This window comes from Ceratotherium simum, chromosome 14, assembly GCF_057802395.1.
Source record: "Ceratotherium simum simum isolate JZ-2026a chromosome 14, ASM5780239v1, whole genome shotgun sequence".
NCBI classification, from domain to species: Eukaryota; Metazoa; Chordata; class Mammalia; order Perissodactyla; family Rhinocerotidae; genus Ceratotherium; species Ceratotherium simum.
In genome coordinates, this window is record NC_141913.1 from 50,343,367 (window position 1) to 50,415,455 (window position 72,089).

General features: G+C 38.8%; 1 protein-coding gene and 1 pseudogene across 1 annotated transcript; both read right to left on the reverse strand.

Annotated features, from left to right (window-relative positions):
• Positions 1-1,879: 1,879 nt before the first annotated feature.
• On the reverse strand, positions 1,880-30,238 carry VPS4B (vacuolar protein sorting 4 homolog B). Its single transcript, XM_004422604.3, has 11 exons — positions 29,985-30,238; positions 22,286-22,397; positions 20,962-21,118; positions 18,038-18,105; positions 14,266-14,385; positions 11,378-11,534; positions 10,601-10,749; positions 9,992-10,073; positions 8,473-8,692; positions 5,786-5,926; positions 1,880-3,465 (listed from the first exon to the last, which is right to left on the reverse strand). The coding sequence occupies exons 1-11, from the start codon at positions 30,009-30,011 to the stop codon at positions 3,364-3,366; spliced, it is 1,335 nt and encodes a 444-aa protein (XP_004422661.1). The 5' UTR covers positions 30,012-30,238; the 3' UTR covers positions 1,880-3,363.
• Positions 30,239-36,997: 6,759 nt separating this feature from the next.
• On the reverse strand, positions 36,998-37,362 carry LOC101388308 (protein kish-A pseudogene; annotated as a pseudogene).
• Between the last annotated feature and the right edge of the window lie 34,727 nt (positions 37,363-72,089).

Here is a 72,089-nt window from a genome sequence, read left to right on the forward strand (position 1 = left end):
TTACTTATCTTTCTTGCACTGGCTGGGATCTCCTGCACAAAGTTGAAAAGCAGTGGTGATAGCAGGCATCTTTGTCTTTTTCCTGATCTCTGGGGAGTCAAGTTTTCAATAATTCACTTCAATAATTAAGTATGGTGTTTGCTTTACTTCTTTTGTTTTTGGTAGATGCTCTTCATTAAGTCAAGAAGCTCCATTCTATTCCTAGTTGGTGAAGTTTTTTTTTAAAAAAAAAAATCATAAATGGGTGCTGGATTTTATCAAATGCTTTTTATGACTCTATAAAGATATTATACCTTTTTTCCTTTATTTCTGTCAATGCAGCAATATTATTAACTTTTCAATTTTAAACTACAGACAGTCCTTGCTTTGCACGGCACCATGTTCACTGAAACTTGCTGATTTCTGTAGTGTAACTGCTCCCACCGTGGCAGATTTCAAGCTACCAATATAAGGTCACTTAACTCTCAGGTGAGAAGAGGTGCACAATTGGTTCTTGTGAGCCAGTGTGAGCCGGCTCTGGCACACCTCTGATTTTAGTCCCCAATAACCAAGACTGAAATTTATCACAACTTCCCTAGACCAGCAAGAACAAAGCCACAGATCCAGGAAGTAGATAAAAATAAGGATGTAACTCCCTTATTTTTTCAAGCCTTCATTACTGCCTAATAAATAGTGTCTAGCACTATGCTAACTGCAAGGGAAAATGTAACTCTTTGAAGAGCTCACAATCTAAACGATCTAAACAAGATTAACAGAATGAGCTTGAAACTTGGAGAAAAATCTTAAGACAGTAGTAGCAACTTAGTGCTAAACAAATCCAAAGGTAGGATGGGGAAAGTTTAGGAATTCTCCCTGGAAGAGATTATATGGCTCATGAGCTAGGTATTAATGGAAATAATGGGATTTCCAGTAGCAGAGAGAAGAAAGGACACTGTATTAGAGTAACAGAATGACATAAATGAAGGTGCGGAGGGAGGAAAGCACACAGCATCTGAGAGCTCACAAAGTTGAGATAACATCAGTGTCCACGCTGGGCACTCCATGTTGCTTCATTTGCAACAGTGTCAAGCAACATTTATGACAGCAATGTGAGGGAGGTATGCCCCAATTTCTTAACTATGCAAGTGGCAAGTGGCTAAGTGGTATTCCACATTAACAATCAAATATAATCATTCTGTTTTTCTGTACATAGATGATAGTGAACTCAAAAGTCAATTTTGTATTGAAATACTTTATAATTAAGGTCCCTATAGAGTTTTCAGGCTGAGACAAAAAATGTTCTTAAACAGCTACAGTATAGCTCACTGAACTAGATGCTCAAGTAGGGTTTACTTGTTGGCTCAGAAAACATCTCCCCAAAATTTCATAATGGTCAAGGTCCAGAGAAACAGAGCCTGAATGTTGTTTCCTCTGAGTATTTACCTGTCCATAAAAAACACATGGAAATGGCCTACACAATACCATTCTAGAATAAGTCTAAAATTATTAGACACAAAAAATGTAGAAAATGAAGCTATGACTAGAAGTGATGTGGATACTGAGACACAGTTCTCAAAGCACATATATGAATTAAGCGTGATAAAGTATCCACTTATCATCAACACTACACTCATATACTATGTGGTCACTGATCAATTTAAGTAAAACCCTTCCTCAAAACAAATTCTGGATTCACAAAAAATTCTGGATTTCAACTATTATATAATTACAATAATATAATCATGTTAATTCTAGTGATTTAATTAACAGCAACACTATATAATTCTGAGGCTGATAAATTATGTAAATTATAAGACATCCACAAAGAATTCAGTATTGGTCTGCCAAGTTAACTTCCAACCCTCACATAAAAGTTGTTGAAAAATAGAATTTTCATGTAAACGTTCTTAATAACTTTTAATGATTTCTTTGTATCTATTCAATTTAGATAATATTTTCTGCTATACAGAAGATCCCAAAACAAAAAAACTAACACAGAATACAGTCAGTAGTAGGTTATATCAATTTACTTCACACAAGAACAGCATATTTCAAGCCTACGATTTCCACTTAATATCAACAAAAACAATCTGTACAGAAAACCCAAAGGCAACCATATAGTGTAATATGTAAAATGTGCAAATATACTTTAAAATGCAAATTATTCTATAGCATTTGCAAGGCAGAACTTTACAGTAATTAAGGAATCTACCTCGTTCTAGCTAACTTAATAATCCTTTGCATGTATAGCCTATGCAAATGTACAAGGCACAACTTAGTGTTGATGCTCAAGTGTATAACATACACCCTCAGATTATTTATTTGAAGATATTAAAATAACATATCATGTTTGTATTTTATTATTTAATGAGACATCACCTCCTTTCTAAAGCTTCATGAAGCATTACACTGAGAACATATATGTGGCCAGGACAAACTGTTCCCTGAACTTAAAAGGTAAGAGACAAGACCCTTGCTATTCTATATTAAAAAAAATTTATATATATATGTACACACACCACCCCCACCACATCACACACAAGAAACTTCCCATAATCCAAAGGGAGGCCATTCCTTTTAACAAAGGTTCCCATTACAGTATTTCATGACAGAGTTATTTAAAAAGTAGATGTTTATTTACCACCTGTTTTGGTCAATCTTGCTACAAAAAGACACTGAAATAGACAATTTTCTTCTTCAAGATAAAGACAATGCATAATTTAGGAAGTCTTTCTCTTGAGATTGCACAGTGAAAGGGTATTATTTAGTTAAATATAAAAACTTGTGGCTTTTAAAGAAATTACTTAAATCTACACAGAGAAAATGTCAACCTATCAAAAATCGATAAAAGCCTTGGCTAGAACACAATTGAAAACCTTTCAAGCCCAATCACAGTGCTCTTTGCTGTTTTATTGCCCATCCCTGAGAGTAAAGATGCTATCATTTTAAATTTTTTAATAAAGCAAATAAATTTTACATTGATGAGAATGATGCTTAAGAATTTTTTTCAGAATATGAAATAAGCCTATTTCATTTTAGTAAAAGAAAAAAAGATATATGCTCTTTGCAAAGACTACTATTTGTAACAATTGTAAATATTTGTCTCTCAATTTTAATCCCTTTTTACTGAGTAATTTCTATTTTTTGCCGTTCATTTATCACTCATTTCTTTATAATCCATTATTTTATAATTTTTGTTAACAGGAACATTTAATTGGTAATAGAGCAAAAGTACATAAAAAACTCGAAGGAATGCTGAGTGACATCTATGATTCCCTGTGGTAAGAGTTTGACTGGAAATAATCTGAATGCCAGCCAAGAAAGGCAAAAATACCTATGAAAGAAAGAATACACACGGTAAATGTCTTCCTCGTTGTCTTTGGTTTAGCCTTCTTGGCCAAAATCTTCTGTAAACTTCTTTAATTTCAACAAGTCCTGTTCATTGACTGTGGGCTTTGTGCTAGACAGTGACCGTAACATATCCGACTGTCAGGGAAAAGAAGAGGGGAGCATTAGTAATAGATTTAATCAAGTAAGAATCACTGCATTATCATCATTATTACTACTAACTGTCACCTAAGGTTAAACCTGAATATTTGCAGAGCGCCATAAGCTACTAACAATAAACTCTCTTATTCCTGTAAAGGTCATCTTTGACCACGTTACTCCTTTGCACAGAAAGTTCCAATTGCTTGCCCTTTCCTGATCACAACCTTCAGTGGCTCCTCATTACCCATCAGAAGTATAGTCTTAGTCCGAGGATCAAGGCTCTCCAAAATATGTCCCTGGCATCTTTTCTGGCCTTACCAAGAGAGCAGTTTTCCAACTGCTCTTCAAAAGGAATACAGTCATTCACTTACACTTATGTGAAACAGAATACCATTCAATCAAAACAACTAATCAGAATTTTTAACTATCAGTTAAAATTAAGATCAAAATGGTAATAATATCAGGGATTCATTAAAAAATTAACTTCTAGGCTATGTCTCTTGTAAAACAGTAAGAAAAATGATCAAAAACCAAAATTTTAAAAAATAAATCAAGGACTGAAACAAAAAAAAGTATCTGAATAATTTCTCATATGAATATTATGGTTAATTAACACATAAATATATCTATGTATATCTTTATGCACACACACATATGCTTACATACATATACATGTACATTTATGTTTATATATCTATGTCTACGTATCATGTAAAAGTTTCTCCTCTGGAAGTTATTGTTAATTCTAACATAAAGCTCTTTCAAAGTCTGTAACTGAAGCAAAAGATTTTAATTTTTTTTTTTTTTTTTTGAGGAAGATAGGCCCTGAGCTACATCTGCCAATCCTCCTCTTTTTGCTGAGGAAGACTGGCCATAGGCTAACATCTGTGCCCATCTTCCTCCACTTTATATGGGACGCCACCACAGCATGGCTTGCCAAGCGGTGCGTCGGTGCGCGGCCGGGATCCGAACACCGGCCGCCAGCAGCAGAGCACGCGCACTTAACCGCTTGTGCCACCAGACCGGCCCCTGAAGCAAAAGATTTTAAAGACTGACTGTTCATCAATAAGAAAACATAAATGGGGCCAGCCCCGTGGCTTAGCAGTTAAGTGCGAGCGCTCCGCTACCAGCGGCCCAGGTTTGGATCCCGGGCACGCACCAACACACTGCCTGTCCAGCCATGCTGAGGCCGCGTCCCACATACAGCAACTAGAGGGATGTGCAACTATGACATACAACTATCTACTGGGGCTTTGGGGAGAAAAGGGGAAAAAAAGGAGGAGGATTGGCGATAGATGTTAGCTCAGAGCCGATCTCCCTCAGCAAAAATAGGAGGATTGGCATGGATGTTAGCTCAGGGCTGATCTCCCTCACAAAAAAAAAAAAAAAAAAAAGAAAACATAAATATAATAAATGTACCTTTTCAATCACAGTAAGTTCCCTAAAAATAATATGCCTTACAAAATAATAAAGTCCTATGCATTATTTTAATTTCTCCAAAATAATAAATGTAATGTTTTATAATAAAAATTTTGTTTCACAATTTTTTTTTTAAGGACTACATTATTTAAACTTTCTATGAAGCCTTGAGAAGTAAAACAGAAAAACACCATTATGAATACTATGATACACGGATTAGGGTTTCTGGATATTTTACAAATCCTGAGATTCAGGGAAAAAATTTTTCACCAATCCTAGTTTTTAGTTAAGTCTTTTTTTTTTTTTTTTTTTTGGTGAGGAGATCAGCCCTGTGCTAACATCCACCAATCCTCCTTTTTTTTTTTTTTTTTGCTGAGGAAGACTGGCCCTGGGCTAACATCCGTGCCCATCTTCCTCCACTTTTATATGGGACGCCACCACAACATGGCCTGCCAAGCCGTGTGTTGGTGCATGCCCGGGATCCGAACCGGCGAACCCCAGGCTGCTGCAGCGGAGCTCGCACACTTAACCACTTGCGCCACCGGGCTGGCCCCTTTAGTTAAGTCTTGACAATAATTTATGCAATATATATCAGTATTTTGGTGATAATATCCCAGCTGTAAGACTTATAAGGTCATAAGCCTATGTTTTTGAGAAACAGCTTATTCACTTAAATTGTCCTCAAAGCCCAAGAAAACATTTTAAAGATAATTATTTTTTATATTTTAAGTTCAATTAATCTTTACAACTTTTTAAGTAGTTAGTATTAAACAAACTTGCCTGATCATACTAACATCTTCCAGCCAATCTTAAATAACTGAAAATTTTTATCTTTGTCTGACAAATCACAAAGTATAACATTTCAAAATTTTTCTTAAAAGCGAACAAAATGTCAAACCATGGAAACAACTGGCTCCAAAAGTTTATCCCCAGGCACATCCATCCATGTCATTTCAATGGCACCAATGTCACCTGGAGAACAGGGCGTTAGCAGATCATCTACTATCTTGTTAGGATCAGCTCGTGAAGGTCCGCTAACCTGGAATAAATAGTCAAGTGAAATATTTATTTGAACAAATTAAATAAACATTAATATTTAGGCCATTATTAGGAAATTTGAAAATGTGCTATTTTATGTTTTGTTAAAAATGTTTACTTCTGAAAATAAATAGAAGAAATATACAACAAAAAGTGGTTATCTCTGGGTGATGGAACAGATTTTGCTTGATTTTAATTTTTTTCTTGATGCTTTTCTACACTTTGAAATTTCCTACAATAAATTACTTATATGATCACAGGGAGGAAATGAGTTAAAATAAAAAAAGAAATAGTTACCTGTGGCTAAGATTTCTCTTTTTTTCTCTAATGCTTATTAAGTGGTAGTAATAACCCCAGAGACCAAAAATAGACACACTCAAAAATTCTCTTATGTCTCTAATTTCCATAGCTGAGAAACTTCTGTGACATTTGGAAGGCTTATTACTGTGAAATTACTGAATCTGTCTCTCTCAACAAAAACTCCTTCTTCAAATTTAAGTACAAAATTAAATGCTAAATGTAACTTCAGTGCCATTTTAAGATTCATAACTTATTTGAAATAAAGTTTTAATAACATCCAGAAAAAGAACCTTTGTGACACAGAGTCACATGTAAATATTTAGATAGTAAATAACACACATGTATCAAATTGGATTTGTTTGAATATTTGTTTTACGATGATTAATCTTAAATACTGTCTCAGGATTGGGGCAGGTGTGGAGAAATAAACATTCTCACTTTACTTATGTGTATTTTATTGTCTGTCTTTCCTCACAAATATTTCAGCTGCAGGGATTTTTGTGTGTTTTGACTGTTGTATTTTCTGACTTCCTCTGGGCCCAGATTAGTACTTTAGACATTTGATAAATAAAATAAACAGGCAAACTTGTTCTTGTAAATTGAAAAATGGAGTAAAGGATAGAGCCCTAGAGAGATCTCATATAGTTGGTGATACAAGAGGCCTGATGTTAAAACCAATTTGGTTGCTTCACTTTTATTCCTAACAAGGACTTGGCTGCAGGGTCATTGAAGCTGTCTCCGGTAGTAATATAGAGAATGAATGAAAAGTTCTGGGCAGGAAAGGACTGAGTTCCTAAGAATCTCTAGTTTCTATATGGCAAAGAGAATTTAAGAGAAAATACAATGGCTGGGCATAAACTTGATCCTGAGCCCATATTTCTCTCAGTAATGAAATGACTGAAAAAGGGGAGCTGAGTAATATTCACTGGGCTATTCAGGTACCATGACAAGTGTTTTATGAATATTACTTCATTCTCAGAAGATCACTTCAAAGTATTATTATTATCCTTAGAGATGATAAAAATGAGTATTAAACAGATAATATAATTTGCTCAAGGAGATATAATAAGTAAATTGTGGAGCTGGGCTTCAAAATCAGGTTTTAATTCAAGCTCATCATTTTTTTTTTTTTATAATTTTATTTATTTATTTATTTTTACCCCAAAGCCCCAGTGGATAGTTGTATGTCATAGCTGCACATCCTTCTAGTTGCTGTATGTGGGACGCGGCCTCAGCAGCATGGCCGGAGAAGTGGTGCGTCGGTGCGCGCCCACGATCCGAATCTGGGCCGCCAGCAGCGGAGCACGCACACTTAACCACTAAGCCACGGGGCCGGCCCACAAGCTCATCATTTTTTAAAAAAAATTTATTTTGTGGTATATAATAGACATACATACATAACTTAATCATGATACATTAGTCTTGTCATATATTGCTGGATTAAGTTTGCTAATAGTTTTTCAGGATTTTCACATCTATGTTCATGAGTAATATTGGAGACTGCTGTCCTCAGCAAGTGGATTGGTCCCAATTACCTACTCCACTGTGACTTAAATTGGACACCTCAAGACCACAGTCTTTTTACAAAACATGATCTCAACCATATATGCTCAACTCATTCATGTAGACAAAAAATGCAAGGGAGGGACAAAAGAGCAAATGGTCGAGACTTCAGATTCTGAAGTACACCTCACCTGGAGAAACATCACACCTCTGCCCTTCTCTAGCTGTACCTTGGTAAACTGTGTTACCATCCAAGTCCCAGTTTAATCATGATAATATCTAAGTTTCAGATTAACCATCAACAAATGGCTATATGCACACCTTGTAGTTTTTGTGAGGACCAAATGCAATAGTAAGATAAAGGATATGACACAGTGCCAGGCATGTGAATATTTAAACAATACTAGCTATTATTAATTTTACTTTGTTAATTACATTATAGTAGTTACATTATAGGCAACTATATATTTAAGTTTCTATACTTACATCAAAATAGTAAGTACTTCAAAAAGGTCATTGCATAGAAAATTTTAAAATACTTTAGGACTTTTAATAATGGCTATTCGTGTAAACAAACTCTGTGGGAGAACTTATTTTCAATGAAATGGAAATATGTCTAATCTGTAAATCGACTTATTTATTATACAGAATTGAAATCTTCCTAAGATTCTTTGAAGACAAATCAATGATGGCCTTGAAACTTGATTTTAAAAATATATGAAAGGATAGAAAAAAATTCCTTACCTTTTTAAAATGAGTAGCTGACTGCACTTTTCTAACAGGCTGCATAAGTGCATCACGCACAATGATACTTATGTCTGCCCCTGAATAACCATCGGTTTTCCTCCCTAGGTCTCGGAAGTCTGCTTCTGTTAGACTGTTCTGAGTGGTCCCCAAGTGCAGTTTAAACATTGCTGCTCGGGCATGGGCCTCAGGCAAAGGAATATAAATTCGTTTCTCAAATCTTAAAATGAAAGAAAAATTAAATCAAGAATATTACTATATATATATTTCAACTGAAAATTAGGATATTTTCAAGAAGAAACAAGATACTTAAATATTCTCATTTATACAAAGTTAATTTGAACAAGTTAAACGGGCCCTTATGTGTCAGGTTAAACATATATATTTAGGTTAAATAAAGGGAAAATATCTAGAACATGTTAACAATAAACAGATAAAACCAAAATAGCCAGGGAACCAGCTTGGAGTGGTTTAGGCTTTCTCACATGAATTTTGGTTATTTGGGCCATAGTGTTAAATGTCTGGAATTCACAACATGACACGTCTTACAGGATTACAGTTTCCCACAGAATTATACTCTGAACTCCTAATCAAGGGATTAATATGATTAACAATACGAAATAGGAGATAACAAAGTAAGTCTCAAATTCAAAATAGTAAAGTTACTCAAAATCTTATAGAATGACCCTACATTTATTACAAAAAATGTCCACTAATAGAGTACATTCAGAACAAATAATTCTACTATATAATAAATAAACACTATGTTTTATTACAATAATTTTGCTTGCCTTCTTAGAATTTCAGTATTTGGAGAAAGGAAGGAAGCAATGAGGCACAATTTAAATGGTCTGCCAAGATGTTTTTTTCCTCCAGGTAATTTTAAAAATTTTTAAGAATTTTAAAAGTTTCTATTATCTCTAGAGGTGAGTTCAGAATTAGGCCATTTTTCAAAAATAACTAGCACATTTCCTTTCTTGGTACTGCATGGTAACCTAGCATCCTGGCAAATCATCAAGTGAATGGGACACAAGTGACAAAAAGTGAAGTGCTAACGAGTGCTAATAAGTGATGAGTCTCTACATCTTTCCTGTAGCTCAAGTTCATATTCAATTTAAAAATTACAGACGTAAAATTTTTAACTGAAAATATATCTTGGTTATCATACTTTAACTTATATAATTGTCACTGTGTTCAAATTTTATATGAAATATCAAACTATGTTTGTAAATTTCTGAAGCATCAGTGCCCACTAAGCTTACTCGGAACTAAAGATAAGATTTAAGTAATGTAATTTCCAATGTGAAAGACTCCAGTATGTGGAAACCTCATATCTTCAGTATAGCAGGCAAACAAAGAAACAAATGCCCCCCAAGGCAGGGTGGGTACCAGGGTCAGGGCATATTAAAAAAAAAAGTCTGGGAAGTTATCAGAATGCCTCCTCACTAGACAAAAAGAGAATTATTACTCACTTGCTACATCTGTAGTTAGAAATAAGATATACACTGTATCATCATACCTTCTTCTAATGGCAGAATCCAGAACCCAAGGTATATTTGTAGCTCCCAGAACCAAAATTCCATCATTGTCCACACCAACGCCTGCATCAAAATAGGTAATATTTAAAATAATTTGTCATTTTAGTGTTCTTTAAAGTCCATTTGTATGTTCTATTAAGAATGTGGTACTTTAACACTGAAGTGGCTCATCTTGAGTTTCTCTCTGAAAAAAACTGTATTTAATCAAATATCATATTACTGAAATATAGTGCAAATATTCCCAAGAATCAAATCTCCTAGACTGTGGACATATATACTATTAATATTCTTTTCAAAATATCTCTGGAAAGATTTCATTTGAGGTCTACACAGTCCTTTTAGTGATATTGTTCCTGGTATGTTGTAAGTGAATATATGAATCTCTTTACTATTTATACCAGTGAGTCCTACAAGATGGTTACAGCTGGTTAAAAGTTACGTATGTATACAGAAGACAATCAGAATGAAACATGGCATAATGAAATACATGGTCTGCTGGAATGGAGAAATTCTGCTTGAATTTTTTTCCATTATTGTTATAATAATGGTTATATAATAAATAGAAATTATTTTAAAATCAGTAATACTACCTTGCATTTGAACTAGGAACTCTGTCTTAATTCTACGTGCAGCTTCACTTTCATTTTCACTTCTTGAACCACACAGAGAATCAATTTCATCAATGAAGATAATGGAAGGTTTATTCTCTCTGGCAAGTTGGAATAAGTTCTTAACTAGCCTAAAAATAAATAAAAGCTTTCAGTTTCTAAAAAAATAGTAAATGACACATGACGACGGAAAGACTAAAAGAATATACCAATATTCTAGGAACTCTACAGATTAAAAAGCCTAATCATGTTCGTTTTTTTTTTTTTTGAGGAAGATTGGCCCTGAGCTAACATCCGTTGCCAATCTTCCTCTTTTTCTTTTTTCTCCCCAAAGCCCCAGTACATAGTTGTATATCCAGTTGTAGGTCCTTCTAGTTGTTTTACGTGGGATGCCACCTCAGCATGGCTTGATGAGCGGTGTAAGTCTGTGCCCAGGATCTGAACCAGCGAACCCCAGGCTGCTGAAGCAGAGCGTGCGAACTTAACCGCTACGCCACTGGGCCAGTCCCCCAATCATGTTTTGGTCCTGAAAATAAGAATGCTACAATTGGATTGTTCACTTCATGATTTATTAAACTGTACATATATGTTATATTTTCCCTACAAAATAAATCCCAAATTAGGGACTGATTTTACAGAGAAACAAATACCTACACTATGTCACTTCTCTGAATGTCTATTAACGATGTAAGTAACCCATTACTTTATAGACTGATACAGTGATTACCAGGCAAAGAAAAACTAACAAAATCAACTTACTTTTCACTTTCACCTAGCCACTTAGAGACAAGGTCCGAGGAAGATATTGAAAAAAAAGTTGAGTTGTTTGCTTCTGTTGCTACAGCTTTGGCTAAATAGGACTTTCCTGTTCCAGGCGGCCCAAATAACAGGATTCCCCTCCAAGGTGTTCTCTTGCCTAAAAATTGCATTAGAAAAATAACATGAGAATTTCAAAACTCTTAACTTCAGTTACCAGAGACATCACTGGTACTGAAGAATTCTGTGAAGAGGTTTTCACTCTAAAGCAATCAATAGAATAAAAAAAATTTCAAAATAAATCTATCTATAGTAAATATATCTTAAAAGTATTTTATTTGCTTTTTCTAGAGACGACTTTGTCAAAATTGTGTTTATACAGACACAGTCCCTCTAAGAGAAAGTTCATTTGCTTGCTCACTCATCCATTCAACCAATGCATACCAAAACCACTATGGGAAGACAGAGAACTATGAATACAAAGGGATCTCTGCCCTCCCTTCTTAGTGGAGGGAAAAGAGTTCAGTTAAAAGGCACTTCCTGATCACCCACTGTGGGCACTGCTCGATATCACAATCTTGTAGGAGAAACTATATCCACAGGGGAAGGGCAGCTGGAAATATTTCCTTTTAAATATTTATGACTTTTGGAGGAGTGAAACTAACGCAGTTTGGATGACCCCTTGCGAAGTTCTATTCAATTCTCAATTCCACAAGGAAGCACAAGTTCACAGGTTATTATTACGTGTAGCATATTCTCATTCAAATGGCTGGGTAATGATAAGGGACTCTACCTTAAATCCTAGTTTTGCCAAAATATAACAAGTGAACAAATCAACTCTTTGTATCTCAATTTAGCTACTGAGAAATTATAATGCTGGCTACAATAAACTAGGCTGGGCTACACTTGGCAATTAAATATCAAATATAGACTTAAAAACTTGCTAGGTACAAACTGTGGATTGGTACATGGTATCTGCAGAAGAATGATATGCAGACAACTAATGACAAAACTAAATACTGTTATATTTATTGTTATGAAAGCCTCAACTTTTACTTGAATTCTATTTTCTTATTTTAAATGTCTGTAATTGTAAGTCAGCGTTCCTTTAAGTGTGGTACATATGCCATTGGTGGCTGAAGTGCTTTTAGGTGGTACACAAATACTTTTTATTTAAATAAGTTGTTTAATATGTATTAGAGAAATACTAATTTTTCTATTTATAGTAGACACAAAGCAGTCTTTCAAAATAAAGTTACTAAGTAAAAATAAGTGAGAATTTAAAAGTTGAAAAAGAGCAAAACCATCTATGGTGTTAAAAGTCAGGAGAATGATTACTTCTGGGGAGGAAAGAGGCAGAAAGGGATTTCTGTGTTACTGGTAATATTTTTGATCTGGTTGATGATTATATAGGCGTATTTACTTTGTGACAATTTATGAAGCTGAACACTTACAGCTTCCTGCATGTTTCTGTATACTTACGCTATACTTTAATACAAAGTTTGCTCTAAAAGTTAGTGATTTAAAGACAAATATTTTAAAAATAATGGTACATGTACATGGAAAAATCCATGAAGATGATACACACATGAATCATGTTTGGGAAACACTGGTATAAGTAACATAACATAAAAGGGGTTCAACCGTATTTGTACCTTTACAGGATTATGATGTCAACTTTAATATTACCAGTTTCATATTTCTGAAGTTAGGCTCGAAGTCATACCTTGAAGATAGGGGGACAATGTGTGGTCCATGGGTTCTTTGCTTTTCATCACTGCTCTATACATCACTGTCTGGACCTGTTCAGTTTGAGGCCAACATCACAGATTTGCTCTCTACACAAACTAGCTTGTTTTTAAAAGGACAAACCTTTGTTTCACTGTTAGACTGCGAGTATAGTCACATCACAAACACAAGCTATGAGTCACACAAAGGACAATGTGAAGGAATGGTTCCGCACAGACAAATCACTTACTGTTGGAGCTATGACTTCAACTACATCCAGATAGTGGGTTAGCAATATTCTCTTCACAGTGATAATGAGCTGTCCTTCCACTACTGGAGGATATACACTTCATCTGAGACTCATCTGTTAACTAATTCTACTCTTTTTAAAAAATAGAAATACTCTTATAAAACTAGCATATGTCCTTCGCAAAAAATTCAGATGAAAGTCAAAAGTAAAAATCACTCATAATCTGATATCCTAGGCATACACTAACATTTTAATGTCAATGTGTCTACACTTACCTCTCAGCACACACATTTATTTAACAAACACGGAATCATACTATACTTTTTTTTTTTTTGTGAGGAAGATCAGCCCTGAGCTAACATCCATGCCAATCCTCCTCTTTTTACTGAGGAATACTGGCCCTGAGCTAACATCCGTGCCGATCTGCCTCCATTTTATGTGGCACGCTGCCACAGCATGGCCTGACAAGCGGTGCGTCGGTGCACGCCTGGGATCTGAAACCGGGCCGCCAGCAGTGGAGCGCGCGCACTTAACCTCTACGCCATGGCACCAGCCTCTATAACTTGCTTTTTGATCTTCCTTATATATATGGACATTTTTCCATGTCAATTATAATGTAGACGTAAATTTCTTAACATAGATGTACACTATATTTTAATGAGTGCACAGCAGTTCAGTGCATGTCGATGATTTACTCTATGCCCTACTGGTTGACATTCAGGTTACTCTGCAATATATACACTACAAATATGTATATGTAATAAATACCTTTGTGCAAAGGCATATCACTGCCTCATAAGAGAATTTAAGGTGATAACTCATGATATGGTGACAAGAATTCACAATGCTTTACCTCAGTCATCAATGTGTTTTTTAAAAATCATCAAAAAACATTATTTAAAAGTTGTCTCACCTGTAAAAAGATGAGGAAACTTAATAGGCAATATCACAGCCTCTTTAAGGGCTTCTTTGGCTCCTTCAAGACCAGCAACATCACTCCATTTCACATTTGGTCGCTCTATAACGATGGCACCTACAAAAAATTATGTCATCTCTAAATTAAGGAGGACTATTCCATCAAATTGAGAAGACAACATGAAATAATGATATTAAAGAAATATATTGTAAAACTGTCTGGAAAAGTTTTATATATTAAAAACCTTTTTGAAACAGTGTGAAGAGGAAGGAGTTGTTAGGGAGTAGTCAGGAACCTGGGGTGGGTTCCTACATAACCTAGGGTAAGTCACTTAACTCTTCTATTTCTGCTTCCTCATTGTGAAATGAAAATAATACCATCTGCCCAAACTACTTCGGACAGGTTAGTATGACGATCTAATGACATAATGAACATCAGAATACTTGGAAAAGCACCCAACATTACATAAAGGAGATGTAATGTTTGAATACACTGACTCTGGAGTATCAAAAGTACTCGTTCAATGGAATTGATCTACTATTTCTCCTTTTAACCAAAAGAAACAGTGATCTAATGCTCTCCTCAACCACAGACAGAAAATACACTTAACTTTAACTGAAGATAGACAGATGGATGGATGGATAGATAAACAGAAGGGGTAAGGGAAGGGAGGGGAGAGGAGGAAAGAGAAGAGGACGACGGAGAAGAGAGAGAAAATGTCCTCTTGTCGATTTGCAATACTTTTCTGAGATTTGCCAAATTTTCTATTTGGCTTCTAAATAGACCTATTTATAATTTTTGTACTTTAACAAAGCTATTTAAATGATTTAGTTTTTGAATACAATACATTCAAAAGCCACTGCAATTATTGCAATTAAGAGTCCACAAAAGATTTCTTTTACTATAGCTTACTGGCAAAACTTTCTGGTTGTCTTTTATCAAAAGCTTTTCCAATTTTCCAGTATATAGAAAAGTGCTCAACTACAAACTGCTAAGCAGCCTGTTCTCAGGTGACATGTAACTGCTGTTAAGTATAACAAAACATCGCCACTTACACAATCTATTGATTACCTATGAAAATAGTTTTATGAGTATTTCTCGTTAGGAAAGATCATCTATCTATTATTTATTCTAAGAGTAATTATACTCTGCAACTTACTTCCCTAAATTATGAATATCTTTAGCTATAGATTAAAATTAAATGAAACCATAAACACCTTTTTAAATCTAAAAGTTCAGACTAAATATAAATTAAGAAAAAAGCGAATTCACTTTCTTGTCTATGTTCCATTCAGATTAGCAACCCTACATGAGAAAATATTTACATCATCCTATAGGATTTTGTTTCAGTTAAACAAAAGTAAATTTACTTTATATACAAGCATCATCTGATCAACTAAAGTTTTTTGCTACAAATTTTCCAAATATGTCATAATTTATCTTCACATTTAACTAATACTTTTCTCCTTAAAGTTTAAAGTTGACTTTGGAATGTTTTGTGATGAAAGATTATTTAGAGAAAAGTAATATTAATTACTAGATATTGTAATCGTTTATAAAATTAAAAAGAGGGGGAGAGATTATTGGACAATAAAAGCCAATCAATTCGATTGTTTCTAATTATATAAATTTATCCAGTCTTTGATTACACTATTCATTATATGAATATGTTATTTAACCTCAAAAAAAGTCACTGAATATCAAATTTAGCTAACAGAAAAATCAAATCATAAACTCTTTTTAATTTTAACAATCAAACATTACATTTAATGTCATAACCTAAAACAGAAATAAAAGATTTAAAAAATTGTTTCAGAAAAATAGTAAAGATTCAAAAAGGATAATATACAATGAGATCCATCAGTAAACCATTAAGTTAAAAGATGGAAAAATAGCACTTTCAGGTACAAAAGGCTAGGGCTCCTTTCACAGTCTACTTCATCCTGAAATCCCAAATAAACTTCCTCATTTAAACATTTTAGGGTTGGCCTGATGGCGTAACAGTTAAGTGTACGCGCTCCACTTCAGTGACCCAGGGTTCCCAGGTTCGGATCCCAGGCACGCCCTGACGCACTGCTTGTCAAGCCATGCTGTGGCGGTGTCCCATATAAAGTAGAGGAAGATGGGCACGGATGCAGCCCAGGGCCAATCTTCCTCAGCAAAAAAAGAGGAGGATTGGCATTGGATGTTAGCTCAGGGCTGGTCTTCCTCAAACACACAAAAAATAAATAAAATAAACGTTTTAAGCATTTGTATTTTTATACATCTCTGGTCCTTAGCATTACTGATTTTTAAAGAAAAATACTGTATTAAAAATCTTTCCAAAATAATAAATACAATCCAATTTTTATAATGGGGGGCCAGGGCCAGAGAGAGGGGGAACAAAACCAAAAGAACAGATAGAAAACAGCTCTTGGCCTTACAAGTGAAATAAGGCCAGCTGGCACAGACCACTGGGTCACCCAAGAAGACTTACTGAGCACGAAGCGTATGCCCACACTGCTCCAGGCAGCAGTGGCGCAGCCGTGGAAACTCAGTTTCTGCCACTGGACTACATCCACCATTTAAGGCATGTAAAAATATCCTCATTAACTACAGTGTTTTCAAGATACCAACCTTACAGTATTCTTCTATACACCCCAGTGGGGTTGGTATGACAGAAATATTACCAAAATGGAGACCAGTATGGCAAGGTTAAACATCTGGCCCAGCTAGTTATAGTCACCATTCACTAACCGAGGCTGAGCCTACATAATAGAAATCCTTCCCAGCTATGCATTCTATTCGGCAAGAGTCAGATTAACAAAATACGTACTGTCAATGACTGAGCATAAAATTCACTTGAAAAATTATTAGCTAACATACCAAACAACAATCAAATCTCAGTAACTAAAGAAACCAGCAATTAAATAGATGTCTTTTTAGATACACAGAGCTACCATTTACTGAGTCCCTAGAATTTGTCAGATGTAATTTTAGGCAGTTTTCCATTGTCATTAATCTTTTAATAGCCTTGAAAGGAAGATATTCTTAATAAGGAAGATATTCTTAATTTCCATTTTAGAGCTGGGGTCTCAGACTCTGAGAGGTTAGGGAACTTGCTCAAAAGGAGAGAGCTTTTAAGTAGTCGACCCTGGAATGAAATCCAGATCTTAATGGAGCCAAAATCTATGCCTCTTCCATCATGCCACTATACTAAACTAGAGAATGAAAGGGCTTTTACAGACATGAAAGGTAAAAATAGAAAGCTGAAAGAGATAAATGTAAATGGGAACACTGAAATAGGATAAAAAAGCAGATGAGGAAGAGCAGGTAGGCAATGTGAAATAAATCATCAGTGAATAAGCTCCAACAACAGCAACAAAAGCCAAGTGTGAGTCCTAATTCATTCTGTTCCTCTAACAGGAAATTTTAATACCATCAGATTTTGTAGTGTGCTAATAGTATAAATGCTACCTTCTCCAAAAGGGGGCAATTAAGACAAAATGAAAAAGACTAAGTTGACTGACAGGTTTTTTAAGGCAGATATCAAACCAAACAATAGTTTTATTACATGAAAAAAGCCAACCCATTAGAGACCCTATAGGGCAAATCCTATGAAAATGGTCTCAACTTGGCCAGCATGTAACCACTGGGAACTAAAGCCAGTTCTTGGAACCTCACTTAAATGCAGGGAGAAAAAAAAAAAAACAATTCAAATAGACAAGTCACTATGAGTTTTTTTTTTTTTTAATAAGATAGTAAATTTAAAAATGAAATCTAAAGCAACCTTGAAGTTGATTCTGTAGTTTCTTTTTTTCAGGATCATCAGATTCTCCTTCCCCATCACTGTCATTCCTAATAAAAAGAATTTAATATATTCAAATGATCACTCATTGCTATCAAAATAAGGCAAATATGATGGAAAGATTAACCTGAAATATCTAATTTAAGTGGCAAAACAAGACATTCATATTAAAAGTTATGCATATTTTATTATTTTTAACAATATATTAAATAAAATAGTAAGCAGACATATTATTCATCAACATGGAATCATGAACAGGAAAGGGACAAGAATGAAGACCAGAATGAAGTTAGGAACTAGCTTCAAATTCCCATGACATACCTATGTACACATGAATTCATAAACGCATGCTCCACACCTCATTCCACAAAAGATTTAAGATGAATTACAGGACAGTTGTAGACACCAACAATAAAAACATCAAGACCAGGCAAACTATATATTAGAAGAAGAAGCCATAATAGGAGGAAAAAACCCAGAGTATTAATTATTTAAGGTACAAAGGTCTATAACTCTTAGTCTGGGGGTTCCAAAGGACAGATGAAGCTTCTGATGAAAACGAACTGAGCCCAAAGAACAAGGAGATCAACCTAGACATTCCATATCTAGGAATTTTTTTTGAGGAAATAATTTAAAATGAGTTCAAGGATTTGAATACAAGAATAATCATGCCCACACTGCTAGCAACAGGGAAAAAATTAGGAATGACGTATGCTCAATTATAGGGATTGGCATATGATAGAATATAGTGCAATCTTTAAAAACGATGTTGTAGAAATATTTTATTGGAAGATGTTTATGATACAATGTTGAGTGAAAAAATAATAAAGAAAAAATACAGCATTCCATCATTTTATACATATAAGATATACAGGGGGATAAAAAGCTTGACAGGTTTTATCCCAAAATGGGACTGCCTTGGTTATTATAGGATGGTGGGGCTATGGGTGAGGTAGAGACCGCAAACTGGTCCACTTGGCATTCACCCCAACCTCCTTCTAGCATGCTTTCTTGTATGTTAAAGACGGTACTTATAAAAACGGCCCTTCCTGGGCTCCCTTAAAGCTAGGGCTCCACCTGAAACCAAAGTTCCTCCAAGAAGGTGCAAGCAAGTAACTGAGCTGCGGGCTGCATGCAGGATCACCCTGCAGATGAATGCACCGGCTTTGCGGAGGGAGCTGTGGCAGAGGTCCTACTCCCTGCTCCTGGCATTGGAAGTGCTTGGCAGCGGAGTCGGCAACAGTGGGATTTCTACCAGAACAATCCTGGTGGATTGGGCATTTCTCCTAGCGATATGGAATCCAAGCTTCTTTGGCCACCAAATTCTGTAAGGTAATACCTTATAATAAATCACTTTTTGCTTAATTAGCCCAAGTGGGTCCTGCTGTTCGATATAGGAGCACTGGCATCCCCCTGCTAGGTAGCCATCTCAGGAGGAAACATACAGCATCTTCAAGCAAGACCAGAAGAGCCTCAACTCACAGGGAGGAGAGGACGTTTCTGCTGGGAAGGGAGTCTCAGGGAGAGTCGGGGGTCCAGGCATTCGAGGTCAACTGAAGTCTTCCCAATAGTTTCATTTCAACTTTGGAGTCCCAATCTTCCAATAAATGTCCCAACTTTCACATAAGAAACCCGGTGAAGTTGAACCTATGTTGAAATTCAATAATCCACAAGATCAGCTGGGGTCTGATTTCTGTTATGTCAACGCTGTAGCTGCAGAAGATAAAATATTCTCAGGTGTCAAAGGAACTCCCTGGTCCCTGACCATGTCTTAACAGAGAACATAAAACCTTGAGCTTATAATTTTCTTAAAACTCTCCCATGTAGTTTGAAGCAGCCCGTCAACTCCAGTTCTTATACTCCTCATGTTCTTCAAAATGGCCTATGGTAGTAGCCACAAAGCCCCCAAAGCACTGTCTTCAAGGCACTCCACTCCTGGTGATCACAGGGGATTAGCTAAGTCACTTGTGCCTCTGGCTCCTACGAACTCTGAGTATCACATGCTCTAAAGCTAACCAGGACCACCTGTCTTCAAATCCAGGCAGGTGAGATACCCCTATCCCAGAGTCTCATTTTCTTAAGAGTGTGTTGTCACCTGGAACCATTTCTGGCACCAATGAGGAGAATGGTCAGAGGATCTGGGTAGACTATGCTCCCACTGGCATGTACATATTAGGTGTTGAATAAATAAATTCTGCATCTGTAAATGATATACGCCATATCTAGGAAGACATTCCAAAAGCGGGTTTTGATTATAAATTATGCTGTGTTGCTCTACAATGACAAAATAAAAGCCAATCTAATGCAAATCCACGTTGAAAACCTTTCCATAAGATATCCAAAAAATTATTTATATTATTGGAATTATTTTTCATTTTGTCCAATGTGGTTAGTACTAAGAGTCAACACTACTAGTCAAAGATTTAATTCACAGATCACTCCTATAATTTTTAAACTTCAATATTACATAATGGCCAGAGGGTAAAGAATTGAGTACCATTCCTACAAATGTTTCTTCCTACTACCACCAAGTGGTCACGGAGAGTTATTTGAGGTATATCATCCCCTAAGCTTGGTACACTAGCAGTTGGCAAACTTTTCCTGTAAAGGACCAGACAGTAAATATTTTAGATTTTGTGTGCCATACAAGCTCTGTTGCAATTACCCAACTTTGTTGGTATAGCACAAAAGCAGCTATAAGATGATCCACAGACGAGAGGGAAACAAATGGGTGAGGCTGTGTTCCAACAAAACTTTATTTACAAAAAGAGGCAGCAGGTCAAATTTGGCCCATGAGTCAAGGCTTGCCAACACCTAGTTTAAACAAAAGAAATTTATTTCACAAATTAAATTTAATTTTATATTTTAATCAGATACAATAAAATCTAACACTCTAAAATACATACCCCTTCTCATCAGCTGGACTTGGCTGTCCCTCTTTCACTGGCTTCTGTGGTTTTTTCTCTTTCTTTTTCAGGTACTCCTTTAGCTTTTCTGCTCTATCAAGGTATTCTGTACACTTTGCCCTGATACTTTGCTTGGCTTTATCACCCTGTGCTTCATCTATTGAAGAGAAATGAGAGAGATTTTTCCATCAGTGTTATACAGACATGTTTAAACTCTTAGATGTATTTTTTGAACAAGGAAAACCTGTTTTGGGGGAGGGAGGAAGATCATCCTGAGCTCACTGTAACCAGTGACTCTCAATTCTTTTCTACTCCTTCCTCCAGCAGGGTTGGAGGCCAATGCTGGGTGTGAGTCAGACAGAGATCTGAGCAAGACACTAGGATATTTTAAGTTAATGCTAAATAATAAGAAGAAATTATTTAACATTCTGTGGCTTCCATACTCTTCCCTTACATTTTGTGCACAAAGTTGAAAGCTGTCTATCTCATACAAAACCAGTTATAAGACAAACAGAAGTAAATAAAGCAATATTAACTATTTCCATTGATATTTACATAAGCTTTATTTCCGAGTATAAACAGTGATAGAAATCCCATATGCATACCACCAATACAGTAACTTTGCTACACAGAGGCCTGTGGGAGGGCCGTTTCAAAAGCGGACTTCCGCAATATATGCAGTGCATAGGATTAGCCCCCCGTGTCTCACATGTTATGATTCATTCTCAGTTTCATTTTAACAGAATAATCTCTAAATTGAATAGAGAAGCTCAAAAGAAAATGCTAAATTATCCAACTGCTAAAATTTTTATTTAAAAATAAGTTTATCAGAAAGACATCTTTTTTTAACGTCTTATTTCACCTATGTTCAGCATTAGGTTTAAGATGCACAAAGGCAGGAGTTTTTATCCATTTTTTCCTCACTGCTGTATCCCAGGGCCTAGAACAGTGTCTGGCACATGGTAAACATCCACTACATATTTGGAAAATAAACACAAAAAATGTTTCCCGACCTATTTTTAAAATAGAGTATTTTCACACAGATGCTTAGAAAACAAGTAGGTTCAGATTACATAATCTGGCTAGATTACGAATAAAATAAAAACTTATTTCCATTGACTATATGACATTTTAATATGTTTAGGTGTACCAAGTAATGACTATGACAGCTGTGCACATTTGTTAGCTGAGTACTAGAAAGCTAGTGGGATTTTTTTGCAAATTGATGGTTTATAATTTTCTGGCATTGTATTTCAATTTTTATAAATTGAATAGAATATTTCCTCTTAGTTCTTTTTAAATAAAAAACAAACTACAGTCTTACATTTAACTACGTGGAGAAAATACTGTACAGCATGTTGGTAGAGCTGAAGGGCTTCCTCATAGTTCCCAGCCTTGTCTTCCTGGGCTGCTTTGTTAGCAAGATCTATTGCTTTCTGTTTGAAGGAAGGCAGAATCATACCATCAAAATCAAAGCATAAGCATAAATTTGAAGTAAACAATCATACTGAAAGTTTTTTTTAAAAATAAAATCAACCTTAAAACAAATCCATTTTTTCCAAATAACAATAGCATTTTTAAATAAATTATAACTATTTATAAAACACAAATTACATTTATTACATGGGTATATGCTATCTGAATATGACTTTATCTTACCAATCACTAAGATTCTCACATAATTCACTCAACGAAAGTCAAACTTTTCAATAATCTGAAAATTCAAATTAAAAGCATTTAGAGGAATTCTCAAAAATTAAATGCTACTATATCTAAAGCATGTAACAATAGTAAAATGCAAATTACTTCAGAAGCAATGGGGCAATGAAATATCAAGAATTGGAAAAACATCCAAATCTTTTAACTCAGTAATTAACTAAAAGGTTTACTGAGTAAAGACAGTAACCAGAAAGGTCTTTTAGAAAACAAAAACCAACCCTGGTAACTTAAATTTTAAACACCAAAAAGACACTACACAATGGAATAATATAGCCTGATTAAAATAACAGTAAGAAACTTTTGTAGTATTAAAAGAAAACCTCCTAGAAATAGAGCTGTACAAATATGTCCAACTTTTTTTTTTTCCTGCAGAGGAAGATTCGCCCTGAGCTAACATCTGCTGTCAATCTTCCTCCTTTTGTATGTGGGGCACCGCCACAGCATGGCCACTGAGAGAAGAGTGGTGTAAGTCTGCTCCCGGGAACTGAACCTGGGTCACTGAAGCAGTGCACGCTGAACTTAACCACTAGACCACTGGAGCTGGCCCCCAACTGATTTTTGACAAAGATGCAAAAGCAAGTCAACGGCAGAAGGATAGGCTTTTCAAGAAATGGTGCTGTTACACGCCCATGTTCATTGCAGCATTATTTATAATAGCCAAGATATGGAAACAACCTAAGTGTCTATTGATGGACAAATGGATAAAGAAGATGTGGTATATGTATGCAATACACTATCAGCCATAAAAAAGAATGAAATCTTGCCATTTGTGACAACATGGATGGACCCGGAGGGTATTATGCTAAGTGAAATAAGTCAGATGGAAAAAGACAAATACTGTATGATTTCACTCATACGTGGACTCTAAAAAAAAGCAAAACAAATGAACATCAAAACAAAAACAAAAACTCACAGATACAGAGAACAGACTGGTGGTTACCAAAGGGGAAGGAGGTTGGGGGGGAGGGCGAAATGAGTGAAGGGGGTCAATTTATGGTGATGGATGGTAACTAGACTTTTGGTGGTGATCACTCTGTAGTGTATACAGGTGTCGAATTATGATGTTGTACATCTCAAACTTATATAATGTTATACATCAACTTTACCTCAATTAAAAAAAATGGTGTGGGAGCAAATGGACATCCATAAGCCAAAAAAAAACAGAACCTCAACCTAAACCTCAGAGTTTGTTCAAAAATGAACTCAAAATGGATCATGGACTTAAACAGAAAATCTTCAGCAAGCCTTCTTAGACGTGACATCAAAATCACAATATATAAAAGGTAAAAATGATAAACTGGACTTCATCAAACTTAAAAACTTTTGGTCTGTAAAAGATCCTATTAAAAGGATGAAAAGACAAGCTACAAACTGGAAGAAATATTTGCAAACCACGTATCCAGCAAAGGACAAGTATCTAGAATATATAAAGAACTCTCAAAACTGAACAGTTAAAAAGGAATCCAAGTAGGAAATGGGCTAAAGACATGAACAGACATTTCACCAAAGAGGATATACAGATGGCAAATAAGCACCTGAAAAGGTGTTCAACACCATTAGCCATTAGGGAAATGCAAATTAAAACCACAATGAGCTATCAATGAGATTTTGACATCTCACCAAAATAGCTAAAATAAAAAAAAAATAGTGACAATACCAAATGCTCATGAGGATAGAGAACTGGCTCACTCATATATTGCTGGTGGGATGTAAAACGGTAAGCCTCTCTGGGAAACTGGTTGGTTTGTTTGTTATAAATCTAAACATGCAACTACCATATGAACCAGTACTGCTGGGCATTTATCTCAGAGAAATGAATACTTATGTTCACACAAAAACTTGTACATGAATGTTCCAGATTATCCTTCAATGACTGCATGGTTAAACAAACTGTGGTACATCCATACCATGGAGAACTACTCAGTAACAAAAAGTAAAGAACTAGTGAAACACACAACTTGGATGAAACTTGAGGGAATTATGCTAAGTGAAAAGAAACAATCCCAAAAGGTTACTATTCTATCATTCCATTCATATAACCTTCTCAAAATGACAAAACCAGAGATGGAGACCAGATTAGTTATGTCAGGGATTAGGGATGGTGGGGGAAGAGAAAGAGAGGTGACTGTGGTTACAGAAGGGCAACAGGAGGGATCCCCTGTGCACAGGACTGTTCTGTATCCTGACTGTGGTGGGGGATACAGGACCTTTCCCATGTGAGAGAACCCTAAAGTCCATACAGAAACTGGTGAAGGGCACACTTGGATGGCTTCCCATTGCAAACAATAAAACCCAAGTGCTGGGTGATGGTCGACAGACAAGGCCTTAGGTGTCCCGGGCCCTGGGATCTGGGTCTCACCTAAAACCCTCTAGTCCTCCTTCACTCCTTTGCTCAGGCAGCCTGTGCACTGTTGATGCCTCTGCCTAGAATGTTCTTCCCCAGATGGATGCATGTTGGTCTCCTTTTCAGCATAGTTCAAAGGGCAAGTTCTCAGAGAGGCCGTCCCTAATCTCCTTTTCCAAATGCTGCTCTCTATTCCTGCCCTCAGTTCTCCCCTCACTTCTGCACTCTTATCCCACCATCATGTTCATCATTATATTTACCTGTCTACTTACTTATTGGCTAGCTCCTTCAATATACAGGTAAGCTTCAGTAGGACAGGGACTTCATCTGGAGCACTGCTTTAACCCCAGAGCCCAGAACAGTGCCTGGCACACAATGGCTGCTCAAGAAAATTGTGGAACAAATGAAAAAAAAAATCCCCCATTGCTTTCTCAAAATCTTCTTCCTTTTGTTTATTCCACCTCTGGCATCCCTAACAATTTCTCTCCACTGGATATTCCCATCAGCACACAAACAGCACTCCTTTAGAAATCCCTTCTTAAGACTAAAACACCCTTCAGCTTAATTCTGTTTCTCTGCTAGTTTTTTTTTTATTTTTTTTGGTGAGGAAGATTGGCCCCTGAGCCTCTGTGCCCATCTTCCTCTATTTTGTACGTGGGATGCCGCCACAGCACGGCTCAACGAGCAGTGCATAGGTCTGCGCCCAGGATCCGAACCTGCAAACCCCGGGCCACCGAAGTAAAGCGTGTGAATTTAACCACTACACCACCAGGCCAGTCCCTCTGCTACCTTTCAGAGGCCAGATGTCACCAGAGCAGCCTCTACTTTCTTTCTAGTTCCTCTTTTCTCACTTACCCTTCAGCTCAGCCCATCTGGGCTTCTGCCCCTTATCATATCAATAAAACTGCTCATATGAAGGTTCTCTATGATGCCAAATCCAAAGGCCAGCTCTGTCTTCATCTTGACCTCTTGACAATATAAATGACCACTCCCTTGGTGAACTCTGCCCTCTGCTGAGCTCCCGAGCTCCCAAGCACCACTTTCCTGGTTGGTTTCCCCCCGCACCTCTCTGAGAGCACCTGCTCAGTCCCCTTTGCCCATTCTTCCTCTGGTATGTGATGTGGAAATATCAGGGTTCCTCAGCATTTGGCCTGGGGTTCACTTCTTTCTGTTTACTCCCTCCTTATGCGATCTGTTTGCAATGATTTAAACTGATTATCTTTAGGCTGACGACTCCCAAATGTTATTTAATTTTAAAATGCATCCCTCTTTTATTTAAAATCCTTCCAGAGGCTTGTTTCCGGGCCTTGTGGGTTTTGTTTTGCTTGGTTTTGGCCTGTCCTCTCCCACTGGAATATAAGCGTCATGAGGACAGAAGTTACGTCTGTTGTATTAGTTTTTTTATATTCCAGAGTTTAGCATAGTGGCTGGCACAAGGATGAAGGAATATATTACCCCAGGATCAGTCAGGATCCAGTCATCAATATCGAAGTATAAAGGTTGGGAACAGCTGGGACTGTCTTTTTCAGATTAGGAGACCACGACACATCCACACTAGAAAACTCTGGGAAAATGGCTAAATTCGGAAGTCACCTATCCCAGGAAGAAGGATGTCTCAGCATGTGTCTGTCAAGGCTAATTCCTTCCCCTATGATCTGGAGCCCATCCCCACCTTCCTCCTCTGACATTTACTCCATCCATTATATGCCACTCTACTGTTCACCCCAACCTAATGTTTCCTTTTCTGGGGGGCCTTCCTCAACATAAAAATATATGGAAGTCCTATCAGACTCATAGATACAAAAAAACCTAAAATACACCAGCTCTCCCCAGTTCCTAGGTTCCCCTCTAGCTACCACCTTACCTCTTCACCTCCACAGCAAAGCCCCAAAGAGAACCCCAAGTTCAGTTACCTAACTCCCTCTCTGCAGCCTTTAACCCTAATAACAGACACCCGGATGCAACCTCCTCCTCTGCCCTTCATGGCACCATTCTCTCGTGGTTTTACTCTTGACTGTGTGATGACTATTTTCAGGTTCCCCTTTTTCTCTCCCTAAACGCCAACATGCCATAGCATTTCTGCCTTGGTCCTTGTTTTTCCTCATTCTATTAACTCTCCAAGATGCCCATAACCTCTGCTACCATCTGTATACTAATAATCCCAAATCCTTATTTCTAGCCCAGCCTTCTCTCTCTAGTTCTACACATATGTATCCAATTGCTCACTGGACATTTCCACTTGACTGTCCCCATAGGCATTCCAAACTCAAGAAGTCCCAGACCACCCTGGCCCCAAATATCCCTCATGTAATCCCAGAACCAACGCCTACCCACTCAGCTATCCAATCTAGGAATCTGGGGGGAAACGCAAACTCTTCCTCCTCCCTCACTCTCTAAATGCAGATCCAAGCCTGACTGTTCTTCCTCTTCACTTGTTTCAGATCAGTCCTTTCTTCTTTATTCCAACAGGTACCACACTGCTTTGGCCCTCACCATCTCCCATCACTCAGAACCCTGACTAATGGGTCTCCCTGCTTCCAGGCTTGCTACCAGTCCAGTTGTCCCCTGCACACACATGAGAGTTTCGTTCTCAAACAAAAACCGGAGCATATTACCTTCCATGACTCCCCATCTACAGCAGGATGAGGACCAATCATCTACGCATGGCACACACCGCTCCTCATGACATGGCCAAACTAGACTTGTCCTCCCACCTTGCACACACAGTTCCAGTCATACCAAACTATCAAGACCACCAAGACAACTAAGACTTCATGCCTTCGTATACGGTGTACTCCCCCCTTCAATACCCTATGCCACTGTCTCCCTGTAAAACTTTAGCTTCTCCAAGATTTAGCAGTCATGGTTCCCCCTGCTGCAAAGCCCTCCCCAACCCCTCAGGCAGCCTATTCCTGTGCTTTCCCTGGATTTCCACCGCCTCTTGTACATACTTCCAAAGGTCACACAGTATCCTATTAGTCACTTTATATGTCTGCTTTCACATCAAAATATAAGCCCTTGGAAGTCAAGGGTCATATATTTCTTTTATGATTCCCCAAGACTCAGCAAAACGTGTGGCATAGCGAACACTCAAAAAATATTTAGGACTGAGTAAACTTTGAGTTCTATGCATACTGCATTACTAGCAATTTCTCCCAACCTTCTCCAAAGGTTATTACACTCCTAGACTGAAGCATATGTTCTTTTTCTCTGCCTGGAATGCGTCCCACTTTCATGTCCAAGGAGGCATAATTTTGTAGGGAAAAAAGCACCAACTTGTAAGCAGACAGACTTGGACTTAAAACTATCTCCAACACTAATTAGCTGTATGTCTTTGGGCAAATCATAACCTTAATAAGCTTTGGTTTCTTGTGAAATTGGAATAATACTCACCTTGAAGAGTTGTTTTGAGGATTAAATGAGATCACATCAAACACCACACAGACAATTCATGTCAGTACCTTTCACTTTATCTAAGCTCACATCACCTCCTCTGTGGAACATTTCTCATTTGTCCTTAAAGAGTTAGATATGCACTAGCCTCTACTTTTATTACGACATTTATTGCATTATATTATAATTTTGATTTTTAGTCATCTGCATTCCTCCACTAGATTATAAGCATCTGGCTACAGGGATTTTTGCCTTGTTCGGTGGGAAAGTTATTTATCTGAATATTCTTCATACAAATTTCCTAAATTAGAAAGTTGAAAAGGTTGAATGAGAAAGCACACCCGTGAACCAACCACTAACAGAACTATAACTCAGCATCTCTCCCTGTTTAACACATGCAACTACGCCTTTAATATGGGTCAACCTCTAGCTGATTCACTGAAGAACATCCAACAATCCAATTCAGATATGACACAAACTGATTACAGAATGAAACGGAAAACCTTGCAAAAGAAGAAAGGTATCAGTAAATGGATGAAAATCATGTTGTAGAATGCCCAAATCACATGCAAATGCTGGACAAATGAAAAGCTGGTGGAATAAAACTAGTTAACTGACACACCAACAAGGACGATGACAAGATTGGCATTTCAAAATAACTCACCTTTGATACTCAAGGCAACAATACTTTTATCAAATAACCAACACTGTTTCCGAGTACATTTACTCAAAAGACCCTTTCTGAATGGGGTTACAAAAAAAGTGAGGTAAGACTGTCGTATCTTAGTATTTCACGCTACTCTTTTGTCCCAAACTGACCTAGTGGACTGAGAATCCTCAAGGCTTAAGTCACACTGCAAACCCCAGTGAAGCCCCAGATCTATTTTGGGGATGGGAGACACTATTTCATAAATTTCTCTTCTTGACTTCCACTCCACAAGAGGTCTAACGATTAAGTCTCAACTCTTAGGGTTCCATAATTTATGTACAAAAAAACCACTGTGTTCACCGCGGCGGGGATGGGGAGGTGGAGCCACAAAGGAGTTTAAGAATACTTCCTGATTTTACACTACATTTTGCGAGCTATAGGAAGAGTGCACGCAAACGCATATGCTCAATGAATTGACAGATTCCAAGACTGTTCTCACGTTTCTATCCATTTGACAGCTCGAAAAGACGGGCTTTGCTATACCAGCCTGAGAAACTACGGGAGGACTAGGACTATCCTATTTTCAAGTGGTCCAGAGCAGTGCTTTACAAACATTACGTTCTTTCCTCTCTCCCTTACGCTGACTGGAGCATCTGTGCCACTCGTTCACAGCTCTGCCCAGTTCAGTTCAACTCGGCTGGCTTGAGAAGGAAAAAAAAAAAAAAAAGGCCTCAACAAAAGTCAGGAGTCTCCCAAAGCTCGGGAGACCCCGGAAGCCGGCGGAGAGCGCCGGCGCCGCCCTCCTCTGCCCCTCACCAGGGGCGCGGCCGCTTCCTCCCTCCTCCCTGCCCCCCGGCCCCCGCCCCGCGCCTCCCCTCGGCTCCGGCTCTCCAGGGGGCGGGAGAAGAGCAGTGATACCTGGAGGTTTTGCGAGGAGGATGCCATGGCGCAGACCTGAGGCGCTTCCCTGGGGAGGAAGGAGGGCAGAGGAGGCCAACAGCGGCGACGTCAAGTCGCGGCCGGTGTGGCCCCAAACGTGCGCAGGCTGGTGGCTCTCGTACCCCCAGCGACGGCCTCCCCTTCGGAACTTGTTCCAAAACAACACTGCGCTCCAAGAACCACCCTACGCTTTTCACAAAACTTCCGCAATACCGACCCCCCTCCGGGCTCTAGTCCCGCCTCTGGCTTCGGCACTTCCGTTTTCGTCATCAGCATGCGCGCTACCAGGCCTCAGCCACCCCGGTCTCGCCTCAGCCTGCGGTCTCGCGAGGCCGGGAGCCCGTGGAGGCCTGGTGGAAGTCGCGCTGTGCGCAGGCGCCTCTAGCCTAGGGGCGGAGAGGCTGTTGCCGGCCGGGAATCGTTCTGCTTTCTACTTTTTCCTGTCTTATACTTTGAAATGAGTTATTGGCTCTGGCTCCTTTCACTGCACATCATGGAGCGTGCTTTGTCGCTCTAATGGCTTTTGAGTGAAAAAGTCATCCCGTCTCCTAGACCCACTGTTCGGGGACTTTGGGCCCGCCTCTGTGCCTCATGCACTCCGTTTCCTCTGTAAACTGGGGTAATTATGGTCTCTAGCTCAGCGCTTGTTATTGCTCACATTTTACGCTTCATCCAACAAGCATTTTTCCATGGTCGTTGTCATGGCTCTGTGAGGCCCTGTGAATATTAATATCTGTATGGCCGCTGCCCTCGATGACCTTACCGTCTGATGGGGAAGCAGCCTCCTGAACATAAGTCTCTTGAATCTGGTAGATCAGATATTGTTTGTTCCAGTTATAGTTACAAGGGAGGTTAATAGCTTGAGAGGTCAAGTTGTTTACACGAGATCACATAAATCAGGGATTAGTGGCAGAACTAAAATAAGACTTTTTCTAGGCCTTTCTATTGTGTGCAGCCACAATCCTCTTTTTTTTCTTCCTTTCGTAGTTAACCTTCTCAGAGGAAAGCAAAATAGATGTTTCACCGCTCCACTCACTCCCTGATTCTTTCCAATCAGCTGGCATCTCCTCAATAGTTAAAGTACTCCCCTCCTCCTTCTTGTTTGATATTGTCAACTACCCAGTTCTTGAAATCTGTAGTGTCCTAATGTTCTTTTCTGTATCTCCTTCTTTGTCTCCCTTTCTTACTCCTAAGAGCAGAATTTCCTCAAGAATCTGATGTCCTATTCTCTCTCCCTACTCAATCTCGACTCATTTTATCCCCTTCCTGGGCTTCAGATATGGCTAGAATAGAAATGGCTTGAAATCTAAATCTCTGGGCCTGTCCTGTCCTCTGCCCAGCATTTACAACTACCTCCCAGAGATCTCCAAAAACCATAGGGTTTCCCACAAGACAAATTCAGCACATTTAAAGCCAAATTAATTATCTTCTACCCTAAACTTCCTTCTCTGGTTTCTTCTTCTTAGAATGATATCAGTAAATCTCCATCATCAGGCTCAAAGCTCAAAGCCCTCTCTCTGCCTGCATCTACCAGTGCTCCTTCCCACCCCTTGTCCCCTTCCAGTTACTGATAAAATACTGTAGGGACTCCAGCCCTTAGAACGTCAGCACATAATAGACACTTAATAAGTACTAAACCATTTAACTGAGCTGCTTAAAATAAGTCTCTGGTTCCTTATGGCTGACTACCAAACTTGATTTTGCCTGCAGATACAACCAGAATCCAATTTACCTTTCAATTCAATCCCTAAAAGTTCACTGAACTCTCACTAAATGTAAGTCTACTAGGCATTAGGAAACTATGAACATGGATGAGATATAGTCTTTGCCAGTTAGAAGTTTACAATTTAGTGGAAAACACAGACACATGATAGTGAAAAGAAAATTCACTGAGATATTTATTGAGTACCACTGTGTGCCAAGCTGTTTTAGATGCTGGATCTGAAACAAACAGGCAAAAACTCCTCTTTGCTCACCAATAATAAGTCATGTTGATATCACGTACCCCCTAACATACAATGAGGAGGGTATCATCTGTGGTATTCTCAAAAATCCATAACCTCAGTCTAATCATGAGAAAACACCAGAAAAACACAAATTGAGGGTTTTTCTGCTTCTACAAAATACCTAACCAGCGCTCTTCAAAAACGTCAATCATGAAAGATGAAAGACTGAGAAACTCACAGATTGCAAGAGACTAAGGAGACGTGACAACTAAATACAAAATGGGATTCTGGATTGGATCCTGGAACAGAAAAAGGACAGTGGAAAAACATAAAAATCTGACTAAAATCTGTATTTTAGCTAATAGTGTTATACTGATGCTAATTTCTTAGCTTTGATAGATATACCATGGTTATTTAAGATGTTAACAGTAGGGGAATTTGGGCGAAGAGTTTACGGGGATTGTTTCTATATCTTTGCAACTCTTTGGTAATTATTTAAAATATAAGTTAAGAAAAATTCCCATTCTTTGGAAGCTTATATTATAGTAGAGTAGAAACTTTTTACCTTTTACATGTGTGAGATAATAGGAAATATATATTGGTCTTTGCTCCTGGTTCCTGGCACAGAGCTCCTGAACCCTTGTCATTTCCTGGGTGATAAGAGTGTTTTGTTTTAATGAGGTGACTCTGGGTGGGCTCCTGGATGGCTCCTGGATGGGGTCTGGTCATCAGAAAGACCAAGCCGTGATTAGAAGCTTGGAATTTCTAGCCTCAGCCCGCATTCTCTTGAGAAGGGAGAAAGGCTGGAAATGGAGTTCATGATCCATCATGCCTATGTGATGAAGCCTCCGTAAGATTCCAAAGGGACAGGATTCGGAGAGCTTCTGGGTTGGTGAACACGTGGAGGTGCAGGGAGAGGGGTGCGCCCGGAGAGGGCATGGAAGCTCCATGCCCCTTTGCACGTCCCTTGCCCTGCACATTTCTTCCATCTGCATCTTCAATTATATCCTTTTATAATAAACCAGTAAAATGTTTTTCTGAGTGCTGTGAGCCTCTCTAGCAAATTAATCGAACTGAGGAGGAGGTGGTTGGAACCTCCGATCTATAGCTGGTTGGTCAGAAGCCCAAGTGACATCCTGGGCTTGCAACTGGCATCTGAAGAGTGTGTGTGTGTGGGGTGGTGGTGGGGGTGGGTAGGAGTCTTGTGGGACTGAGCCCTTAACCTGTGGGATCTGACGCTATCTCCAGGCAGATAGTGTCAGAATTGAATTAAATTGTAGTGCACTCAGCTGGTGTCGCAGAGAATTGCTTGGTGTGGAGAAAAAAGCCTCCATACATTTGGTGACCAGCAAGTCAGAAGTGAAGTGTGCTCTGTGGAGGGAAAGGAGGCATGCAGGGAAGAAAGACATAGTAGGGAAGAACTGGGTTTTTCCCTACATAGGAAGGAAAAACTGAGTTTTCCCAATACAACTTGTTTAAAAATGTAAATGTAAAAATGTTACACGTGCAGTGGTTTACAAAGTACTTTCACATATATTATTTCTTAATTCTGTGAAGTAGATCTTAAATATTTCGTTTTTACAAATGAGGAAACTAAGCCTCCAAGAGACAGAAGTTCCCCAATCCATACAGTTCTTAAGTGGCAGGGCTGGGGGTTTGAGCCCAGGTCACCTGACTCCAGGTCCAGTGTCAGAAGACAGACAGTGACAAGTGCTAGAATAGAGGCAGGTTGCGCTGTGGTGCCACAGAAGAAAGAACGCTTAATTTGGAATGAGTAGTTAGGAATTTCTTAGGGAATGTGTCAGTTAAACTGAATCTTAAAATCTTAAACGGATTTTGACAGAGGCTAGTCCATTTCAGGCAGAAGGAAAGCCATGAATAAAGGCATAGAAGAGTAAAATATATGACACGTTTGACAGGTGGCTGGAATGTGGCAAGCAGGGGGAGCTGTGGGGGAAGGCATGGCAGAGGAGGAAGCTAAAAATTCACCAATCGGCACTGCTAGGTGCTCAAGGCTTTGAATGATAAGGAGTTTGGACTTTGTTCTGTAGGGAGTGAGGACTCATTGAGAGGTCCCCTCCTCCCTCTCTCCTTCCCTAACTTTCTTCCTTTTTGAAGAAAGTAGAGTAGACAGTAGCGTCCTGATTTGGTCAGGTACTGGTTTTATGAAGATGAATCTCACAGTTGTTTGTAGAATAAGCTAAGGAGAGAGAGGAGGCAGGAAGATCAAGCAGGAGGCTACTGCAGCAGTGGTAACGTTTTAGAAAACGGCATGCAGAGCCAAACAGCATATTCCCCATTCCTGAAGCACAGCCCCTATTTGATTAATACGTCCTCTCTCCCTCAGCTGCTTTCGCCCATTCAACCTGTTAAAATCATACCTATTCTTCAAGTGCTAGTTCCAATGTTAGTTCCTCACGAAAGCTTCAAAACCTTTCTGAACTCACAGAGCAATTGGGACCTCGAATCGTCCTTAGATAATGCCTAAGTGCCTAATATGGTGCCTGGAGCAAAGCAGATACTCAAAAACTGTCAGCCTCACCCGCATACTGTTCTTCCTCTCCAGACTGTAAAATCACCAAGGGCTAGGACTCCATCTTATCATCCTCATCATTTATGCAACCCCCTCTGTGCCTTCACTCCCTACACATACACACAGAGTATGTGCTTAAATAGCTGAGGTTTGTTGAACAAAATGAAGTCTCCCTGCTCATCATCAAGGGCTTTGGAGATTAGGGAGGTCAGCTGGCTGGGAGGTGACATTTGTGGATTCAGTCTCAACAGGGTTTCTCATCCAGCTCATCCAGGACCGAATCCATCTCACTCAGACTTTCTTAAAGGAAATGTATACTATTAATGCCCTGCACAGCCACTCATGTCCGCCCAGAAGTCAGGTCTCTGCTTGTTGAATCACCAGCTCCCTCCCTGACATAACTATAAGGAAGACAAAGTCATGACAGCATTGATCCAATGAGGGAAGTGACTCATGGGCAGTTCTCAGGGAGGAAACCTGTTCTCCGTATCGGGCAGCATACCTTTCTGAATGTGCTCAGTAACCCTGAAGGCCCCGCCCTCTCTCAATTATTGCTGTTCGTTTTATTCATATGAAGCCACAGAGAGCTTCTGCACTGATAAGTGTGTTTGGGAACCAATGCATCAAGGTCAGTCAGCAAGTGAGGGAAGGTGTGTCCACTGAAGCATCCCTTCATCATTGTTGATTACCTACCGGCAAATATGCTGTACGGCATTAGCACAGAAGAAAAGATGAGGTGCCTGCCTCCAGAAGTTTGCAGGCTAACACCGTCATCCCCCAGACTGTGAATACTTGGAACATAGATAATGCACTTATAAAGAATTGATTTCAAACACCTTTCCTGACTCCTGCTCAACCCAAGTCTTCTCCTGGCCAGTTTTCTCCAAGAATGCCTCCTTCGCGCTTGTGCCAGATGCAGTATTCAAGCAGTTGTGACTGATAGTGTTCTACTTGTTGAAGGAAGGCTGAAAATATCTGATCTTTTACCCAAACTCCCTTTTTTCCCCTCTCAGAGAGTATCAGGTATGAGCTATATTTTTTCGGTTTTCTCCCTCTTTCAAGGCCCTCAGCTCGACTAATTCCAATTAAGTGATCTTTGCCAATACAATAGGAAAAATAGCGTTATATGTAAGATTATAAAAATCTTCAATATATTCTCTGATGTATTTACAGATAAAATGACTTGCTTCATAATAATGCAGTGCAGAGGTGGATAGGTTGGGAATGTGTATGTGTGTGTGTGTGTGTGTGTGTGTGTGTGTGTGTGTGTGTAGTATGGATGAAACAAGAGTGGCCGTGAGCTGATGACTTGATGACTATTGTACCTGGGAATGGGTGCAGGGTGGAAGTGGATGTTCATTGAACCAATCTCTCTTCTTTTCTGTTTGTTTGAAATTCCTCACAATAAGAGGTTTTAAAAAAATTGTATTTCCATATTCGTGTTGAACTCTGTTCAAATTCTTTGTCCAATTTTCTATTGTGGTGTTCATCTTTTCATCTTTCTCTTATTGATTTGTTAAAGTCTTTTGTATGTTAAGGAAATTCTTCTTTTTGTTATATGTGTTGCAAATATTTTCCCATTTTATTCTTTTTTTTTTTTTATGGATAAGTAGATTTAAAAACAGTTTACCATCACCTACTAAGTTATACAAGAGATTCCAGTTCAAGCTGACAGACAAACCATAAACTAGATTTAAAGTGCTGTATTAAAAAACAACAAAAAGAATACAGTTTGCATTTTGGGGCAATTAAAATAAGTGAAGACCTGACACTAAAAATAAAATGAAAAACACGTACAGGATTATCATTCTGTAATTGTTCTATTCTGCTCTTTTCATTCTAAGAATGTAGTCTTATTTAGAGAACAACAGTTAGCTGGTCAAATTTATGCTTAAGACATTTATCCATACTTAACCAGAGAGGTTTCAGAGGCTACTCCACCAGTCAGCTATTCTAAACTCCTTTACGTTAAATATGAACATTTTAGCAATACTACTCAAGTTACATCTTATTTATGTTCCTCCTTAAGAACTGCATAGGCTTATTTTAAATAGTTTAAACACCTATAATAAACTACAGTTGGCTAAGAGTAGAGGTACTGTGGTTAATGCTCAAAACGGTGTGCCCAGAGGAAAAGCAAGCATTATTAAATATGAATGCAATCCTTACCAACACAAACTGAAACTTTTTTTTCCCGATTAAAAAACTAGTACAAAAAAAGGTCTCAGTCTATAAAGATATATCATTTCCAAATCACTGTGAAAGGAACTCGAGTAATTTACCAATTTTGTTCTCTACTATGTATCTTAGAGATAGCTCACTAAAAACTGGTATCTGACACAACAGAAGGACATTTGCAGAATGTAATATTGTAGTGACAGTACTGAGGCTGATTGTTACAGACATATTAAACTCTTTGAGTAGCAAATGGTTACATCCTAATTATTTATATAGAACATTGGTCCAATAACAAAAATAGAGAACAGCAGCTGGAAATTTATCTCATTCAATGTTCAGAGATAAATGGGTTAACCCTTCTTTCCATTATTTTCTGCAGCTAAGTCCTTTTTTTTCATACTGAAATCTGATGACAATAAAATTCTGGCATTTTCCCAAGCTACTGTATGAAAAGGATGCTGAAGGCCATCACTATACAGCATATTGCAACATAAGGACTCTTCCGTTCACTAATTCTGGCACACTTCCAAAATGTACCCAACAATCCAGTTTTATTTCTGTCCAGGAGGCTGGGTGCCAAGGATCGGATATAAGCACAGGTACCTATAAGCAGCAAGATCACAGTCAACAGACTCTGAAAATTGAAAATGGCAGACATAGTGAGGCCGGCGAAGCCCCAGCCACATCACCCTTCCGGGCCCAAGGCCCCATTTTATTTTTTTGATTGTTACTTTTTTTTTTGGCATGAAGATGTAAGTTTCAACACAGTCACATTTATCATTCTTTTTCTTTTCTTTTGCTGTGTTCAGAAACACTTTACCCACTACTAGACTATTTAAAACAATAACAATATACGTGTATCTTCTTCCAGTACTTTGAAGCCTTCATTGTTGCATTTAAATCTTTGACCTCTCTGGAATTTATTTTGGTGTAACAATTAAGGCCAGGATCTAGCTTTGTTGTTTTACTTTTATTTATTCCAAATGGGTGGTGAATTGCCCCAATATTATTTATTTAACATCCATCTTTTCTCCACTCATTTGAAAGGCTACCTTTATTATATACCAATTTTTCACAAGGATTTGTCTGAAATCATGATTCTGTTTTTTTTTTTTTTTTTGTGAGGAAGATCAGCCCTGAGTTAACATCCATGCTAATCCTCCTCCTTTTGCTGAGGAAGACCGGCTCTGAGCTAACATCTATTGCCAATCCTCCTCCCTTTTCCCCCCAAAGCCCCAGTAGATAGTTGTATGTCATAGTTGCACATCCTTCTAGTTGCTGTATGTGGGACGCGGCCTCAGCATGGCCGGACAAGCAGTGCGTTGGTACGCGCCTGGGATCCGAACCCGGGCCACCAGTAGCGGGTCATGCGCACTTAACCGCTAAGCCATGGGCCCGGCCCCATGATTCTATTTTAACTATTTCTTTTCACCACCTCTTCTTACGCCAGAAAGACTGTTTTTATTACAGTAGCTTTATAAAACATTTCAGTATCTTGCAGAACTGCCCAATTCATTCTAAGCAGAGTGGAAAATCAGTCAAGGACTCAGGCTCTGATGTTGGAATGCTTGGTTCAAATCTTGGCTCTAGCACATATCAGGCAGTTACTTCGTGTCTCAAAGCTGCTGTTTCTGCATCTATAAAATGGGGATGATAATACCACCTGTCTCACAGGGCTGTGTGAGAATTCAATGAGACTCAGAGCAGAATTGGGCTGGGAACGTGGTTAACACTCACAGGACAATTTTCAAGATAGTTAAGATTTTCTTATATTTACTGTTCCATATCAATTTTCATGTCATTTTGTCAAGTTCTGCCTAAAAAGCTAATTTATTTTTTAACTGAATCGGTCAATTAGTTTATGGCAGATGGACATCTTTATAATATTGAATTTCCTTAGATTTCAAACTCATTTTATATTTTTATTCACGTCTTCTTGTATGCTTCTTAGTAGAGTTTCATTTTTTTCTTCATATAGTTTTTGAACATTTCTTCTAAGCTTATTTCCAGGTATTTTATTGTGTTATTATTGCTATCATAAGTAGTATATTTTCTTCTCTTAGATATTCTAGCTGATTATGGTTTCTATGCAGGAAACCATGAGTATATGTAGGTTAATTTGGCAGACACGTTGTTTCTAATAGATTATCAATATATTCTCTTGGGGTTTCTAGATAAACAATGAAAATATCTGCAAACAATAATACCTTTGGCTCTTTCTCGTACAATGTTGAAAGTGCCAAGAGTAGTCATTCTTGTCTTCTTCCTAAATTTAAAGGAAATGCTTGTAGTGTTTCATAAATAATCATTTTAAATGTTGTTGCATAAGTTTCCTATTGCTGCATAACAAACCACAAACTCAGTGGCTTAAAATAACACACCTGGGCCGGCCCCGTGGCTTGGCGGTTGAGTGCTCGCACTCTGCTGCTGGCAGCCTGGGTTCGGATCCCGGGCGCATACCGATGCACCGCTTCTCCGGCCATGCTGAGGCCGCGTCCCACATACAGCAACTGGAAGGATGTGCAACTATGACATGCAGCTATCTACTGGGGCTTTGGGGGAAAAATAAATAAGTAAAGTTATAAAAAAAAAAACACACTTTTATAATCTCACAGTTTCTGTGGGTCAGAAGTCCAGACATGGGCTAGTTGGGTTTTCTGCTCAGGGTCTCATAAGGCTGAAATTAAGATGTAGGCTGGGCTGTGTTCTCATCTGGTGGCTCAACTAGGGAAGGATCTGCTTCCAAGCTCCCTGAGGTTGTTGGCAGAATTCATTTCCTTGTGTCTGTAGAATTCATGATAGCTTGCTTCATCAAAGCCAAGAATATGCACACATGCACGCATGCATGCACACACACACATACACACAGAGTCTCTGCAGCTTCAAGTTTCTGGCTTCAGGGAAGGCTCAGACCCTCCTTTAAAGGGCTTACCTGATTAGGTCAGACCCACCCAGGATAATCTCCCTTTTGATTAACTCCAAGTCAACTAATCAGGGACCTTCATTACAACAGCAAAATCCCCTCAGCTTTGCCATATTCTGTTGGTTTGAAACAGTCACAGGTTCTGTCTGCACTAAAGAGAAAGGGATTATACAAGGGCATGACTCACTGGGGGTCCCTTAGAGTGTGTCCACAAGAGTAATATTTTAGAACACATCTCTACAGAGGAGAGAGGAGAAATGAATATTCTGTTCTTAACATAAGAGAAATATATAAGATTTCATGTTGTAAATACTATATTTACAAGCAACTATAAAATTTTTGTTGGTACTATATATGTGTATATATATAATTTATGTTTCACAGGACTAAGTATTACATTCGTTAAGAAAACAAGAAACAGATAATAAAAAAGTGGAGTTGACTAAAGACAGATGCTCATACAGAAAGGCTTCATGATAAATCGCTGCCTTGGAAAATTGTATGGAGTGGGAGCATTTGGTTTAGGAAGAGGAACCACTTCTCCATACCTTTGAAATATGCTGACCGCTACATATTCTAGCAGCAAAATTGACTTGGACATAGAAGCTCTTATTATCCACTGAGAGCTCCTTCTCCTGAATGACTCATTCTAGCTGTCTTTGGAACAGGCAAAATTTCCCAAGATTGCTACCACTAAATCAATGCAGAGATCTGGGATGAGATCTGGGTTGAGAGTGTTGGGGTGCAATCATTTTTAGTCCAAAAGTCAACCTCCATTTACTTCTCCTGGACTAGTTTCAGCAGAAAGATTTAGAAGAATTTAGGTGCAATCTCAGAACAGATAGCACAGTCTCCCCAATAGCAACAATGCCATCATCAAGCTAATGACTATCTAGATTAGTAAAGGAATTTTGCATTTTGTTATCTAAGTGAACATTTTCTCAGGAATTATAGTCTAAATTAGTTGTTCATTGTCCCATTTGGTTGCTAAATTAAGTCAACTCAACAACAAGATTAAGCAGAAACAAAATGAATACACCATAAGAGTGGTAATTATGTGTTGTACCAGAGAGGGCTCAAACACGATGTCTGTTTAGTAGTGTGTTTTTTTTCCTTCTGAAAATAGTGTAACGCTGTCTTCACTTTTTTAGAAGCTCGTTAGTATCAACTTCAAGTAAATCTTTGTCGAGACCTAAAGCTTTGCTTCCATCTTCCTTTTCTTCTTTTTCAAGGTACATAGACTTACATCTGTAAACATTTTCAAAAAGATATTGTGTCAGAAAGAAAAAATAAGTTGGCTGTGGTTTTGTGTAGAAAACATAGAGAAGCCTCATGGTTTAATTACTAGCTAAATACTCAGTACATGGCACTATGGTAAATTTCTGAGTAACGGATGGGGGTAATACTCTGGGTAGAAGGGGATTGAGGTAGCAGGACTGGGGACTCCTGAGTAAAAGATCAACCTGATCACCTTAAGATTAAAAATCAGCTGGCAACTTTCTTCTTTGTGATTTATCAGTTTCCCTATTTAGATTTGAAAATCATACATTTCAGTGGTGAGATGAAAAACCAAAAACTGCCAATTCTAAAAAAAGTTTTATTGGAAGCTGCTGTTTAATGCACCTTAAGGTCAATATTTTAACTAGATAAGACATTTAATACTCCCATTCCTACGCTACTTGTAATTGTATTGGACTTTGGAATCAAAGCACGTGGGATGGAATTCTTGTTTATATGCATAAATAGATGTAAACCTGGGACTCTAAGAAGAAACATAGAATTGGTGACATTCCTATGCGTGAATCAATGATACTTTACAATCACTCAACCAACTGGCACCGATTGAGTTCCTCTTTGGTATGCAGCACTTGAATCTGATGTTTAAGTAAATCCAAATAAGTCAAACATGGCCCCTTCTCTCAAAAACTTCAAGGATAGTTGGAAAAATAGAGCCGTTATGAACAGAAAGCTGTCTCTGCGGGTCAAAATGAATGATAAATACAATGTACGCCTTATGAGGTAAAAACAAGAAGTAAGAAACGTTGGCTGCAGTGATCATAGAAAGGGTTGGTCCCGAATTGAGCCTCAAGAGGAAACTTTATACACAATGAAGGAATTTACATTTGTTCATATAAAGACACTCTGTGCTACTAAGGAGAGTTGTCCTTTCATATTATTCAAATTATAATTACAAAATGGAAGTCTTGAAAGCTCAAGTGTTTATTCATAATCTTGGCCAAATTCCTACCTTGGAAGAGTAAGGTAGGTTAAAGACCACAGCCAATTCAATTATTTAATTTCAGTATATTAAAGCTCAAGGTTGCCAAATGATCTCATTACCAAATTATATCCTAAGGTCATGCTGGGAAAATAAGCTATTCTATGCCAAACAAACTACTCCCAAGGGCAACTCCTGGCCAATGATATTTTTGAAGTTGCAAAATGGCTGTGTTTTTCAATGGAAATTTCCACCCTCCACCCCTGGTTCTCTTGGAGATTTCCTTGGCTTACCTAACCTAGTGCAACAAAGCACTGGGCCAAACAGTTATCATGCAAAAGATACTCAGTAACATGTGAATGACAGCTAGTAGCAATCTGAAAAGCAATTTTGTAGTAGATTTTATAAAGAGGCACTTGGGTCTATAAAAATCATAAGAGAAAGCAGCAAATTGTAGTGTTAATGACAAGTGCCTTCCATATATATATACATATATATATATATATTTTTTTTTTGTGAGGAAGATCAGCCCTGTGCTAACATCTGCCAATCCTCCTCTTTTTTTTTTTGCTGAGGAAGACTGGCCCTGGGCTAACATCCATGCCCATCTTATATGGGACGCCGCCACAGCATGGCTTGACAAGCAGTGCGTCATGTGCGCCTGGGATCCAAACCAGCGAACCCCAGGCCGCGGCAGCGGAGCGCGCGCACTTAACTGCTTGCGCCACCGTGCCAGCCCCCTTATATTTTTATAAGGTATTCACAGGTTGTTAAAACACCGTGTAAGAGAGGTCTATAGTAAGAGATGTCATGCTTGGGGACATTACAAATAAAGATGTAAAAAGACTGAAATGTTCAGCTTTCATTCTTCACCTTTTAGGGCCTGTTTTTAAAATGGTGGGATTTTGTAGAAGCAAAAGGTTCAGGTTCTCCCTTAAAAGAGAAAGTATACTATCCCTATCGAGGAAAGGAATACCCCCAAAGAAAGTGGTTTTATTGCGCCTGTGAGAAATTCCAGAAAAGGGATATTATAAGAGTCCCTAAGGGGTGGAGTTAGGTCAGGGGAAATATATACCTTGGAGAGAGATGGAGACATTAACTTATTTAGAAGTTGGCTCTCTTCAAAGACCCTGGAGCGTAAAGTATCATGTAATTGATCCAAGTGGACAACATGTCAATCAATAAATCTAAATTGAGTTGACTATTATGGGAAAGGAATCTAACCCTCCAAGCTCCTTCTAAATTTCCCTAATGAAAAAGGCCAGCATTGTGCATTGATTGTAATGGGTATTACAACACAAATATATATTAGAAGTGCCAACGGTGAGGTTATAATTTTATTGTGCTGTATCTACATGTTGTAGTAGGGTGGAAACAGCTCTCTCTGGGCTTGCCGTCTGTTATGAGAGGTTCGGGGATTCGATTGGAGACGTAAAAGACACTTTCCACTCCAAACAAATGGACTGAAGGTATATTTTATTATATAGAGGATAGTAAAGGCGATAGTCTGCAAACAGATCCAAATAGGTCAAGTATTAAGAGGGAAAAAACATCAGCCCGACTGGAAAGGGAAAACACCCACATCGGCTGAAGAGAAATGACACAAATCAACTGGAAAGAGAAATACCAGGTTGACCGAAAAGAGAACACATCAAATCAATTACTTCATATCAAATCAATTACTTCACATCAAATCAATTACTCACAACATCCACGCCCCGCTGCCGGGAGAGCCCTGTCAATCGACGCGGCTGGGCAAGGATCACACGTCCTGGGCAAGGAGTCCCTTCCACAGGTGGAACTCTCACCGGGTCTCAGTCTCTAGCAGCTTTTATACCATCAGTAATTTTCAGAGTAAGCAATTACAGAGTTTGCAGAGCAAGCATTTAGTGTTTCCATGCACAAAATGGTTATCAGTGGTGTACGTGCACTGAGCCCCCTGGCTAACGTCCCAGCCCAGTAGTTGTGTACGTGCATTGTTCTCTTTGGTTATCGTCTCAGCCCGGCACAGATGGCCAGTCCATTCCGGGCTACGACGCTCCAAGAGCCTTGAAATGTTACAACTTGCAACTCTCTCCGTGGGAGAAAGGCCAGTTCCCGGGAAAAGGCCGGTTCCCACCACACAGAAAGCAGCTTTTATATTTCTTTTTTGTGTTGGTGGCTGTAGGTCAATGAAGCGGCCAAACATGGCTGTACTCATGTCAAGACACCGTCTTGACATCCTAAATTCTAATCCTGACTCTCCCTCTCAACAGCTTTGTGGCCGTTCTTATAGAGTTTAGAGAGGGGTTTGATAAAACGTGGTGTGACTTAATCAGCAGACCCCAGTTCTATTCCTGACTCTGCCACTCCTTGGCTTTTTGGCTTTAGGAAGGTAATTAGCTTCTTCTGTCTTTAGTTTGCTTGTTTGTGCAGAGGTTGAGCTAGATCATCTCTAAAATCTCTTGCTGCTTTAAACCAATCCCTCAAAGCATAGCATAATTATGTTACTTGAAATTACTGTGGATGCTTAGAGTTTCATCTTTACTGTTATTGTGGATTGAAAGCACTGTGGTATAACAGAAACTATTAGAGATTTTGAAGTGAGACCCAAGGACAGGCACTTAACTGCTCTGAAACTTAGTTTTCTTATCTTTAAAACTGGGCTAATAATTCCTACTTTATAAGGTTACTGCAAAGATGAGAGATAATGGACTATGATGTCTGGCCCATAGTGGACATTCAATAAATGGTGGTGCTTTTTGTTTTTGCCTCTATGAACAACTTGATGCCAAGGTGTATAGCATTATCCCTATGGGAAAATAAAATAGACTTTAGAACAATCTACAGTTTCTAGGGCATTGCTGCGGCAGACACAGCATAATGCTATCTTTTGTAATGTAGATGGGGGTTAGGTATGAAATTTTAGGAAAACTTACTAATGGACTCCAGTAGGAGTCCATTACTTCACCAAGGTATTGGATGATACCTCTGTAACGTCTTTTACTCTGATCTCACAGTTAATTCTGACACTTAATGCCTGTGGTTTCTACAGGCAGTTAGGCCAGCTCTAGCAGGTCCTAAGTTAATTGAAGGGCTACAACACGGACTGGATGCAGCTTCTTTTCAGCTTGGCATTTTCCTCAGTCATTCTTCTCAGGCTCCTCTTTCTCACCACCATCCCTGGCACATTGCATCCTCCCTGCTCCGTGCGTCTGCGTTTTTGCCACATCTGGATACTGTTGACTGCTTCCTCTATCTTTCAGGCAAACACAGAACAGCAGCAGGTTTCTGCCAACCTCGGCCAGTTCCTTCATCTCATTTGCACCAAAAGTGATCATTATAACGTGCAAAGTAAGAAATGCTTTAAATTTTACACAATAATGCTTGATTCCGGAATCAACTTTGAATTAATTAATTCATCCCATTTTTGAGCACCTGTCATTCGCTGTTCTCGGACTTGAGACTCCTTGTTGGTGCTCACAAGTGAGCATTGATCTGTAGTGTTTCCAGCTTTGACATTTTGCTGGCAGATCCCTCTATAAGGCACGATTCCTATTCTCAGAGTTTATAATCCATTCCCCATATGGAGAGATCAGCGGTCGACAGTCGTGAGAGACAAGTGTGAGCTGAGTGTTATAGGCAGCAGATGCTGCAGAAAGAGGAGACTGCTCTGGGCTGGTCCAGGCTGGCTACTAAGAGGAACGAACTCTCGAACTGGCTCTTTGTGGTAAAGGAGAGGCCAGGGCCAGGCATGGGGGCAGGATGGTGCTGATCACCTGGTTTGTGCAGAGTCTTCTCCAGAGAAGTTTCACAGAAGATTCTTATTTCCCGATCAGTTCTTAAGCTCATCTCTGCTGCAGATGTTCTTTTTAGCCTAACAGGGAAGAAAAGTGGGCGTCATGTACTAGATGCGTGAGTTTGGCCGGATCACATGTTCATGTTAAGTCCCATTTTCTCAACGGTTAATGCCACTATCAGGGGTTAGTGTGACAGTTAAGACGGAACCTATGTTACTGGGAGGGAGCTGGCCCTTGATAAATGTGAGATGCCACCTCTCCCTCTGCTCCATATAAATATATATGACAGGTGGGATTGGGTCATATTTAGCTCTGTAGTTTTTTAATTTTATATTAGAATTTATTCACAAGTTAATTAACATATTTACATGAATAAATCCAAATGTAGTAAATCTGTAGATTTCCTAGCTCTTTGTTAGTTTCTGAAATATTTCTGTGATGGATTGAAAGAATTTAAAAAAGAATTTTAAAGAAATCTTGTCAAATGTCTAAGCACAGAGAACAGAAGATTGTGTCTGGGGTTTCTCGTTGCCCAGGTTCCAAACTACCCTCCCTTGTTTAGGGGATCCCAGTGCTTCAGTGTCCTAGGGCTGCTGTAACAAAGTATAGTACCGCAAACTTGGTGGCTTCAAGCAACAGAAATTTATTTTCTCTCTAATCTGGAGGCTTGAAGTCCCAAATCAAAGTGCTGGTAGAGCCATGCTCCCTCTGAAAGCTCCAGGGGAAGATCCTTTCTTGCCTCTCCTAGATTCTGGTGGTTGCCTGTACTCCTTGGCATCCCTTGGTTTGTAGAGCAATCACTATAATCTCTGCCTCTGCTGTCCCATTGTGTTCTCCTTGTGTCTGAGCCCAAGTTTTCCTTTTCTTATAAGGACACCAGCCATCTTGGATATAGGGCTCACCTGAATCCTGTATGACCTCATCTTAATTTGATTAAATCTGCAAAGACCCTATTTCCAAATAAGGTCACACTCACGGTACCAGGGCTTAGGACTCGAACATATCTATTTTTGGAGGACACAATTCAGCCCACAACACCCAGATTGCCCAAGTAGAGGAGGGAGGCAGGGCCCTGCTTCTCAATGTGGAGGCTGGGGTGGGGTCGAGGGGGACAGTCTCCCTGATGGGCAGAGCGTGAGCTCACAAGCTCTGCTTCAGGTTCTTGTCTGAGATTTTGAACCCTGAGCAAGTGGCCCAAAGCTTTAGGGGCAGTGGGGTCAGATTCCATACTGGGCAGTGGAGTGAGTGGCCCTGCGTGTGGCCACGGCACAGGGGTGGCACATGGGCGGGTGAGTGGGGAGGTTTCTGGTCTCCTTTGGTTCCTGCTTAATTCCTGGACTTGATTCTCTGACCTTCCCTACAGTTCTACAGTCATCCTAATATCCTTTCAATGAATTTCCTCTCCTTTTGTTTAAATTAGACAAAGTCAGTTTTTCTCGTTTGCAAGCAAGAACCCTGAGCAATGGCAGTATCAAATTAAACTAATTTACTATCCAAATATTACCGGAAGGTTCCAAGGAGAAGCAGAACTCAGGGACAATTAGCTTCAGAAGAGTAATTGCCATTAAGAACCCTAATTATGACAGGACATTAAATATTGATTACCAAGTCACCCTTTGGTTGTAAATATTTTATATAAATGACAAAGGATAAAACTCCTTTATAAATGAAGTAGTTACATCAGGAAATTTTAGAGTTTTGCTGGTCAGTGTCTAGAGTCTGAAAGGGAAATTCAAATTATTTTAAGAATTGTAATTAAAAGGGGTTTAGGAAAAAAAATTAAAAGAAGAGTTGAAACATTATTGCTCCTTTTAATAATTGTTTGGCTATTGGAGCAGTTCTCTAATATCAGATCCATCTGAAAATGTTAAAGAAATTCTTCTACTCAATATGAATTAATTAATTCTCTTGGTTCAATCAATCTGTTAATCAATTAATAATCCTGAGTTGGTTAAAAAGAATTTATATTCCAAACAGTATGAACTGTTTTTCACTTCTAAGTGTGGTAAGAGTTCCCTCTACTGGCTGCTCCCAGAAACTGCAGCTCTCTACCACGCAGCTGTAACACAGGGACGCAAAAGCAAGCGGTTTACCTTTTGTTGTTTCCCCTTTGAAAATTGTAGCCTCAGGGCAGGAGCAAGAACAGGGGCAGATTAGGAAACCAGCTGTGAAGTAAATCTTGGCCTACAGCTCCCTGGGTTGAAACAAAAAATTCTTCTCTATAGAATAATGCTGTTCAATAGAAAAATAATGCAAGGCACAGCATGCGCCACATATGTGATTTAAAATTTCTTAGTGGCCGCGTGAAAAAGAGTAAAACAAAACAAGCAAAATTAATTTTAATTGTGTATTTTTATTTAACCCAATATATCCAAAATATTGTCACTTCAGCCTGTAATCAATGTAAAAACAATGAGATATTTTCCATTCTTTCGTTGCACTAAGTCTTTGAAATCTGGGGTGTACTTTCACTTGTAGCACATCCAATTGCGGCTAGCCACATTTCACATGTTCAGTAGCCCCATGGGGCTAGAGGTTGATAATTAGCACAGGACTAGAGAAACGCCAAGTCAAGGATAGGAACACCAGGGATCTGACATTAGCTGTTTCATAATTTACAATTCATAGCTCAGGGTAGCGTCTCACAATTTCTCCAAAATCCGTTTAGAAAAGGACCTTCAAACATTAATAAATCGGCTTGCAAGAGCCCAGAAGTTCATGTTCTTTTTGGTATCATTTTTGGTGGAGATAACCTTGCACAAGGGCTCTGGAAAGCGGATTGATGTTATGTACCCAGAACTTTCCGACATCTAGACCTTCGGGACTAGCAGTTACACTTATGGGAATGGTAGCAGGGGAATCTGAGCACACATCTAGCTTTCGGCGCCAGGCTCCCGTCAGACAGTTGGTAATGGCTCTTCAGCTCTCCACCCAATTCTGGCAAGTCTCAATTGGCTCTCAGGATGGCTGAGCCCTCAGCTGTAGAACTCTACCCATGCCCTGCAGGCCTGGCCAGAGGTGACAGGTGGCTGCTTTTCCTGGGCCCAGGAACAGCTGACACACCTTGAGACTGCTGGACACACTTTTGGTTGGCTTTCCTCTCCTCTTCCCATGGGGTCTGAGGCTGGGGTGGGCTAGTGAAGCATAAGATTCATACATAAAATTAAACTAATGAATGAACACATATAATTTAACTAATTAAAATAAGTGTATAATTAAACTAATTAAATTTACTACCCTTTGTCTTCAAGGGCATTTTTGTTGGGTCTAATTGGAGGACCATGGGTTATGGTGGAAGGCTATGGCTTTTCTAACAGAGTCCACTGCCTTCTGCCCCAGAATGGGAATCTACCCTAGGGAGGCAATCAGAGATGCAGACCAAGATCCATGGACGAAGCTGTTCAACATGGCCTTATTTTACTAGGGACAAAGAGAAACAACTTAAATATTCATCAGTAGGAGATTCCTTACAATATGACATCTCCATGTGATGGATATTATGCAGCTTTCAAAGTAAGCTTTCAATGCCTGTTTTTCCTCTTTATTTTTAGTTTTCGGTTTTGTCAGTGATAGCCAAGCTTTGTATAGTTTGCTATGAAAACCATCAGCCCCTCCTTTCCTTCCATTTCTCCTCTTCCCAGAGGCCCCCTCCTTCACCTCTTTTGAACTGGTCATTTTAGAATTTACTTCCAGTTCTCCAAAAAGCATACACGCATTTCTACTTCTGGATTTTCCAGCTTTAGTCATTATCTGTTGGTTTTTCCCTCTGGAAGGTGAGGATTTAGCTCTTTGCCCTCCCATTCCACCTTGAGTGCTCACCTTTCTCATTTCCTAACCCTTCCTCTCTGAGAGTTTCTGTCTCCCTTCAGGCTGGGCTGCTGCTGTCAGTTACCCCATGCACTGCTCTGTCCTATCACTGGTCCCACATTAGATTGTAATCATTCACTTACTTGTTCATCCTTGACTTTATCTTTGAGGATAAAGTCTATGCTTTTCTATTCTGTGTCTTGGGACTTTGCCATATTCCAGACGATGTTTGAGGAAGACATAAATTAAACAAGGCACATGGCAGTCCATAGGCTGCTGCTCTAAGAAAGGAATGGAATGCCAGCAGCAAATAAGCCACCCCACGAGGAATTCATTAGGCGAGGGACTTCCATCTCTCCACACCTGTTACTGCATCTTAACCAGCATCCCACCCAGCCTCCCAAGACTTTGCTTCTATGTTGAGGTTCCTCTTATTTCCCCCTCTCTATGTTGGTCAACTTTGTCTCCAAAGTCAGTTTTAAATTGGGCCTTGAAGATCGGGTATGATGCCAACTGATGGAAACGGGCCTTCTTTGCAGGAGCATGTCCCAAGTAGCACCCTTTGAGACAGAGCAGAAAAGCTGCCAGTTTACTTTAGCTATAAATTAGCTGTATTTGTGGTGGAGATTAGACTGTAATATTGTTGATTAGATCTGATGCACTCTTGCCTTCCAGAGGAGCTTGTGTGTATCAGTGAAGGGTTGTGAGTTTCAAATTTGTTAAGTAGAGTCTCTACCAGATTCTATTGAATCCCTAGTATAGGACAGGCACCATGCTGGACCCTGGGGACAGACACAATCAAAAAGACATGGATCTTATAGTCCAGTTGATGAGATAATCACAATATTAAATAATAATATTAAATAAATAGTACAATAGATAATCACAAATAATTATGAGTACAATAAATGCTATGATGAGAAAGTGCTGTGGGAGTGGAAGGGGGGAGTCACGGAAGGTATCCCTTGAGACAGAACTGGATGAAACTCACCTTTCACTGGAGAAGATGGTAAGGGATGTGGTGTCAGTGGGAAAACGTCAAATTCCACTTAATTTAATGCAGGGTGATAGAACAGGTATATAGGAAATGTTTGAAGCCATAGGGCAAATTATGCATGTAATGGGTTGAGCTTTCAAATATCAAACATAAAAAATATAACTCTTTTGATAACTGAATTTAGTTCTAATACAGAGGAAAAATTAGTCTGGCTACTTGTTAAGTCAATTGAGCTACATTTAGTAATTTGGAGGGGGCATTTCTGATTTAAAACTTTGTCACACTCGGAACAAACTCAATCATATTCAGAATTATCATTCCAGGCATTATTCCTTTTCCCAGGATAGGTATTGGGATGTGATGGTTTTGCTTCCTCGCCACATAAGCCCCCTGGAAGGGGGTCGCCATGGCACTTTCAGATGCCCTCCCATGCCTACACACACTCTCGGATTGCCATGTCCCCTGTAGGGGTCCCACAAGCTGGTAACCCCAGGGAGAACCTCTCTGTGCAGCCTGCTGTCTCCCTGAGCCTCCTCCGGCATTTGAAGCTCAGGCCCTGCCTGTTCTTGGATTCTGAAACTTAAAAGGGGGCTTTATCATGTGCTCTTACTTCCCTTTCCACCTCCAACCCAACTTGCCAAAGAATGAGCAAGTGAGTTGCCCAAGCAAGTGAGTCTCCCACACTGAACGTTCCCTTCTTGGTTCCTTTCCAAACCTTCCTCCTTCACCTTTATCTTACTGGAGTGGGAGTGGGGCCTGGGGCAACTAGGGCTGCTCTATTATTCCTCCTTTCACATCTTTTCTGCCTTACTCCTTTCAACATCTGTGTTTGCCAATTCTGGCCATGCTGGGCTGGTGGGAGGCCTGAGACTGTAAATGAGGGTGGGAGGGTGGGACCCACATACAATCACTTCTCACAAAACATCCTCTATGTTCACAAGAGATCAGGGATTCTAAAGTGGCCCCTGTGGAGGGTGCAGACGGGGTGATGCAGGTTTTGGGGAGCGCTGGGGCTAATCAGGACAGAGAAGGGAGCCTGGGAAGAAATAGGGTCAAAGGTTTGTGCCAAGAACCAGTCATGGTGGGTATCAAAACTGAGGGCAATTGAGTCAAAAGAAGTGTCGTAATAGGAGAAGTGGAGGAATTCAGAGTAGACAGAACTTCACCTACGTTTTATGAGCCCTTTGTGCCATGGTTCTAAAAAATTATTTCTTAGTACTTTTTTTATTTATTCAATTTAAGGAGGATTGTGGTCGGAAACAAGATCACTTATTATATTTCTTGGGCGTTAAAACTTACCTTCTTTTAACCTTGAGTAAATGTCTAGACATTTGAAAATGCAATAAATTAAAAGCATGTGGTAGCTGATAGAAATATTCACACACACACACACACACACACACACACACACACACAGAGTATGTCTGAGTGGGTCAAGTTGAGTGTCTCTTCAAAGTGTGCTGTCTGAATGAGGCAGTGATGATGTCACTTACTAGCAGTAAACACATGGCGGCCATCATTGAGACTGACAGGAAGTTAGAAAAATGAGTCCCCAGGGAAACATATTGCTCTGCTTCTAGTTCCTTCAGATGTAAATATGTCTCTGGAAATGCATACGTATATGCGATGTTTCTTATCACCACATAAATATTTATTCCTAAGGTAGAGTGAATGTCGTGTTGGATCACGGCACTCAGCATTCATTTCTCAAAGGTACAGTTCAGGAGCCCCATTCTTGGGGTGACTGGGGACCTGAAATGTGATCCTTTTTTAAACTGTTCTCCCAAATTCCTCCCCCGTCATTCCTCAAAGTTCACTGAGCCAAAATTCAGTGAAAACAGGGCTTGCCCCATGCCCTGATGAAACATTATTTTTGAATGCGTAACAGAAATACATTCATTCCTAGAAACTGGGATCTGGTGATTCTCCTGTAGGGGCCTGTTTGGGCGATCCTCTACTGGAACAAATCCCACTGGGAACTGTGCCCAGGCCCTGGGCAGAGAACCTGCCCAACCACATTGGCACCCTAAAGCCAAACATCTTGTCTTGTGAGGAAATGAATGAGTTCTCCTAGATGTTTTATGGGAGCAGTAGAGGGGGTGGGTTTGATGGAGATAAGAGAGAGGAAGAAAGGCGTGGAGAAAGAGAAGAGCAGATCCTCATTGGTTTAGAATTATTGGGAAGAAACTGAGTTTGGATAAGGGAAAATTTCGAATTATGGAATACTTGAAACATAATTTAAAGTTTTAAAATATTATGTATAATGAATGAAAATACCTGTGGTTATTAGTCAACTAAATGAAAAGGTATATTTTTTGTCATATATCATATATTAATATATTATAAATATAAAAAAGTCAAATTATTTTGAACTATTGAGCAAATACAAATCATAGTACTATGTACGCATGAGAATAAATTTCAAATTAGTGAAATCAAAATCAATGGAGATATTTAATGTGTTACTAATATTAAAGCACTTATTGCATAATCATTAAAATCATAAGTGTTATAAGGTCTTTGAAAGGGCATTTGAGGGGTGTTTCCCTTTCCAACGGAACAATTTGAATTCAAGGATCTCTAAGGATATATACTGTATTGATAGTGGACTTGGCAATAGTAATTGGTCTGGAGATGGACTTGTGCCCAGGGCTGGGCCAATCAGGGTACTTCCCTGAGGATTTTCTGAGTGGAGTCGGCAGGGAAGACTCCTGTGCTCTCTGGTAATGGTGTATTATGATGTGTGGCTGAAGTTTCTGGGGCATGTATCCACTTTGCCTGGGAAAGCCCACCTGCAGCAGGAGACTAAGGCCAATGAGCAGAGAGAAGCAGAGAGGAGAGGCGTGAGATAAGTTCTGAAGGGGTTGAATCCTGGTCCACTCCTGCCCTACCCACCCCTTGGTTAAATGGGCCTATACTGTCCCCTTACTGGTTTAGACAAGTTTGCTTTTCTACCACTTGCAACCAAAAGGAGCTCCCTGATCTAACAATACTCATTAGTATTAGTTCCTTGTGTTTGCAAATAGAGAATTAAGGCACCCTGGTGTTAAGTCTGTGGTCATGCTGGACGTCCCGTCTCTAGCCTTATGGCTTGCTCCTGCAGCCTTCTCTCTGTGCTCACTTATTCCTACGGCTTTGCTGATGGGAATGGTATATGATCTCCAAAAGCATATTGATAAATAAAGTTGGACCAATTGAAGGCCTACTTTACTTAGCTGGAAGGTTCATCCAGTTGTCTGTTGTGCCCAATTCCTCAGTTAGACTGGGAGCTCCCTAAGAACAAAAACCCAGTATTTTTCATATTTGAATCCCCAATGCCCACAGAATCCTGCTGGGTAACAGGCGTCCAGTAGAGGTTAACTTTCATGACCTTCACACTTTTGAAGATTACAAGCCAGTTATTTGGTGGAATGTCTCTTGGATTCGTCTGATGTTTCCTCATGATTGCATTCCGGTTATGTCTTTGGCAGGAATATCACAGAAGTGGTGCTGTGTTCTTCTCATTGCATCCCATCAGGTGGCACATGAATTCAGTTTGTCCCAATACTGCTGATGTTACCTTTAACCCCTTAATTAAGCCCATGTTTTTAAATACTGTTTTTTTTTAAGAGCAGTTTTAATTTTATAGGAAAATTGAGAGGAAGGTGCAGAGATTTCCCATATACCTCTGTCCCCACACGTGCATAGTCTCTCTCATTGTCAACATCTCTCACTGGAGTGGTACATTTTTTATGCCTGATGAATCTACACATCATAATCACTCAAAAGTCTGTGGTTTATGTTAGGGCTCACTCTTGGTGTTGTACATTCTATGGATTTCGACAAATGTATAATGACATGTATTGATCATTATGGTATCATGCAGAGTATTTTCACTGCCCTAAATATCCTCTGTGCTTTGCTTATTCATCCTACCCCATACCCATACCTGGCAAACACTGATCTTTTCACTGTCCCTGCAATTTTGCCTTTTCCAGAATGCCATATAGTGGGAAATGTACAGTTTGTGGCCTTTTCAGATTGGCTTCTTTCACTTAGTTATATGCATTTAAGGTTCCTCCATGTCTTTTCATGGCTTGATGGCTCATTTCTTTTTAGCACTGAATAATATTCCATTGTCCGGATGTATCACACTTTATTTATCCATTCCCCTCCTGAAGGACATCTTGGTTGCTTCCAAGTTTTGACAATTATGAATAAAGCTGCTATAAACATCTGTGTGCAGGTTTTTGTGTGGACATAAATTTTCAGTTCCTTTGGGTAAATACCAAGGACCATAATTACAGGATCGTTTGGTAAGACTATATTTTGTTTTGTCAGAAATTGGTCTGTAGTTTTCTTTTCTTGTAATGTCTTTATCTGGTTTTGGTATTAAGGTAATGTTGGCTGACCTCATAGAATGAATTAGAAAGTATTCCTTCTGCTTCTATCTTCTGGAAGAGATTGTAGAAAATTGGTAAAATTTCTTCCTTAAATATTTGGTAGAATTCATCAGTGAACCCATTTGGGCTTGGTGCATTCTGTTTTGGAAGGTTATTCATTATTGATTCAATTTCTTTAATAGATATAAACCTATTCAGATAGTTTCTTTCTTCTTGTGTGAGTTTTGGAAGACTGTGTCTTTCAGGGAACTGGTCTATTTCATCTAGGTTATTAAATTTGTGGGTAGAGAGTCTCTCAGCCTCAGTATACTTGTCTGTAAAATAAGGATGCTAATTGCTGCCTGCTTTCCTCATGAAGAGGTAGGATCATGGATTAATAGCATGGCCTTCTCACAGCAAAGGTGCTACATACATAGAGGTTTTATTATCATTAGTAGTAATAATCTCTTTGTGTTTTCTGTTCCTTCGTTGACTTAACATGAAGACTAAAATTTGTTTCTCCCCTGCCTCAAAGAGTCATGAGGCCTAACAGGGCTTATAGATGCTTTCTTGTCCTCAAATGAAAGATGCTGTGCAGTTGGTAAACTGCAAATACTAGGATGCAGATGAGTCCGATTCCAGGCTGCCTTCCTCATGGTCTAGCTGAGTGCACGTAGGCAGCTGTTTATTCTCTTTGGATCTCTTTGGATCTTTTACAGTTTCCTCAACTGTAAAATAAGGAAAGTAAGATTTTGTCTACTTGAAGGAGGTGACTGGTCGAGTCCATCTTTTTTTCCCTTCTATTTATATTTAATTAAATCAATTACTGATACACATATTTAAAACGACATGTTATGCAAAACACTACATTAATTTAGAAATATTGCATTTTTTCCAAATTCACATTTCTGAAACAATTTTATTCAAATTCTTTCATGTATCTTGACACTAATGTCCTCTTTACCACCAGAGCCACTTCCCCAGTCAGAGCACATCGTTGCTTCAGCTGGATTGTCTAGAATGCAGGCACTGTCTGAGTTATTCTGAAGCTGTAGCTGGACTCCAAGCCCAAGTACCCATTCACAAACTGTCAGGCTTTCCATCTGTTTTATAGGTACCATAGCTACAACCTCCACAATGTAACCACTTATTTTATTGCTTACTTTTGAAATTTAATTTTCATTTTTATCAAAATAATATATACACATAGTTTTAAAAAGTCAGCTTGTATTCTCATGCTCACTAAAAGACGTTCCTATGACCCAGAAGCAACTACTTTCTTTTTTTTTTTTTTTAATTTTTGTTTATTGCAGTAACATTGGTTTATAACATTGTAAAAATTTCAGGTGTACATCATTGTACTTCTATTTCTGCATAGATTACATCATGTTCACCACCCAAATACTAATTACAACCCATCACCAAACACATGTACCAAATTATCCCTTTCACCCTCCTCCCTCCTCCCTGCCCCTCTGGTAACCACCAATCCAATCTCTGTCCCTATGTGTTTGTTTATTGTTGTTATTATCTACTACTTAATGAAGGAAATCATACGGTATTTGACCTTCTCCCTCTGACTTATTTCACTTTGCATTATACCCTCAATGTCCATCCACGACGTCACAAATGGCTGGATTTCATCATTTCTTATGGCTGAGTAGTATTCCATTGTGTACATATACCACAGCTTCTTTATCCATTCGTCCCTTGATGGGCACTTAGGTTGCTTCCAAGTCTTGGCTATTGTGAATAACGCTGCAATGAACACAGGGGTGCATGTACCTTTACAAATTGGTGTTTTCAAGTTCTTTGGGTAAATACCCAGCAGTGGGATGGCTGGATCATATGGTAGTTCTATCCTTGATTTTTTGAGGAATCTCCATACTGTTTTCCATAGTGGCTGCACCAGTTTGCACTCCCACCAGCAGTGTATGAGAGTTCCCTTCTCTCCACATCCTCTCCAACACATGTTGTTTCCTGTTTTGTTAGTTATAGCCATTCTGACAGGCGTCAGGTGATATCTCATTGTAGTTTTGATTTGCATTTCCCTGATAGTTAATGATTTTGAACATCTTTTCATGTGTCTGTTGGCCATCTGTATATCTTCTTTGGAGAAATGTCTGTTCAGGTCTTTTGCCCATTTTTTAATTGGGTTGGTAGTTTTTTTGTTGGTAAGATGCATGAGTTCTTTATATATTTTGGAGATTAAGCCCTTATCAGATGTACGGTTTGCAAATATCTTCTCCCAATTGTTAGGTTGTCTTTTCGTTTTGTTGATGGTTTCCTTTGCTGTGCAGAAGCTTTTTAGTTTGATGTAGTCCCATTTGTTTATTTTTTCTATTGTTTCTCTTGCCCGGTCAGATGTGGTGTTTGAGAAGATGTTGCTAAGACTGATGTCGAAGAGCGTACTGCCTATGTTTTCTTCTAGAAGTTTCACAGTTTCAGGTCTTACATTCAAGTCTTTAATCCATTTGGAGTTAATTTTTGTGTATGGTGTAAGGTAAGGGTCTACTTTCATTTTTTTGCATATGGCTATCCAGTTTTCCCACACCTTTTGTTGAAGAGACTTTCTTTTCCCCATTGTATGTGCTTGGCTCCTTTGTCAAAGATTAGCTGTCCATAGATGTGTGGGTTTATTTCTGGGCTTTCGATTCTATTCCATTGATCTGTGTGTCTGTTTTTGTGCCAATACCATGCTGTTTTGGTTACTACAGCTTTGTAGTATATTTTGAAATCAGGGAGTGTGATACCTCCAGCTTTGTTCTTTTTTCTTAGGATTCCTTTAGCTATTCGAGGTCTTTTGTTGTTCCATATAAATTTTAGGATTCTTTGTTCTATTTCTGTGAAAAATGTTGTTGGAACTTTGATAGGGATTGCATTGAATCTATAGATGGCTTTAGGAAGTATGGACATCTTAACTATGTTAATTCTTCCAGTCCAAGAGCACGGAATATGTTTCCATTTCTTTGTGTCTTCTTCAATTTCTTTCAGAAATGTTTTATAGTTTTCTGTGTACAGATCTTTCACCTCTTTGGTTAAGTTTATTCCTAGGTATTTTATTCTTTTTGTTGCAATTGTAAATGGGATGGTATTCTTAATTTCTCTTTCTGCTACTTCGTTGATAGTGTACAGAAATGCAACTGATTTTTGTATGTTGATTTTGTATCCTGCAACTTTACCATACTCGTTTATTACTTCTAAAAGTTTTCTGGTGGATTCTTTGGGGTTTTCTATATATAAAATCATGTCATCTGCAAATAGTGACAGTTTCACTTCTTCCTTTCCAATTTGGATCCCTTTTATTTCTTTCTCTTGCCTGATTGCTCTGGCTAGGACTTCCAGTACTATGTTAAATAGGAGTGGTGACAGTGGGCATCCTTGTCTGGTTCCTGTTCTTAGAGGGATGGCTTTCAGTTTTTCACCATTGAGGATGATATTAGCTGTGGGTTTCTCATATATGGTCTTTATTATTTTGAGGTACTTTCCTTCTATACCCATTTTATTCAGAGTTTTTATCATAAATGGATGCTGTATCTTGTCAAATGCAGAAGCAACTACTTTCAACTCTTGCCTCTGTTGTCACATGGATGGCCGTTCTCCCTGTATTCCTTACCATTGTCTTCCCTGGGTGCGTGTTTCTGTGTCCAAATTTCTCTCATCTTATGAGGACATATGCCAATCACTGAAATGACAAGTTTGCAGCTGAGAAAGGGTTTATTTACAAGGCAGCCAAGCAAGGGGATGGGAGGAGAAATCTCAAATCTGCCTCCCTGAAAATGGGGATTAGGGGTATTTATGGGATAAAGGGGACAGGGTGGTCGGAAGTGTGGGAATAGATGATTGGAGGTGAGGAGAAGTGAGGTAATTGATGATCTGTGCAAGCATACTCAAACTTCATGGCTCTTCATAGGATGCATGTTCACAAAATGGTGGCATTAGCATGATCTGAGGGAGGAGTTTTCAGCCCCCTGACATCGAAGGGTCACCTATGATCTGCGCAGGCCTAGTTGATGAGTTGGCGGTCTTAACTGGCCTGAACTGGACAAGGAGTCGACTCTCCGTTCCTGAAAAACTTAAGCACCTGTTACCACGGGGACCCAAACGTCAGAGATGTAATCCATAGGATGGGCTTCAGTAACGCATTATCTGACTACTTTTGCAAACAGACAACTAACTGAGAATAGTTAAAACAAGTTGGGTCCTGGTTTCATTGGCTTGGGCCCCATCCTAAAGATGTCATCTTAACTTGGTTACATCTGTAAAGACCCTATTTCCTAATAAGGTCTCATTTGATTACTGGGGGTTAGGACTTCAACATATCTTTTTGGGGGACACGGTTCAATCCACAAGACCTAATGATTTTTTTTTATGGTAGATGAGAATTTTACATCTCCTACATCCTGTCCTCACCTCCTTTCCCTGTTTAACCTCCCAATATATCACAAATCCTGGTTGAATCCCTACTTGATGTCTTCATTATTATAACTGTGTGAATATTATTCATTACTGAAGCAAGTAGTATATACTGTAATTATATTTCTTTTCTTGTAACTCATTTTGTTTTTCTTGGAGTTTATTGATACTTTTTTTTTATTTGCTTAGTTCTTTTTTTGAATATTTGGCTGCTTTCCCACACCCACCAATGGCCCTGAAAAATGCTTCCAACTAAAATTTTTATTGTGGTCGAAACTGTCAAATTACCTATGAGTTTCACAGACCATTTTTTGAAATCTTTCTGGGCTTTTGGCTCTGTGGTTCTAGTAATTCCTTAGGTCCCCCCTCAGTATTTTGGGAGATGTATCAGACAATATTTCATTAACTGAAAGTACATCTTGTAAATGCCTAGCCTACCCCAGAGTGTAGCTTGTAAGAACTGAACCAGTATTTCCTAAAGATAATATAGAGAATGTTGACCCTCCTGAGAACAATTACTCCTTGTGTCATCCTATGCTGAACGCCAGCTGAGGATGTGCAAAGGGAGTAATAACTTTTGTTTCTGGTGGGGAAGGGGAAAAGAAGAAGACCATTGGACCAGTAGTGGGGGAAGAAGACTTCTCACTTGACTTAGACCTTAAAGATGAGTAGGTGTTCACTTGTGGAGGGAGAGGAAATGAAATGTTCCAGGTGCACTGGTGGAAATGTCACAAAAGCAGAAAATATATGGTTTATTTGGGGAACAGGTCACTTCCCTTGACCAGAATGGGAGCTCTAGGTCAACTTGCTGAAAGCCAATTCACTGCAGGATCAATTCACTAAAGGAATATTCTTGAATAAATTCAAGGAATATATATGTATATGTGTATATAAAAGAATATATATATATGTAGGTGTAAATACATGTGTGTATGTAATTGTGTGTATATGTGTATATATATGTGTGTATATATGCCTGTATATATAATTCTAATGAATATATCAATGAATCTATTCTTCTTGAATAAATATATTATTTTTGTGTCTTTTCTTTCCTCAAGTTGAGAGGTAGAAGAAGTTCAAAAGAGGAGAGGGGAGGTGGGAAATTCCAACATCATATTAACTCACATTCCTCCCAATTAAATAGGCAGCTGTGTCTCCTACATATTCTTTCATGTTGAAATGTGATATTTAAATTGGTTTAGGAATGTCCTCATCCTGAATGTAGATTTTGGATCATGCATCATTTAGTTGGTCCTTTATATCTGAATGATAGAAGCGGTGGAAGTCCAGAGGAGTGATCCCCAAAACTCAGAACACTCGAAGAGCTATATGAAAAAGATCATCTTTTCTGAGGGTGAGGCTCAAAGGACTTTCTTCTCAACCAAATTTAGGAAGCATTGGTTACACCCACCCCCTTCTGGGTCTTGAATTTCACTATATATTCTAATTATCTGGGGAAGTTGTTAAAAATGGAGATCTGGGGGCTCCTCCCAGAAATTCTGACTCAGTAGGCAGAGGGTGGGACCCTGCCCTGGAATTCTCGTTTTACAGCCAACCCTGGCGATTCTGTTGAAACTGATTCCTAGATCACAATTGAGAATGGCTGCTACCCAGTGATTCGCTGGCCTGGTTACTGTTACTATTACCCTGGAGCTCTTTAACAATATTGATTGCCTGGGCCACACCCCAGATCTATTACATCAGAATCTCTGAGGGGAGAGCTTGGGAATGGTTTTTGTTAGATGGTCCAGGGTAATTCTATCAAGCAGGTTGAGCGAGGAGGATCCTTGCTAGACAACCCAATGTCTAGGGCAAAGTTAGCATTTGATTGCATACATGGAGGGAATGGCATTTCTTACAATTTAAGGTGTTTATTTAAACCTAACAACAATTCTGTGAGTTTGGAATAATTAACCGCATTTTATAGATGAAAAAAACCGAGGCTCAGAAAAGTTATACAATTAATCTGAGGACATATATCTTATGAGTGCTGGAACCAGCATTGGATTCTGGGGCCAAAGAGCTCCTCTAATCTATCTTGCTGCCTCCTTCCACGGAGAGATGCCATGGAAAAATGACAACAAGTTTGTTTGACTCAATTTTAGAATTTTGAAATTCAATTTGGATGATCAAAATGTCTTTATAGAAGGCATATATAATGTTTTATAAGCTTAGGAAGGTCATGTTCATGTAATGTGATGAATGATTAACCAATTGGACACAATCGTGTCAGTTGCTGATTTACCGGAACCTTGGTCATGTGAAAGAGGGTGAGGTCTAGTCTCCCCCATATCCACCAGTGATTCCACTCACTGCCGCTGGAGATCTCTTCCACGAGAGCCGATCAGTTCCTCCTAGGCTGGGGCTGCCTAGAACAATTGCCTCTTGTCTCTCTCAGTTCAATACTTGTTTTGAATTTCAGTGGAACATTAACTCATGTATAAAAATGGAAAGAGCATACTTAATCCCTCATCCCCTGGTTTGCAGTGTTTCACATCTGATGTGACACCACTTCTATGGAGGGGTGTGACCACGGCAGTCACCCTTCCTCTGCCTGGCCTGTGACGTCACTGGCAGCCAGACTAATGGGCTTGGCCTTAACTCTGGGCGGACTCATGCTTACTCACCAAGAGCTCCCAGTAGCCTGGGGCTGTTTGGACACTACCATTAACTGCCCCACGGCTCCATTAACTCACATATTAAGGAAAGGGTTCTCTGAATAGTGCTCCTTTCAATTAAATATAGAACTCATATATTTTCTGCATTCAATGAGGTTTGATTAGGTGAATTTTTCTCAGAGGATCACAACACAAAAACTTTGATTTTGAAGGTAGACTTTGAGTTTGAAAGAGGGACTAGGGTTATTGCTGGAGACTAAGAATATTCTAGATTTTAGATTTTTCAATAGTGCTCTGGGACAATAACTAGAGTGCTACTGCAAAGTTGTACTTTTGTATGATGTGTAATTGCGAAACAAGCCACTCCCTAATGTATCTATGCCCAGCACAAGTTTCTCTTTCCTCCTTCTCATGGTCTGAAATGACAGCTTCAACCTGAAGGCTGAATGGCTGCTCCTGCTGCTCACCCGCTCCATCCACTCCATCCTGCAGTGATTGTCTCAGCATCATCTTGTCTCATTTTTTATCTTCTCTTCAGAGCTTCTAAAACAGCCCCCGATTCTATCAAGGAGTGTCCAGCAAAGCATGATTTTCCTCTAACCTGCAGCTGGCTTACTACTAGTATTTATGTGTCACTCTGACTTTCTCTATAGAATTCTTCTTTAAATAATAGCTTTATTGAGCTATGATTCACATACCAGAAAATTCACTCTTTTAAAGTGTACAATTCAGTGGTTTTTTGTTTTTAGTATATTCACAGAGTTGTGCAACCATCACCACTACCTAATTTCAGACATTTTTATCACCCCTAAAAGAAACCTATACCCATTAACAGTCACTCCCCATTTCCCTCCAACTCCCCATCTCCTAGCCCTAGGCAACTACTAATCTACTTTCTGCCTCTATAGATTTGCTTATTCTGAGCATCTCACATAAACAGAATCATACAATATATGGTCTTTTGTGATTGACTTCTTTCACTTAGCATAATGTATTCAAGGTTCATCCATGTTGTGGCACAAATCAGTACTTCATTTCTTTTTATGGCTGAATAATATTCCATTATATGAATATACCATTTCTTAGTCATCCATTCATCCAGTAATGGACATTTGAGTTGTTTTCATTTTTGGCTATTATGAATAATGATGCTGTGGACATTCATGTGCAAGTTTTTGTGCTCATATGTTTTCCTTTTGGTGGGGTATGTACCGAGGGATAGAATTGTTGGGTCACGTGTTTGGCATTTTGAGGAACTGCTAGACTCTTTTCCAAAGCAGCTGTACCATTTCACATTCCAACCAGAAATGTTTGAGGTTTCCAATTTCTCTACAACTTCAACATTTGTGATTTTCTGTCTTTTTGATTATAGCCATCTTAGTGGGTGTGAGGTAGTATCTCATGGTTTTTATTTGCATTTCCCTAATCACTAATAAGGTTGAGCATCTTTTCATGTGCTTATTGGCCATTAGTATATCTTTCTTGGAGAAATATCTTTTCAAATCTTTAGCCCATTTTAAAAAATTGGGTAGTTTGTCTTTTTGTTGTTGAGAGATAAGAATTCTTTATATATCCTGGATACAATTCCCTTATCTTATTTGCAAATGTTTACTCCCGTTCTTTGGAATAAATTTTTTTTGTCTTTTCACTTTCTTGATGGTGTCCTTTGCAGCACAAAAGTTCTAATTGTGATGAAGTCCAATTTATTTTTGTCTTTTGTTGCTTGTGCTTTTGATGTCATATCTAAGAAACCATTGCTTAATCCAAGGTCACAAAGATTTATTCTTATGTTTTCTTCTAAGAGCTTAATATTTAGGTCAATGAGCCACCTTGAGTTAATTTTTGTATATGGTGTGAGGTAGGGGTCCATCTTTGTTCTTTTGCATGTGGATATCCATCTCTCTCAGAACTATTTGTTGAAAAGACTATTCTTTCCCCCACTGAATTGTCTTAGTAGCTGTATTAGTCAGCTTGGGCTGCCATAACAAAACATCACAGACAGGGTGATTTAAACAACAGAAATGTATATTTCACAGTTCTGGAGGCTGGGAAGTCCAACATCAAGGTGCTGCTTGATTCAGTGAATTTGTGAAACAAGACAAGTTATGCACTTCTAAAATATAATGGTGGAACAAGCATAGGATAGACATTCCCATTCCAAAAGAGAGAAATAGGAAAGAAGAAAGGGTGATGGATCCCAAGTAAGTCCAAAACCTAGTAAGGAGAATTACATCAGATTTTAAGGCTTATAAACAATAGAAATTTATTTTTCATAGTTCTGGAGGCTGGAAGTCCAAGATCAAGGGATCTGCAGATTCAGTGTCTGGTGAGAGGGACTGCTTTCTGGTTCATAGATGGCTGTCTTTTCACTGTGTCCTCACATGGTGGATGCAGCTAGGGAGCTCTGTGGGATCTCTTTTATAAGAGCACTAATCCCTTTCATGAAAGTTCCACACCTATAACCTAAGCACCTCCCAAAGGCCCTACTTCCTAATACCATGGCATTGGGCATTAGGTTAGGTTTCAATATATGAATTTTGGGAGCACATAACTATTCAGTTCATAGCAACTAATTAACTCAAGTGCTTCCCTGTGTGATAGACAATTCTGATACACACACACACACACACAAACATATATATATATATATATATATCAGATATATATAATCACATCACATCACATCAGATATATGTGTATATCACATGTATATAATGTTTCTCTTCATCATTCTAGAATTTTCTTTCACACTTGAACATTTTCTAGTACTATGAATTGCTATACATTTTGGCTATATGTAAGATTATCCAAAGGCATGACACACCTTATGTGAAAATCACAGCTTACACAAATGGGATTTTAGGTGTTGACAGAAGTATTGTAGGTCAGCAGAGATACTGAGAATCATGAGTAATCACAGTGGCTGCCTACTCCTTTCCTTACACATGCTTAGAATACCACTGACTTATGACATCCATAGCTCTTTCATAACTGTTAAGAATTCTAACTAAAGCACTGTAAAAGATGAGACCTAGCTTTTGTCTCCCTTATGTGTTCAACCGAATATGTAATCATTTGTATTTGTCTCAGAGAATTCTGAAAAAACTTATTTTCATATGCATAAAGGATTCCTGTATGTGTTCTAGCTTTGCATGATTTTTTTCATTTTTATAACACATCTAGGCATTATTTTGACTAAAATCATAATTGGTAATTATAATACATATGTTTTTATCTAAAATATCTTGTTGAAAGGCAAAAGTGTTGGTTTCTCTTATTGTCACTTGTGCTGTGGGGTCTTAAAAAATTACAAAACTGTATATGTTAATTGAAGTGCATTTGGAATACTATAGGAAAAGGAAGAGAAAAACAGAAATATTCTATAAAGAGTGGATACTCTCGACCTTCCTAAAATTACATTTCTTTGGTTACTGCCATCTTTATCATCACAGCCAGGTTCCTGAGCTTCTGTGGGTAAGGAAAAGAGGGATGGGGAATGAGAAGTTGGAGAAGAGGGCTTGATTTTCTCAGAGCTGGACTTTGGATGGAAACGACTGGCCCCTGAATTTGCATCACCCCACTCTTTTTCGTTGGAGGAAACAGTTCTTCAGACCCTGAACAATGGACCGCCTTGCTTTCTTCTTGACTAGGTGGGACCTCTAATTCTTTCCATGACAGTTCTGGGGCTCTGCTTATTTGAATGTTCTATCTCAGGTTCAAAATATTTGATGTGATGTTCCCAATTCAATTGCATTACTGCATAAATGAAATAAAGTCATGACTAAAGTTTTAAAATTCCACATGCTCTAAAGTTGCTCAAATTGTTTTTTAACTTTTCAGACTTATGGAAAAATTGCAATAATACAGAGAATTTTCTTATATTCTTCACCCCAATTCTCCAAATGTTACCATTTTACCTGGTTGCTTTATTATTCTCTCTCTCTCTCTCCCACTTGAGAATAATTGCAGACATGTTGCCCCATTACCTCTAAATATTTCAATGGATATTTCCTCAAAACAAGGACATTTTCTTATATATCCATAATAAGAGTATCAAAATCAAGGAATTACCACTGATATAGATTGTTATCTAATCCACAGACCTCATTCAAATTTTTCCAGTTGCCCCAATGTCTCAATAATGTCCTACAGAGCTAAAGAAGAAAATATATTTCCTCCCTCTCTTCTTTCTTCCTTCCTTCCTTTTTTTCTTTACTATATTCCTTCCTTCTTTTTTTCTGGTTCAGGATCCAATACAGAATCACACATTCATTTAGTTAGCTAATTGGATTTGTATAAATCAACTTTATTGAGGTATAACATACATATAATAAAATGTACTCACTTCAAGTGTATCGTTCAATAAGTTTTGAATGCTTGCTTCCATGTATCCACCCCTACAGTAAAGATATAAATATTTCTGTCACCCCAAAAGATTCTCTTTGCCCCTTCTCAGTAAATCCCCCACTCCTGGTCCCAGGCAACCACTGATCTCTTTCTGTCATTATAGATTAGATTTACCTTTTCTATCATTTTGTGCAAATGAAATTATACAGTAGGTACTCTTTTGTGTCCACTTCTTTGGCTTAATATGTTTTGAGATTAATCCATGTTGCTGCATATTTTCAATGTTGATTTGAAAAGATTACTTAGTAGGATTCCATTGTATGGATATTCTAAAATTTGTTTATTTATCTGTTGATGGACATTTGGGTTGTTTCTGCTATTACAAATAAAGCTGTTATGAATATTTTTGTACAATTCTTTGTGTGGACGTATGTTTTAATTTCTCTTGGGCGGAATTTCTGGATCCTATGCTAAGTATATATTTTTCTGCATAAGAAATAGCCAAATTGCTTTCCAAAGTAATTACACCATTTTGCCTTGCCATCAGCAGTGTATGAGAGGTCCAGTTCCTCCACATCCTTGTCAACATTGAAGCCCCGGTTGTTTTAAGTTTAGCCATTCTAAGAGTGTACAGTGGTATCTCATGGTGGTTTAAATTTATATGTCCCTGATAATCAATGATGTTGAGCATCTGCTGATAAGATTTCAAAACCTATAAATAATAATAACTTTTATCATTTAGGTAAAATATGCTAGGCTATGTTTGAGCACATTACTTGGCATTAATTCATTTCACCCTCATAACCACACTATGAGGTAGGTACTACTATCATTCTGTCTTATAGAGGAAACTGAGGCACAGAGAGATTAAGCAATTGGCCCAAGCTCACGCATCTTAGTAAGCGAGAAGCCAGTATTTAAACCTGAGACCAGACCTGGGCTCTCAACTGCTGTATAATACTTGATCCAAGAGTGTTGTCTACTTGGAGTCTGATGCTCTCAATTAACTGCTTCTCTTGAGTTTGGGTTCTCTTTGTCCTCCTTTCCCTCTGCTTAGTTCTGATCACTGACGCTGCTTGCCCCTGAAATCCTTCTTGAATTGGTAAAATGGTCTGTCTTCAAAATTAACTCATTATATCTAACAGACTCCCCTGTTTCTTGTATCCAGAAGCTGTATACTTCATTCTCTTTTTAATTTTTAAATTCTCTCTCTCTCCTTTTCAACTTTTGTGACGGAAAATTTTAAATGTATTCAAAAGTAGAGAAAACACTACAATGAGCTCTCATTTCTTTTTTTGTTTTTTGCTGAGGAAGATTTGCCCTGAGCTAACATCTGTTGTCAATCTTCCTCTTTTTGCTTGAGGAAGATTCACTCTGAGCTAACATCTGTTGCCAATCTTCCTCTATTTTGTATGTGGGTCACCGCCACAGCATGGCCACTGATGAGTGGTGTAGGTCCACACCCAGGAACCAGACCCAGGCTGCTGAAGTGGAGCAGGCTGAACTTAACAAGTAGGCCACCAGGGCTGGCCCAAAGAATCTTAATTTTTATCTGTAAAAATATTAGTAGGTATCTCTAATTGAGGAGAATTTAAAAAATTATAACCCTGATATCAGAATCACACCTGAAAAAAATGACATCTGTTTCCTAATATCATCAATATCCATTTAGTGTTCAAATCTCCTCAGTTTTCTAATCATTATTATTATTTTTTACAGTTTGTGTGAAGCATGATCCAAATACTTGTGATTATTTGATATCTCATAAATTTCTTTGAATTTATAGGTTTCTCCTCTAACTCTTTTTGGCCTTGTAGTTTAACTACTGAAAAAAACTGGCTATACGCTTGTAGAGTTTCCTGTAGTCTGGATTTTGCTGATGGAGTCTCTACAGAATAGTTAAGTTCGCCTCTATTCCTTATATTTCCTGAAATTTATAGTTAAATCTGGAAGCTTGATCATATTCAGGTCCAATTTGTTTTGGTTAGACTACTTCAAAGGTGATGCTGTGAACTTCCATCAAGAAGTACACAATGTCTGATTGTGTCTCTTTTTGTGATGATATCAGCCGTTGATGATCCTAGCCTAGGTGTGTTAACTCATTAGAGGTTATAAAAATGATTTTCTAATCCTATCATTTCTTCTTAATCATTAGCTGCAATACATCTATAAAGAGAAAACCTGTTTAACTATTTGGTTATCTTAGATTTGCATAGGACAGGCAAAACAAATGTTTTTTTTTCCCTTTTATGTTCATTTTCAAAACAGTAAGTTGGTTAGGAGAGTGCACTCTTTAAGACAGTAGAAAAATGCAACAATAGACTATGTTAATTTGCCGAGAATTAACCATACAGACTCTTTTAGTACAGTCTCATCTTTGGTTTTCCTAAAGAGCAAGCCAATGGAAGCTTGGCTTGCATTGCAAGCAAAATGGAAAATGCAGCGTCTTATGCCAGACGATGAGCACAAAGAGTAATGTGGCACTTTGCATCTTCAAAGATTTTCAGGGCTAATTATTTCTCCCAGCTCCCCAAGAAGTAGGTGTTATTAACCTCACTTTAAAGAGAAGAAAGTGAAGACTTGAAGAAGATGTGAAAGCAACTTGCCCCAAGCTCAGAGGGTGTTACCATGAAAAATGAGAATATAATTTGTGTATGGCTTAATTTTAAATTTCATGCTGAGGAAAAGAGATAGAGGGAGGGGCAGAGAAAAGGGGAGCTGGAGACCACTGCCTCAGTTCTGACACCAGAAATTGTGCAGTGTGCAGAAATTTGAGGGCACCCTGAGCTATGGGGATTATCAACGAAGCCTTTGACATTGTGATGCCTGACACAGGCAAATGTTTGTCAGATGACTAAAAACAAATAATTTGCCACATTTTGTCACTGTGGATATCCCTATAGTGTGACAAGGATGGAAAACTCTGCTAGATTCAGACTCCTCAATAATTGTACACCAGGGAGTTGGAAGATGACAGTTGTTTTTTCTCTAAGTTAGAACTATTTATTGTATGCTGATTAATTCTTGTATAAAGCAAAGATAGTATTTGTACTAGACTTTGAACATGCTTAGTTTATGCTGACAGATCACATGGAATTGTGAGCCTGGATCAAACAAGAGATGATGTAATTTTTGGGAATTTTCTTCTCAATACCAGGGTTGGCACTTGGATTTTTCATTGTAGAGATGCTGAAGTTAAAATAATCCCAAACTTTGGAGCTGGAACATACAAAACTTGTGTTCGTCACTCAAACTAATTTTCCCAACAGGCTATAATTGCTTAGACCTGGGGTAAGCTCGCCTCATCAGCACAAACGCCCCTGTCAGTGGTACAGAGTGAGGGGAAAAGCAAGTCAACATGAGGCGGTTTTCAAAAGGGAGAAGCCCAGAAGTCTTTTTCTGACATTAGATTGGTCTTATTAGTCAACTGACAACACCTCCTAACCTAAAACCTATCTGGTGACCTTTATGATGACTTGGTAATTTATCTCCTTGAAAAGAACTGCTAATACCTTTCATGTACTGTAGACGTCTAGTTCAGGAATCAAATGCTACATGTCTGACTTATTGGGTGGGAAATCTCTGTTTAATTTGCACTTCATGTTTCTACTATTTAATTCTCAATGCATGTACCAATAAACCTATGTATTGATTTTCTTTTTTTAGGGACTGCATTCCTTCTCAGCTCTTCTTCTCTCACTTAAAGCCAGCTTTGATGTTATGGCAGCTCAGCTACTTCAAGGCATGCTTGTAATCTTTTGGACAGGTAAAGAGGAAGGAGGAGGGACCCTGCTCCTCTCACAAGGCGGCCTCCTCCTCCTCCTCCAGATCTACTCAAGGAGCTGCTCTGCTTTCCTCAGGCTCCTCCCTCTCTGGCTGCTGATAGCTTCCTGTGAAGTCATGACTGGTAACAGTAGGGAAATGCGAGTTTGCGCATCCAATCCTGGAACACCAAGAGCTTGAAAAAAGGAGGTTGAAGATTAATATCAAGGACACATTCTTTTACACAAGGGGAGTGAATACATCATCTTTGTAATACTAACAAGTGGTAGAGCCGACAACGTAATTCAGTTTAGGGGTGTGCAAAAATCATGGCTTCATAACAGAGGGACGTAGGGGAGACACCTATCATGGAGAGCAGCCATGACTCCGGCCAAGAATGGCGCATGGCACAGGGGGCAGGGCGGAGCTTGATTCTACCCAAGTGGGTCAGGATGGTGGCTGGGCTTTGTGGTGAGTCTTTGGGCTGCCCCTTCAAAATCTCCTTTGGAAAGAAAATTTATAATAAATGTATAGGGAATTATCTTTGAGGCATTTATTTTCTTCCACTCCTGAGCTATATTTAGGACTCCATATTTATTTTTTAAAGCAGTGGAGGGGGGTGTGGGATGTGTACAGCCTAAGGGTTAGGAGTCTGAGTTCTGGGTGTGAACTTGACTCCCTCTCTTCCCAACAATTACTTAAATTTCTAATATCACTTTCCTCATTTATAAAATTGGAATCATAATACATAACTGACTTTGAAAGAGGTAAAAATATACCTAAAATTTCTTTGGGGAAAAGAATGGGTATGCAATAAAAACTTATAAATTACAAAGCATCATAATATAAATTGTCATAGTGATAGTAATGATAAATATCTGTTATTTAATACAAAATATTAAAGATAGACTCCTCTCTTCAAAGTCTTAATCCTCCTCTCTTACTACTAGTAAATTCCACTTTTATTTTTGTTTTGTATATTTAGTCTTTTGCTGTTGCTCTTTGCTGTTTATAAGATATCCAGACCTAAAAGTAGAAAGTGGAAATTTCACATAAATTGTGTCTATATGTATGTGTGCAAATGTGTGTGTGTGTGTGTGCATGCATGTGATATAGACAACGAATCTTATTTCCTCTCAAACTTTAAAGACTATCAATTAAAAAAAATCTACTCTTTATTTCTCTATATCTACTATATGAGTAAAAATAATCTCTCTGAGATTTGTAGCTTCACTACAGTATTTAGAGAGTAAAAATCATGATAGTTAAGACTTATGAGACAGTTATTGGTGGCAGGAACTATACTAAGGACTTTATGTATGTTAAACCATTTAGTCCTCATTCCAACCCTATGAGGACATGCCGAAATGTCACCCCCATTTTACAGATGAGCTGACTGAAGCTGAGTGAGATTTAGTGATTTGTTAAAGGCCGTGGAGTCAGTAAATGGCAGAGCTGGGAACCAGCTAGTCACGTGTCAGTGCTAACCATTGGATGGCCTGTGTCCAGTGTGGAACCTGCCAGAAGCCTGTGATTTTGAAAGTGGGATCAATGGACAACCAGTTCTGAACCACTAGAAGGATTTCTGATTCCAGGGCCCAGATCTATCGCATCACAATCCCTGCGGATTTGGGCCTGGGAACATGCCATTTGATTGTACTTCCTCTCTTGCTCCCCCCGCCCCAGCCCTGGCATGATTCTGATGTACAATGGTGTTGAAGAACCAGTAACATAAACATTTTGATATAATTGGATTAAAAAAGACAATTTTGATTTACTCACTATAATTTTTAATTCCAAAATATTAAAATAGCAACTCTCTTTCTTGGAAGTGGACACCACTTCCTTCCATAACAATCATTGTGTGCACCACGCCATTGTTACAAATAATTCACTGCTTTCTACTACTAGGTATCAGTTCACGTGTCCTTTCACAAATTCAAGATATGTTTAATGTTTAGTGTGCAAAGCACTGTGTAGGGATATACAGATGAATGAAATGTGGTCCTGCTCTCCGTGTGGCTTAGGGTCTAGGGAGGGACCATAATATGTGCGTGTGAGTGAAGGGGTACAAGCACAGAATGGAGCTCAGTGAAGAAATGTCTGGTCTCATGGGCTGGCCCCTTGGCTTAGGGGTTAAGTGCGCGCGCTCTGCTGCTGGCCGCCTGGGTTCGGATCCCGGGCGCACACCGATGC

Bases quoted from the DNA above. Each gene is read 5' to 3' on its own strand.
- VPS4B (XM_004422604.3), bottom strand. From the start codon at position 30,011: ATGGCATCCTCCTCGCAAAACCTCCAG. The intron at 11,535-14,265 runs GTGAGACAACTT...TGCAATTTTTAG, and splicing joins GTTTCCTCATCTTTTTACAG to GCAAGAGAACACCTTGGAGG. The intron at 10,750-11,377 runs GTAAGTTGATTT...ATTTATTTTTAG, and splicing joins TGGCTAGGTGAAAGTGAAAA to GCTAGTTAAGAACTTATTCC.